The sequence below is a fragment of the Lontra canadensis genome, unplaced genomic scaffold, assembly GCF_010015895.1.
Source record: "Lontra canadensis isolate GAN:19392208 unplaced genomic scaffold, GSC_riverotter_1.0 scaffold29, whole genome shotgun sequence".
NCBI classification, from domain to species: domain Eukaryota; kingdom Metazoa; phylum Chordata; class Mammalia; order Carnivora; family Mustelidae; genus Lontra; species Lontra canadensis.
In genome coordinates this window covers 3,509,434-3,577,193 of record NW_022631023.1, presented here as the reverse complement: position 1 = coordinate 3,577,193, position 67,760 = coordinate 3,509,434, and the positions used below count along the sequence as shown (strand labels likewise).

Below are 67,760 nucleotides of genomic sequence, written 5' to 3'. Positions count from 1 at the left end.
GGGGGGGGGGGGGGGGGGGGGGGGCGCGGGGGTGTGCCCCCGGGGGGGCCGCAGGGGCGTGGGGGGCACCCCACCTCCTCAGGCTTGTCCCCTTGGTGCTAGCGGTGCCTCGTCACAGCCTCCAGATAAGGCATTCCGGGGCTTAACAGGCCTCATTATCTGACCCAGATACCTGCTGAAACCGACCCGGCCCGGAGGGACCCGGAGGCCCCAGCTCGCAGCCCTGAGAGGTCAGCCCCTCGCCACAGGGCAGGGGAGACACTCACTGGAAGGGGGGGGTGGGGCCACACCTGCTCCCTCGGAGCCTCGGGGACCATCCCCGCCCCCAGACAGGTCCTTGCAGGAAGCCAGCTCCCCACCTAGAGCCTTCACAGGCTGTGCTCCCTCCCCACGGGTCTGAGCTCTCGACCGTGGGGCCACAACCTGTCGTGAGCTTGTTCAGGGTCTGTCCTCAGCATCGTAGACCTCCGGACCCGCCTGGGAAAGCGCCGCACGCTGGGGGCTCAAACCAACACAAGTGGGTCCTCTCGCTGCCTGGAGGCCTGAAGCCCCACATCCAGGCGTCATGGGCCGCGCTCCCTTCTGTGGTGGCTTCTATCCTACTGTCCCAGGGCCCGCAGTGTCATCCTTCCAATCCGTGCCCCTGTGGGGACACAGCCTTCCCTCTGCATGTGGCTGGGTGTCCGCGGTTCTCTTTTAGGAGGACACGGTCCGACTGGATCGAGGTCCCCTCGAGCCATAGCCTCTTCCTAACTCAGCATCATCCGCAAATACCTAATCTCGCACCTACCTGGGGAGGCTTGAACATTTCCCTTTGGGGACAGGACGGAACCCACAGCAGACTGGAAGGCTTTCCGAGTCTGGGTTAGCCCCGGCCATGGCTGCGTTCCCGGGGTGGGGGGGCAGGAGGGCGCACGTGGACAGCCCAGGAAGGAATGCTTGAGCAGGTGGAAAGCTGATTCTGCAAGCAGGTGTCCCTGCAAAGAGCCAACACGTAGGGCAGTGTGATTTGTGGCGTCGACTTCCGTCTTGTCCTTTCCTTCTCCTGTAGCTTTGAGTCTCTGCACGGACAGCAGCCCTCTCCTGTCCCCACTCCCTGTTTCCTGCCTCCGGCTGAGCCCTTCCAGAAGCCACACCAGCAGGGCAGGACGTGCCCGGGGGAGAAGGCACCGGGCTGCCCCAGTAAGAGACAGTGACCGCGCTTTCTCCCGCCCCCCGGCCCCACATGTGTCCTCAGCGGCTTCCTGTGTCCCCCAGGGCTGCTGGCATCCTGGGCCCTGAGCGGCTCGCGGGGAGAGAGGGGGTGGGACGCTTTCGCAGGGGCTGGCGGCGTGTGTTCGTGGCCCCTCCGAAGCCGGCTCTGGCTTTGCTCTTGGAAACTTCCTCCTCCACCCCAGAGGCTCTGAGCCCAACGCTGGCTGCATCTCCCCGAGCCCGCGAGACCGAGGGCACGGGTGTTTCCTGTCACCAGGGTCACTTGCTCCTTAAATCACTCCGTCTTACTCAGCTGTGGGCTGCGGTGACAAAAGGCCACGGCCTGAGGGACTCAAGGAACAGAAAGGCGCCATCTCCGGGGTCTGGAGGCCGGGCATCCGAGATCAGGGTCCTGCAGGGTGGGTTTCTAGTGAGGACTCTTCTTGGCTGGCCGAGGGCCACCTTCTCGCTGTGTCCTGTTCTGGTGAGATGAAGACGTTTACAGACCATTAGACTGAAGGCGGCGGTCTTTCCTGCCGTGGCTGGCAGGGGAGGAAGACAGGTGAGGAGGTCCGTGGGAGGCTCCGATCAGGGTTGGTAATCACCTGGAGGAGTTTCCTGAAGGCTTTCCTAGAGCCCTGCGGAGGATGGAGAGCCCGAGGCTGGAAGGCGTGGGAACCGACGTGTTGTTTCCATTGGAGGACACACTGCCTGAGGCCCCGACATGGTCACCCACCCGCAGATCCCGCGCGTACTGTCCCTCACTGTTCTCCCCAAACATCTCTGCAGGAACCGGGGGGTTAGTAGGGCTGGGGAACAGGGCATGTGGCAGAGGGCAAAGGCAGTGGTGGGAAGAGGACCGCCGGGGGTGCGATGAGAGGCCGGCGAGGCTCTACCCAGCTGGGCACACAGACGTCCCGCAGCTGCTGGAACCAAGCCCCACGGACTGGGGGCCTAAACCCATAGACCTTTGTTCTCTCAAAGTCTGGGGGCAGAAGTCTGAAACCAAGATGTGGGCAGGGCCGCTTTCCCCTGGAGGCTCCGAGGGAGGACCCTTCCTTGCCTCGTCCTGTCGCCGACGTTGCCAGCAGCACTGGCTTGCACACACGTGCTTCTGACCCGTGCCTCTGTCCTTGCACGGCCTTCCCGTCTGTGCGTCTCCAGTTCACCCCCTTCTCTTAGGAGGACACCGGTCACCAGAATCAGGACCCGCAGTAAATCCAGGAGGACCTCATCCCAGGATCTTTATGTTGATCTTATCTGCAAAGACTCTCTCTCCAAATAAGTTCACACGCACAGGCACCAGGGGTTAGAACTTGGACTCGTCTGTGACGTCCCATGACTAAGGGCACCTCACTAACATCTCCTTATTAGCGAACTGCCCAGAGTCCGGATTGGGTCAGGGGCTGTCAGCCTTGCTGCCCCTTGAAATTCCCCTAGTGCCTTCAAAAAAGGGGGTCCCCTCCCTCCCCAGAGATCCCAAGCCCTTTTCCTGGGTTGGTGGTGGATGCTGGCTTTTTTTTTTTTTTTTTTTTTTGGTGTTGTATGTGAATTCTCATTATTATTATTTTTAAAATTTTTTTCATTTTTTATTAACATATAATGTATTATTAGCCCCAGGGGTACAGGTCTGTGAATCGCCAGGTTTACTCACTTCACAGTGCTCACCAGGATGCTGGCATTTCTTAAAGAGTAAAGCACACAGTCATTCCACGCAGAGGTGGGCCTCATCTAATCAGTTGAAGGTTTGCATAGCACAAAGGCTGACGCTCCCCTAAGTAAGAGAGAATTTCTCCTGCCTGACTACATTTGGATTGAGACACGGTTTCTCCTGCCTTTGAGCTCAGACTGAAACGTGGCTTTTCCTGGGTCTGGGGCCTGCGGTGCCTCCGATGGAAACTCCGTCCTTGCCCCTCCCAGGTCTCAGACCTTCAGAATCAGACTGGGGATCTAGAAGGCTTTTCCATACCTCCTTTTTCCATACGCTGCTTTCCCATATATTGGTACTGACCAAATCAGAAGACATTCATGCACTCTAAACGGGAAGGCACGGTTATTCCCATTCTGCAGATGGGGAAGCTGAGACCCAGAGACGCACTGATGGTAAAGCCATCTGGTTGTTGGAAAACAGGGACGGACCCAGGACGTCTGGCCGCTTCCCTCGTCATGCCAATATGAGTGCCCCGGGCCATGAAACCCAGCTGAGATGTGCATGGTCGTTGGCCTTCCCAGTCTTCTGCGGACCTCTGACAGCCGGGGCCTGGGCCGTCGCAGCCCCGCTCCGCAGAGCCCCCTGCAGTCACATCCCCAATGGCTCAGGGCACCTGCGTGGGGCAGGCCTGCTTCTCCTGAGTCCAACCTGCTCTGGCTCGAAGTCGAAGGAGCCGTGTGTCCCGCATGCTCCTGTGGGCTTGGGGACAGCATCCCGACGCTGTGCTAGACCCTCCCTTCCCAACCAAGACCGCTCAGAGGGCAACAGTTACTAAAGCGGAATGTGGAGAAGGGGTCCAAAAACCTTCTGTGCCGTGATTTTACGATGTTGAGGATTTGCAAAGCTACACGTTACAGGAAGAAAAGATGAGGATAAAAACTGTGCATGTCTGGGTCTCCTGGGTGGCTCAGCGGGTTAAAGCCTCTGCCTTCGGCTCAGGTCATGATCCCAGGATCCTGGGATCGAGCCCCGCATCGGGCTCTCTGCTCAGCGGGGAGCCTGCTTCCTCCTCTCTGCCTGCCTCTCTGCCTACTTGTGATCTCTCCCTCCGTGTCAAATAAATAAATAAAATCTTTTTTAAAAAAACCAAAACCAAAAACAAAACGTCCATGCCTGTGTGTAGCTCCAGGACGGTGAAGAGAAATCACACCAGCGATAAGGGAGAGCCCCCCCGCCAGCCGGGACTCCGGGCAAAGGCCTCACCGTGGGTCCCCACGCCCAGGACAGCCCTGTCCCTGTGCCTCTCGCTGCGCTCACCCCCCTACCTGAGGCCAGGCAAGGCAGGGAACTGCACGGCGCCTCCCGGCCTGCTCACCGGCTGGATGGTCATTGCCAAGGCTGCACGTCGAGCAGGATTCCAGGAAGGGGGCTGCGAGCAGTGAGTCATGCCACAGGGGTCATCCCTGCTCTAGACCAGCAGTGAGCCCCTCTTCTGTGGCCGCTCACATCCGTCCCTTGGGACACAATTGCCATGTCCTATGACAGTGCTGGGGCACGTACATTTTGGCTGTAGGGTAATGACAGACGCGATCTTGCAGTGGCATCTGCTGTGCGCGGGACCACGGATCTTGGAACCCTTCTGAGGTCAGCTTGTCACCGTCTTCCTGCAGGTGGACAGAGCAGGCAGAGCCCAGGGGCCACACCATCACCAAGAGCAGAGACGGGGTCATGTCCTCGGAGGCACGCTCTGGGGACAGAAGCACATCCTCATCCTGTGTGCTTGCGTGTGTGCGTGCACACATGTGTGCGTGTGTGTGGAGGCAGTGTGAGTGTGCAAGCAGCCAAGCACGCGTGTACTCGCACACACACGTGTGGGCTGCAAACGTGCGTGTGCATGCATGCAGGCGAGAATGTATGTAGGCAATTGAACATTTGCACTACGGATGCACACCGAGTGTGAGTGTGGGTGCATGTGAGTGAGCATGCGCACAGAAGAACAAATCGTGCACCCAACTCATGCGCACGTGAGTGAGTGCCACCGCACCCCGCGGCTGCCCCCACATCCCTGGTTCTTGGAGACCGTGTTGGGCGAGACCCCGGGTTTTCTGCACGGAGACCCCGGTGAGGAGAGGGGACGGGAGGGCTCTTTGCCAGACGGACACGCCACTGGACACTCCTTGGAAGTGACGAACTTGACACCCGGGAGGGCCGCCCCTCTCCCCGCGGGGTTACAGTGCAGGGTTACTTTCTCCTCAGAGCGTTTACATGGAGAAGAAACATGTGGGAGAACCCTGCGGCCACCATACAGAAAAGTACGCATCAGTAAGAACCGGAGGGAAGACCTCATCGGGGATGAAGTTGAAACAACACACATGGTTTTCCTGGTGCGCCTGTAAGGAAAGGTGGTGGAGGGAGGACCAAGCGAGCAACAGATGGTCAATTTCGAGAGTTTTCTTAATCATGTGAGTTTAATATTAAAGAAAAGCATGTTATGACGACGTTTTATGGACGATTCCGAGTGAACGTGACGTGCTGTGATGGAAAGACATCCGACCCGGCTGCGCTCTCTCGTGCGTCTGGCCGGACGCTCTCTTGGTTGGAACTGTGACCAGACGGTGGGGGTTGGGGGGTGGACTGTGAAGAATTCAGGCCTCGGGACTGAATGTCCCGGTCACAGTCTAGGCAGCCTCTCTGACCCTCAGTTTCTTCATCTGAGCAATGGGCACAAGGGACCTACTTCCTAGACTGGTTCTAAAGATGAGAAAAAACAGGGCACGGAAATGATTTCAACTGAAGGATGTCACCCTTAATCGCAACAGACTTCACAGAAGCATTCATGTGCTTCTATAATAGCCAGAGTTCTAAGAAATAAGATCATAGAATGTTGCAATACGGATTCATGTCATATTCCTAAATGTTAAATTACAATACTTTCCTGTTTATTGTTAGTATCGATTAGAGCCTATTTTCTTGAATATTATGTTATAGCTTTAAAATGCATTCTTCTCTTATTGACATTTTTTTTTTTAATCATGGCACAGTCTGTGAGTCGATCCTGCCCTACGGACTTTCCAAGACCCTCATGCGAGCCCCTCAGCTGCGTGAGGATTTGCAGCTCCTTGTTTTTTTCCTCTCGTCCTGGCGACGCTCGTTTAACCACTAACCATGCAAATGCACCGTTCGTCCGCTTACAGGTTACTCCACGGAGGAGGAAAGACGCAGCAGCTGGAAGGTCCCTTCGGGGAGGGCTGTTTTGTCTCTGGAGCACAGGGAATAACTCTCGGGAACCCAGCAGCCACGATGGGTCTTCGTTACCTTATTTGAAAGCTTTCTTGGCAGAACTAACGAGATCTTCATCTCACAGTGGAAATGTGCTCCGGCTCTGAGCCCCGAGCCGCGAAAGACGACCAGCAGAGGAGCAGGGCGGCACCACCGACTAGAGATGTACAGACCCGTGTCACCGGTGACGTGCGGGCCACTGACATCAAACATAAAGCGCTCGTCCCCCGTCACCTGCACGGGTTCCCTTTTACTCCCGTGGCCCTCTCGGGACGGTGCCCACGTTCACGGAGGCACACAGAGTCATCGCTCGTGGAGATGGGGTTTACGAGGGACTGTGTCGACTTTAAATTGTCTCCCCGTCTGCGTGACGCGGCATCTGGGGCTCTGCGAAGCTCTGCGATCCCACCCCCTGCGACGGCTCGCTTCGACGCTCCTCCGTGTCAGACGCTGATGAGGAACGGGCCGCTCTGAGACCCCGGAGGAGGCGGCGGGCTGGAGGGTCTGTACACTTCGATGGCTTTGATCTGTATTGTCCAGCCGGCTGAAGGGTGCTTTTCGGAACCCACTTTGATGTGGCGCTGTTCTCCTGCCAGGTCGCCACGATAAGGAAAGAGAATACTTTGTCCTTGATGGAGGGAGTCAGATTTGGGTCTGAAATGGGTTTTCTGCGTAACAGCGAGATGGGACCTGGCGATGCTGTCTGCTGGTCGGGTGCCATCTGTCTGGAGAGAGAATGGGCTGTGCCCCGCGTGTTTCCCGAGGGACACGGCCATGGTGGCGGCAGGTGTCAGGCAGCAGGCATAAGGGGCTGTTCCCTCGGAGCACACGTCCTGAAGCCATCGCCTCGGGCGCACCGGGAACAGAAGGGCCCTTTCTCCAGACCCCTCCGCGGGGCTGCTCACGGGAGACCCAGAGCCCTACCTCAGTCCGACCATGCTCAGGACACTGCGGCTGGCCCTGCTGGCTCTGGTCAGCGCGGCAGGCCCGACCCAGGCCAGTGGCTTCACAGGTGAGGGCTCGGAGCTCGGTGTGGGTGATGCCGGAGGAGTAGGGGGGTCCCGTGAGCAGGTCTCGTGGGGACGGTGGCCTGCAGACATGCGTCTGCTTTGAGAGGTGACATCCGTCCCATCTGGCAGAATTTTCCAGTAACCACAGAAGAGAAGGCATGTGTGCCTCTGAGTCAGCTGGTGGGGTGGGGGCCCGAGGCAGGGTTCAAGCACAGATTCTGAGTCAGAGGGTCTGGGGTGGGACCTGGAACTCTGCATTTCTGCCGCCGGCACGGGCCGTGCCGAGGAGTGAGTTCCTAGAGAGTCCCAGTCAAAGTCTCCCAAGTCTCGAGTCTCGGAGCGTTGTGTCCCCAGCTGCGAGTAAGGGGAGAGAGACCCAGAGTGGGCAGGGACTCGCCCCAGGCCACACGGCCGGCAGCGGGCCAAATTTCCACCAGGGTGACCCTTGCCATGGGCTCTGGCTCGACCCTGCTTCCCCTGCCAGGCAGGCTCGGGATCGCGAAGTGACCCCAAGGGAGGGTCCCACCCCCAGTGTCCTCTTTGGTGCATGAAGGTGAAAAGTGGCCACCGGGGCGGTGAGGGACCCCGCGAGGTTGCCTGCCCAACCTCTGCCAGACACGCGGTCCTGCTGAGAGCACGGCCGGTTTCTGAAGCCCCAGACTGCAGAGACCTGAGACCTTTGCCATCATGTCCCTTTGAAATCTGTCTTACGCGGCTGGGAATTCGCACAAATCCACTCGGCTTCCACCGTCGGCTTCAGTGAAGCCCTGGTTTCGCGTTTTTCCCGCTGCCAGCAGAATTCTGGTTGTGATTTCTTCCCTTTGCTTTTTCCTGCGTGATGGGTTCCGTGTAAACCGTACAGCCTCGAGGAGCTGGAGCTGTCAGGAGGTCCCCCTCGAGCCCCTCGCTGTGCCCGTGGGGACCTGCGGAGCCGGGGCTCAGGGCGGTGTCGGTGTCACCCGGCTTCCTGCCCTTCGTGCCGGGGACTGCCTTTCCAGGCACAGTCTCATTTACTGAATTCCAGGACGCAGTCAGCGTTTGACAGATGACAAGATGGGGTTGCCGGGAGGGCGTGAATCACGGAGCAGGTAACTGGGAAGCTGGTGTGAATGGGGATCTTCTGACCCCAGTTCGCCCTCCCTCCGTAGGGTTATTTCCCACCTCTGAGACCAGAGCCCAGGACCCCTGACTCCCATGCTTTGGGCTCTCTGGAAGATCCCGTAGAAAGGGAGGAGCTCCTCTGGGCTCCTCCGAGAAGCCAGGCTCGGAGAGGAACTGGTGGTCTCCCGAGGAATGCAAAAAAACAAAACGCACGGGTCCCAAACGCAGTTTCAGAGGAGGTACACGTGTGCCTGTGTGTGCACATGCGTGTGTGTGCGTACGTGCACTTTTGTGAGCAGGAGGGCTCTGCTGACGCTCACTGGGGCCTTGTCGTAATCAGATGGGGACAGCGGCTCCCCAGGGCTGGGAACGTAACCTGCGTTTGTGGTTAGCAGCTCCTCTTAGGTGAAGACGAGAAACACAGTCCAGAGCCTCCTTCCTAAATTCTCAGAGCAGGAAGGCTTGGGCTTTGTCTGGCCCACCTGCACACAGTGAGGGGCCATGCTCACGGAGCCCACTTCTCCAGTCCCTTCCCCACGTGATACCCAAGCTCTGGGCCGTTACCTGCTCCCCCACCCCCGTATGAGGGCCTCCCCATGTTTCGCTGCAGTGCCCCTTTGGTGAGGAGGGGAAGCCACCCGCCTCCTCTCCTGGAGGATCCATCCCCGGCACCGCAGCGCTGAGGGGGGAGGCGGCCACGCGGCTCCCGTGGCTCCGGGGTGGGCTTGCTCTGCACGCTGGGATCCAGCCCCGTGTTCTGCGCAGAGTAAGGCTGCAGACCTCCCCCTTGTCAGCCCGGGCTGGGGGCTGGCTCAGCCCCGCTTCTCCCCGGGGTCACCAGCCCCCAGTCTTGCTCTCTGCACGCTCAGGGGAGGCTGTGAGGCCGAGGGAGGGGGTCTTCGGGGATCTGTGCTGGAGCTGGCAATGCAGATGATTTCTGCGGCTGTCTGATAGCTCCTTCCAGAAGCCCAGCTTCTCCCCGGGGTACACACTTCTCCCTGGGGTAACACAGGTGCTTCCCCCGGGATGGCATCGTTTCGTAAAGCCAAGAGCTCAGAGGTTATGTATCTGATGGAACAAAGGACAGTCACGCCATCCCTTCATCCCTTCATTCACCAAGAGCCCACGAGTGCGCGGAATCCCGGGCTGGCCGGGAAGCGGGAAGCGGTTCCCTGGGGCTGCCCTGACTCAGCACCACCGACTGGGGCCCGAGGGCAGAGATCTGTCTGCTCCCAGCTCCAGAGCCCAGAAGTCTGAGATCGAGGCAGGGCTGGTTTCTCCTGAGGCTGGGATGGAGATTCTGTTCTGTCCTCTCCCCCAGCTTCTGGGGGTTTGCTGGCAATCTGGGTGCTCCTCGGCTGGGGGCATATCTCTCCAATCTCTGCCTTGTGCCCTCCTTGCCTGCCTGTCTGTCTCTGTGTCCAAATTTCCCCTTTTGTAAGGGCGCCAGGCATAACGGATGGGGGCTCTACCCTAACGCACTATAACCTCATCTCAACTAATGATATCTGCAAACGCCTCCTTCTAGGACTTCAGCCCACGAGTTTTGGAAGGTTGGGTAGGGACACGATTCCACCCATGACAATCCTTGCTACATGAGGTGACAGAGGCTCCGTGGGCAGATGGGATGCCCCAGGCCCCAGGCTAGTGAAAGGAAGGGTGCCCCGGGGTCTTGAGAACCCAGTGATCAGACTGACAAAGGGCCGGGGGCCATGGGCGTTTGTGCACAGCAGCGGGGCTCCAGGTGAGAGACACAGAAACCCAGTGGGCAGGTGGATGCTGTCCTCGGTGGGGCGCCGCGCTCTCATCTCTGACGACGGCTGCACTCGTCAGGCCGAGCTTTATCGTCTCGGGACTTCTGGTGTGTGTCTCAGGAGTTGCTTGTTCCACAAAAGGCTGCCGCTCCCGTCTGAGCCCGGCACAGGGCTGACCTTCCTGCTGTGTACTGAGGGGCTGGTCGTATGTTCATTTCACGAGGACATGCCCGAGGCTCGCGGAGATTCAGAGCTGCAGCCGGCGGGATCGGGGCACACAGAGCAGGAAACGGGGATGCGAGCCCCAGACGCTTGGTCCCTTCCCACCACGTCTCTGGTGCACCGTCAGCGCCCGGACGGTGGGAAGCATGGATGACCCCGCGGCTGGGGGCGAGCTCCAGGCTCTGCACGGGGACTTCCGAGCGTGCAGGTCCCCGTTTACCCATGATTCCTCCAACTTCACGCGATTGCCTGACCTCTCAGCCGGCCAGTGGGCAGACTCTGGTGGGGAGCAGCTGGGGAGGGGAGGGTCTGGTCTCCCTTGCTCTTGCAGAACTAGAGGACTGGCCCAGAACCCCTTCTCTCGATTTGATTCCAGTGTTTTCTTCTTGGTTGCTTCCTCCATCCCTCCTCCCACCCCCTCCTAGAAAAAGGCCTTTCCCTGCTGAGTTTCCAGCTGTGCAACTCCAGCGTGACCCGAAACGTCCAGAAGGTGGAGGCCGTCCAGACGTTGCACGTGACCTACGCCCCCTGTGGTGGGTGGATCCCGTGGAGGCGATGCCCCAAGATGGTCTACAGAACCCGGTACCTGACCGTGGAGGTCCCCGAGGCCAGGAACGTGACCCACTGCTGTGCGGGTTACGAGCAGCTTGGCCTCTACTGCGTCCTGCGTGAGTCTGGGGTGGCCAGTGGGTGGGGGGGCCTGGGACCCCCTGGTGAGACTCAGAATGGGCACTGTTGGTGCCCCTGAGCCCTTCTGGAACAATGATTCTCCAGCTAGAGTGAGCATCAGGGTCGTCTGGAGGGTTTGTCTCCGCGCAGATCACTGGCCCAGCCCCTAATCCCAGGACCAGCGGCTTGGGGTGGATTCCAAGTTCCCAGCGGGTCCTGAGGCTCTGGGGGGCCCCCCTTGGGAGCCCCCATTTTGGAGCAGTGGCTCTCGGGCCTGACTGCACACTGGAGGCCCCTGGGCAGCTTTAAAAACGCAAACGTGTGGATGCCGTCTTCAGAGAAGGGGATGGAATTGGTCCGGGACAAAGGCGAGGCACTGGGGTTTGTTTTAAAGGTCTCAAGCGATGTGAACTTTAGCCGTTTGAGAACCAGCATTGCAAACTCTTCTGTATTGGTGAAGATCTTTTCTTTTTAAAAGCTGAATGCTTCCTTCAACGGAAATCCTCATCCAGGCACCCATGGGTGAAAAGGAAGGTCCCCTGGGCCCTGCCCACCAACTGTCCGGGGCCCCTGAGTCCTCTTCTTCCGCGGGGCTCTTTGGAAGATGCTTGGGGCAGGCACCTGGGAGACCAGTGTGGCTGTGCCCAGCCAGTGGGCTGGACTTTTTGCAACATTCAGGGCTCAGCCTCTCACCATGGAGAGAACTTTCCAGAAGACCTCTTCCAGGGGAAAGGGTGCCTGTGTGTAGACGTGGGTGGTGGTGGTGGTTAAATTTGAGTCAATATGAGATAAAAAATGAGTTTCTGAGCTGCCAAGAAGGTCTCCCTGCCCCCACCCCTGTCGCAGAGGGGAAGTGGAAAGGGTGTGGCCCCAGTTGAGTTTCCAGGGGCCACCCCTAGAAATGAGGGCTGCTGCCTCCAGAAAGCACGAAGCTGCCGTCCGGTGGTCCATCCCATGTGACCGGTGCCCAGGTGGCCCGAGGCCAGGACGCTGCACACCAGGGCTGGCGGTCCCCTCCCCACCCAGCGGCTGCAGGATGTAGTGGTTCAGGCCCTGCAGAGGGCTGTGTGGGCTTGGCACACTGAGTCATCCCCAGCATGGCTTTCTCAGGCCCCCGAAGCAGCCTCACAGAGGACAGAGATGGCTGGCAGGTCCCACTGACCCCGCTCAGAGGGTTACACGCAGGGATGAGCGATAAAATGACACCACTATCACCAAAGCCACCACTGCCAATAAAAACCTCAGGGCCCACAGCCTGCGGCCAGCTCTGTGTCCCCGCTGGTTCCTTGAGGGAGCCCTTTGGGGGGGCTGTCCCCTGTCATCCTGCCAGGGATTGGATCTAAGGTGTCCCTTCCTCTGCAGACACTGGCCTCCCTTTCCACTTTCCTTGTCTCCAAGGGCCATGTGCACCAAGGAAGGGCTGCCTGGGGGCACCTCTCTTCCTGAGGGTGGCAGGGGTTCCCATGTGGGGAGGACTCAGGCCATGGCACCTAGGTGTGGAGGGTCCGGACCCAGGGGTAGAAGGTGGGGGCTGCCCGGTCCTGTCCATTTGTCCCTGTGACGGCCACTCTCTTCCCGCCTGCTCCCTGCTGCTGTGAGGTCCCCTGTCCGGAGGAGCCCCCTGGAGCTCCCTCCCAGCCCCACCCATGCTGACCGGTGCCTTTTGGTCAGGCTGCTGCCTTGCTGTGCGAAACTAGGGAATTCTCAGGGGATGGGGAGGGTGCGTGTCCCCTCCCCGCCACCTGCTGCTCCTCTCTCTTGCTTCCACAAGCCAGCCCCAGGAAATGCCTCTTGGGGGACGTCAGCTCCGCATGTGGAGTGCTGGCACCTTTAATGAGGAACACACCAGGTGTGGAGAGGCCAGAACATTCTAGTTAGGGTCCCATGGGCAGGGCTCTCTGGGGGAGCTGCTGGGAATGGTGTGGCTGGTGGCAGAAGGGTGCAGCTGCGGCAAGGAGCCCCCCGAGGACGACTGCCCCCCCTGGGGTGGCTTAGTGGGGTGGGGGACCTTAGAGGGGCCTTAATGGGGCCTTAGAGGGTCATTCTAGCAGCCAGCTGTGTGGAGAGGAGGCAGCCAGGAGCCTGGAGGGAAGGAGGAAGGAATCTTTATTGATGACAGGCCAGCCAGGCGGGTTCCTAGTCCCTGATGGCCGGTAGCCGCCCACCACCACCCCGTGCAGATGGGGTCACAGATCAGGGGGCAGTGGGCAAGGACCTTGACCAACGTGACACAGACTCGGGCTGGGTCTCCCCAACCCCCTGTCAGATTCAGTTTGTGGCATTTGAGGAGGGCGGCCGTGGTGGGGTGGAGGAGGGGCCGAGGTGGGAGGGGCGGGGCACGGAGCTCGAGCCTCTTCCTCCAGGAAGGCCGCTGCTTGGTGCCAGGGCCTGTGTGACACCGCGGCTGCCACAGGCCCTCCCACGGGGCAGCGCCACCCTCTCCACGCGCATGCTCCTTAGATCAAAGCCCGTTTGCAGGTGCCCTGCGGGGGGAGTGAGAAGTGAGAAGTGTCGTTACGGGCCCTGCCACCCGCTGCAGAATGAGACAGGGCCAGCCCCTGTGGTAGCCACGGGCCACAGCCTGGGAATTTGGGGAGGACCGGAGGGCACAGGGCACTCTTCCCTCCCAGTGAGGGGTGAGCGGCATCTCCGCAACGGTTTTCTGGTCTTCTCGGCTCGGAGTCTCATCCCAGGCAGCGCAGACCCGCAGCCTGGCTGGCTTCTGTCCCCTCCCACTCAGCCACCGGCCTTCTAAAAGCGGAAGGCAGTTACAAGCACCCGTGTGACGTGCTCTGCAGTCTAGAGAGAAGACTTTTTCCATTTTTTTTTTTTAAGTCCCCACTGGGGAAACAATGACAAGTCATACGCTTACTTTACTTCAATGTCTCATCAGTACGATCACAAAAGTGAGTACATGAGCCTGGCAGGAAATCTGGAAACGGAAAAGAACGAAGAGAAATCAGCCGTAGGCCTGCGGCCCACGCACAACCCGTTGACATCCTCCTGAGCCCCGGGCAGAGGCAGGCGTTTCTAGAAACGCCTGCTTTCCCGGACCGGGATTCCCGGCACCATACTCATCTGGAACCTAGTTCCTGGCACACGCCGAGTGCCGCGTGATTTAGCAGCCACATGGCACTACGTCACCGGCACGGATACGGAAGCGTTGATGAGAGCAGCCGCTCCCACTGGACGTCTAGCCGCTTCCAACTTTCCATTAGAATAAGTACCACCATGATGAGGACCGTGTGGGACACACACTGGGGGGCACGCCGGGATGAGTCACTCGCGATGAATTCCTAGGACTCACCCACGGGGGTGACAGCCCTGGTTTCTGCGGGCTCCTCATCTGGGTAAGCCCAGGACTCCATGAGGCCGGGAAGCTCCCCAAGCTGGTGACCAGGACCCCTCTGGGGCGGGAACGATGATTCCAGAGCCAGATGGATTCCCAGCCCCGGGGACAGGCATCAGCTCCCGCAGTCTGGACAGACACCTCCGGGCCGTCGCGCTGACCTAGGACTGACCTTGGGTTGCTAGGCTGCTTCACTGTTTGTGCTGAGTTCGTGGAAGGAGAAGCAGATTTTTGACTTTCCACCAAGTTGGAACTGTAGGTTTCTTGGGCTCTCAGTAAGCCGTCGGGCTCCAAGCACGCAGGGCACGCCAGCAGCCTCCACATGACGATGAACTTGAACCGGAAATCACTGCTGTTGTGATCGGGTGACCGTTTTTGGAAGCCAGTTTTTCTCCGTGGCCTGTATTTTCGTTGCATTGAAGTAAACCTCTGAGTTTAGAGCAGTTGCAGATTTACAGAGAGGTGACAGAGAGGGCAGACGGTCCCTGAACGACACCCGCCCCCCGCCCCAGCTGGTGGCACCTTTCGTTACCATGACGCATTTTGCCCCAATGATGGAACCAACATCACACATCACCGTTAACTCAACCTCACACTTTATTTAGATTTTATTTAAAAAAAAAATTTTTTTTTAATTTATTTATTTGACAGAGAGAGATAGCGAGAGACAGAACACAAGCAGGGAGAGGGAGAGCAGGAAGCAGGCTTCCCGTCAAGTAGGGAGCCTAATGCGGGGCTCGACCCAGGACTCCAGGATCATGACCTAAGCCAAAGGCAGACACTTAACAACTGAGCCACCCAGGCGCCCCTGGACTTTACTTTTCTCCCCCGAGTGTCATTTTTCTGTCCCGGGAGCCCACTTACGTCTCATCTCATGTCTCCTTAGCGTGCTGGTTTTTACAATGGGGGGAACGCCATGACCTTGAGGTCCTTGAGCAGTGGCCCTACAGGGAAGCTGGTGTTTCCCCACCACGGGCTGCCCCCACACCCCCATGCCCAGGCCCCACGTGGCAACGTCTCTAGGACTTCAGACACCGGACTAGGCACCTGGCTGACTGGGAAGCGGCGAGGGGGCCACGGACAGCATGGAGAGGAGACGGCGTTGAGCCTGAAGGTCAAGCCCTCACTCAGCAGGGTGGGCCACGCGGCAGGAGCTGGCCTGGCCCCGTGAGAAGAGTGAGAGCAGAGTCTCTGCCTCTGGGTGGTTTTGGCTTTCTTCTCCCTTCCTCTGCTGGAAGGCAGTGAAGTCAGCTGCCCCGGGTGACGTGTGCCCACACTAGCGGGGGCCCCACCTTCTCTCTGTCTGCGGAGACCTTGGGGGACCCAGAGGGTGGTCTCTGGGACCGCAGCCCCTGAGGCTTCCCTTCCACGTGGGACTCCACACATCCCCCCGGGGCTAACCTGTCCCACCCCTGCGGGATGTTTGCAGAGCGTGGTCCCCTGCCTACCTCTTCGGCTTTCCCTGGAGTCTGGAGGACTTGGAACGGCTCTTCGAAGGTCGAAGGTCGGGCAGGGTGTGGGGCTTTAGAGGAATCTGGGCGGAGCCATGTGCACTTACCTGACTCCCAAGGTAGCGGGAGCCCTCATCCTCTGGGTGGGTGACAGGAAGGCTGCGGACCACACGGGCCCTTCCTGGGATGCCTGTGCCCCTCTCTGCTGCCCCCAGCCTCCTCCAGCTCTTGGCTGCCGGGCTCCTTTTGCCCCTGCTGCCCTGCGCCCAGCTGCCCCTCTGGGTGTGCAGCCCTGCAGACCGCCGCGGGTCCTGCCACAGGAGTGTCCCAGCAGAGCATCCCACCCCCTGGAGGGTGGCACCCTGGCTTCCCTAGGGTCAGTTTCTTCTCCTTGATCTTGAACTTTCCACCAACCTGAGCACCAGCCCCGTGCCTCCCGGCCAGTTTCCTTCAGCCCAAAGATTCTCTGGTATTTTCCCTGCATCTCAGTCCCCGAAAGCCCTTTTCTTCAAAAGCCCATCATGTCTCCGCCACCCCAGGCCTTGTTTCTATAGGTCTGTGTGCGTACTGGCCTCGTCCACTGGAATCTAAGTGTCCTGGAGGCGGGGACTTTGCCTCGGGACCACTGCTGGGTGCTGGGCACCTGGTGCGTACCCGGAACAGAGTAGGTGCTCAGTAAATAGGGATTGAGTGAGCTAGCTACTGGGATATGGGGCCACAAAGTGGTCTCTAAGAGGGGAGCCCCCGCACCCGGCCTAGAGAAGGGGATACCCAGCGCCCCAGCTCACACGGTCCTCCATCCGGGCAAGACGGTTAGACTACATGAAAGTCAGAGCACATGGCCCTGGTGGTTGTTCTGCAGGACATGCCAAGACGATGCCCAGCCCAGGACGCGGCCCGGGAGCAGGTCGTGCCGTGCGTCTCCAGAGCCGGAGCTGTGATCCAGGGTTGGGAAAACCAAGGCTTGTGCCCAGCACTACTGATTGCTAATCACTCCCCCCTCCAGCCCTGAATCGGTCCAGAGAGTTTGCCTCGAGACCTGGGGTCTGCCCGGTGGTGGGGCCGGAAGCCCCCGCCTCACCGTGCGTGCTGGACACAGACTGCCCGGGACTTCGAAAGTGCTGCCCTTCATCCCGGGGCCGCCACTGCGTGGCCCCTGCCCCCCAAGGTAGGGTTGAAGCCCTGGTGTGGGGGAAGGGCGGGGCGGGGGTTTTCCAGAAGCCGCAGCTCCGTCTTACAGAGAGCCTGCAGCCATGTGCACGGGCGCCTCTCGCTCCCGGGAGATGTCTTTGTCCAACTGACGCCTTGGGCCGGGGGACTGCTCACGGGGCCTCCGTGGAAGGAGGATACTCTTGGAAGAGCCGTAACTCCTGGCACTCCCCAGGGTGCCAGAGAAGCCCAGGGGTCGGGCTGGTGCCCGTCGGAACCTGAGCTGTGTCAGAGAGGGGAGACGTAAAGCTGGTGGCTGGGGCTTCCGCAGAGCCCGGTTTGGTCCGTCGGCAGCCTGACCCTCACTAAGCACCCATCTGGTCTGGAAAGTTCTGCTCCTGACCATGGGCTGCTCCCAGGAGAATGGGTTGGTCCAGGCTCAGAACGAGGGAAATATATATAAATATTGCAAATATATTATATGTGACACACGTTATAAGGCTATGGTATCAGCATAGCGTATATTAGTATAGTATGAAGCCACAGTATACACAATACAAAATATTACATTATGCATAATATATAATGTATAATTATATTATGTAAGATATTTACATACAATATAGTACATATCATATTATTCATGTGTATAATATAAATGTATAATATGTTATGGATAATATAATAACATAATATAATAACATATTATATGCTATATATGTAATATATATTATATGTAATATATATAGTAGTAGCTGATGTGCATTACATACAGTAATGTATCATACAGCGTATGTAGGGTTACATATATTATAAGAGAAGGGAGAGGTGGCAGGTGGGGGAAGTGTCCCATGCTGTCCCCAGTGGCAGATTCCTTTGGGTGAACCTCAGTTGGCCCCTGCCTGCCCTAGATCCGTAGCTCACCAGAACGTGTCCTCGTGCAGATCTGGACAGCCCGGTGACCTTCTGGTACCAGGTGACTGTCCTGGTGAAAATGGACTTCAGGGAGCTTGAGGAGGTGGACCCCAGGCTCCTGGACCACGTGCGGCTTCTGCACTCCATGGTAGGTGGGGAGGACAGGCACTGGGCGGGAACCGAGGGTCGGGATGGGGGGTTCCACAAGTGACCCCAACACGGCTGACTCTGAACCAGACATGAATTCTGAATCTATAAAAACCAGCCTGAGAGAGGCAGGGTTTATGTGCAGTAGAACGGACGGCAGCAAGCAGCTCGCCGTGTCCCGAGGCGGTGGTGTCCTGAGCTAGCCCGTCGCCGCGGATTGCGGAACCCGTCATCTCTCTGCTTCAATGGAAGGGCGCCGCAGCGCAGACGGCCCAGGCCCCAGCGCTGCGCCCTCGCTAACCTCCCTCGAGCCCCCACTGTGTGGAGGTCGGTGGGCCTCACGGACCGTGCCAGGTGGGGGCCTCTCGCTGCTGGGGTTTCTACGCTTCGGCACGAGTCGCATTTGGGGTTGGGGGCTCTCCCCTGTGGGGGCTGCCTGTCAACACAGGGTTTCCACGCGCAGAAAGCCGGAAACACGGCCACTGTGACAAGCAGAACTGTCTCCAGATGGGGCCGCATGTCCCCGGAGGAGCCACACCAAGCCTGGGGGAGTGGCCCCCGCGGTGGACATGGCCCTGCAGCCCCTTCTATGGGAACCTCCCCGCGCTGCCCAGAGCCCCCCTGGGCTGAGAGCCCCACGGCGGGCTGGGCCTGGCTCCTCTTCACCGCCGGGCGGCTTTCCCGGGGACGGTCTGGCCTCAGGGCCCGCTTCGTGGGCGCATGACCCGTGCAGTCACCCGGTGAATAGAAAGGCCTCACCCTCGGCTGGCTGTGTGGCCCACGGGCGGGCGTGGCCCCAGCACAGACGGCACTCATGCTCCCCGTGTCTGGGCCGTCTGGGACAGCAGCTAGACTGGGGTTCCTACACGTCACCTTGCCCTGGCGGCCTCCTTAACTGTCCCAACGGGGAGGGGTTTGTCTTTTTTGGCTTGTTGAGAGGCTGGGGCTGCCCGGCTGGCCAGTGAGAACGTGGTTCTAAGACTGCCTGCCAAATCCCGACACGGCACCTGTCGCTGTGCGACCTGGGGCAAGTTGCTTCACCTCTCTGGGCCTCAGACACCTCCATGAAATCAGAGTAATCATCCTCCTGCCTGCGACAAGGTCTCTGGGGTTCACAGTGTACACGTAAGGAGCTTACAACAGTGCCCACGATGTAGGCTCTGAGTTGTGGTTGTGTATTTTAAATTGTATCATCTGGGTTCCCCCCTTTCTCCTTCATGAGTGTGGGTGTTGCTCCTGCAGGGGTCCTGCCTCCCATGGGCTCCCGCTTTGGCTGGTGCTGGGCGCACCGATTCCGGGATTCCCGTGAGGCTGGAGCCAGGGGCAGCTGTGCGGGAGCAGCTGTGTCTCCACGTCCCCCCACCCCGGGAGAAGAGGGTGTCGGGTCTCCCCGGGGGAGACGGGCTCTAGTACCCCCGAACCTGCTTCTGATTCCACATCTCCTTCGGGGTGAGGGTGGGCCGGGGTCCTGGTGGGGGGAGCAGGGGGTATTCCTGGGGCTGCCGTACAGAGTGCTGCGGGCCAGGGGCTCACACCGCCCACCTTCCTCCCAAACGTGTGGAGACCATCTGGAAGCGAGGTGTGGCCAGGGCGGGCTCCTTCCGAGGGCTGTGAGGGAAGGTCTGTCCTGGGCCCCGTTCCTGGGCGTGTGGGGTCTCTGTCTGTGGCTGGGGTTCTTCTTTGTGGCAGGACACGAGTCGTCCTGGACAGAGGACCACCCCAGTGACCTCCCGATAACTAACGACTCCTGCAATGACCCTATTTCCAAACAAGGGCCCGTTCTGAGGTTCTGGGAATCAGGACTTCAACGCCGTTTTTTGAAGGGACCGGAATTCAACCCATGACAGTGTGTTTGCAGAAGTGTTCACGGTCTGGGTCGTAGGACTTTTACTGGGATGATGACCAACAGAGGCACAAGGCAGAGGGTCTTTCCTGAGGGGCAGAATGGCACGTGCGTGTGTGTGCATGTGTGCGCGTGTGTGCATGTGTGCACACCTGTGCGTGCTTCTCGGGGCCTCAGTCTCCCTGTCTGTCGGATGGGCGCCCATCCACGAGTGACGCTCTGACTCTGGCCTCCCAGGTCACCGGCGCCTTGCAGCCGCTGCGTCCCGCTGTCCACCACCTGCAGTCAGCCCGCGGGGACACCTCCCTCACGGTGTCACAGCTGCTCCTGGGCTTGCCGCGGCCGGTGCCTGTGGCCCGGGTCTCCGCGATGCTGGACGAGGTCGTGAAGCGCGTCTATGAAGTGGTTGACATCCAGGCTCAAGGTGCCGCTTCCCCTCCGTCCTCTCCGCGGTGGTGGGGGCGGGGGAGTGGGGGCGGGGGGCGTGGGCCCTGCAGGACGAACAGGCAGGCTAGGGGAGGTCTGACCTGTACTCAGCTCCTTCGGGCCCAAACCAAGTTGAAACTCTGAGCTCCAAGGTGAAGGTTTGAGAGGTTTTTTTTCTTCTTTTTTTTTAAGATTTATTTATTTACTAGAGAGAGAGTACAAGCGGGGTTGGGGGCAGAGGGAGACGGGGGTCTTCAAGCCGACTCTCCTCTGAGCGGGACCCCGACAGGGGCTCAATCCCACAACCCTGAGATCATGACCTGAGCCAAAACCAAGAGTCAGACGCTTTACCGACTGAGCCACCCAGGCGCCCCGAGGAGGGTTTTGCACCCACATCGGCCTTCCCTTGGCTCCCTCCCTCCGGGTCCCCTCCACGCCGTCCTGCCCCGGATTTCCCCTTCCACAGCAGCGCCGGCGAGCAGGTCCTGGAACAACTTAGTCACGGCTATCGCTTCCACTCGTGGGGTGCTTGCCTGCCCTCTTGCCGTCCCCCACCTTCACCAAAGACACCCTTGGTCCTGGGAGGCCCGTTCAGTAGAACCGCACAACATTGAACTTGGTAAACCACACAGAGCTGGTCTTCTTTCTGGAAGGAGTTACCTGGTCCTCCTCTTTGTCAGGGGTCAGCAAACTTTTTCTGGAAAGGGCCACACAGGACGGGGTTTTGGCTGTGGGCCCCATGCCTCGGTCTCCACGGCTCGGCTCTGCCCTTGCACGGAGCGGCCGTGGACAGCATGTGAGCGGAGGGCTGGGCCCCGTGGAACGTTCTTGCCCACGGCGGGAGCCAGACGCCCCTGCCGCTCCCTGGGCTGAGGGGGGACAGCTTCTCTTGCTGGCGGGGCTTCTGTGACACTGAAGGTCACATGTAAGGGGAGGTGCGGGGTCTGGAGCCCAGGGAAAACTCCACCGATTGCATTTTACTCCTTTCAAAATCCTATATGTTCTTAGAGACCCGACTGAGCTCGCCCATAAGGGAAGGCACCCGCAGCGAGCAAGTCGGGCTTGCGACCCGAGGCGGCCAGAGAGTTTCCAGCAGTGGCACCTGGGCCATCTCGTAGCAGTGTCGGGAGTCTACTAGGGGATAGTTGCGGGAGGTCCAAGGGAGTGGGGCTTGGCTCTAGGTTGGACCCTCTCAGAGATCGAGCACAGAGCCGAGACTGGGTGTCTCAGCACATCTTGTCGGGAAGGAGGGGACCGGCAGCTCAAAGATAAGCCACAATTGGTAAAGCGGAAAGCGAGTGGGGTGGTGGTTTGCAGGTGACTCGTCGTCTGTGTGTCCCGTCTGGCTGGGATAGAATTGTGACGTGGCCTCGCTCTGCCCGCTTTATCCGGGTCATGGAGCAGCCTTGTCCGGGCCCGCGTTCTGCCGGAGCGTCCAGCTGTCAGAGGAGGTGACAGGCCTGTTCTGGACACCAGGGGCGGCTCCGTTCTCCTTCTGGTCTGGAGAACTACCTGGACACAAGGTTTATTCCTGGGCGGGAGTTTCAGACCCCGTCCCTTCAGGACTCTGCAGACTCGCTGGTGGCAGCAGCTCCCACCTGACCCCAGCCCATGGGGCTGCCTGTGGCCTGAGACCTGGGCCACCCGCATGGATGAAGGTGTCTGGCGGGCCCCAGAGCTCTTTAAGACAGGGCCCCAGGAGTTACTCGGAGACCGCTGCCCATGCCACTTCTTCAGCCCGTGTGATGCCCGTCTGGAGGTTAATGCGAATGACGAGGTGGTTAGGGCTGTGACCAGTGGTGTGACAAGGGCTATGACGAGTGTCTCACCTACTCCTCTTGTCAACAGGTGTCGACGAATGCTTCATCGATGAACTCAGTGCCTGCTCCGGGAAGGACCAGTGTTTGAGCACGCAGGGCTCGTCCCCGTGCACCTGTCGCCCCGAGCCGCTGGCCTCGGGTCCGCAGAAGCTGGACCGCACGTGTGGAGGTGAGCGACCGGGCCCTCCCGGCTCGGGGAGGCAGGGCCGAGGGAATCTGCTCAAGCTAACTGGGCCGCAGCCCACAGGGACCCTCCTGTCTTGCAGAGAGGGAATGACCGGCTCGTGTTCTGAGGAGAGTTGCTTAGTTCTTTCCAGCATACTGGGTCCCGTAGTGGGCTAGTCCTGCCTTCGTCCTCGGAGCCGGTGACGTTTGTTTATGCGCCGGCCACCACGCTGGGTGCTGGTGATAGAAACACGTGCAAAGGGGCACCCGGGTGGCTCAGTCGTTAGGCATCTGCCTTCGGCTCAGGTCGCGATCCCGGGGTCCTGGGATCGAGTCCCATGTCCGGCTGTCTGTCTGCTCAGCGGGCAGCCTGCTTCTCCCTCTCCTGCTGCCTGCCTCTCACCCTGCTTGTGCTCCCTCTCCCTCTCTCAAATAAATACATAAAATCTTAAAAAAAAAAAAAAGAAAAAAGAAACACATGCAAGGAAGTGACCACCTTTGCTCCCAGGAAACTCAGAAGAGAACACACCAGACACTTGCCAAGCGTGGCAGGTTAGGAAGATTCCTCTCTTGCTTACTGCTTAAATCGGGACCCTTCCGAGAGTGAAGGGGACATGATTGATACTTACACTGAGACCACAGGTGTGACCTTGACTGTCCTGTGACCGCAGGGTCAACCCTGACGACACTGACAAGCACGGGTCTAGCTCTGGTCCAGGCGGGTCAGGGGACGTGACAGGTGTATACGTGCTGGGTGTGTGTGATTGGCTTCTGCCATCAAGGGGCTTCTAGTAAGAAGCGGCTGTGTGTTGAAGGTGCCGTGGCGTCGGTCAGCGCTGGAGTCTGGGGGGCGGAAGGAGGTGTGGAGGGGTGGAATCGAGGCATCGGTGGGAGAGAAGCCCTCGGGAGTTCCTGATTAGTTCGAAGCAGGAGAGGAAGCGGGATAAGGCAGCATGCCCACATCCTGGTTGAGCCACGAATACGTGGTGATGTCTGGGGGAACCGGGCATGGCTCGGGTGATTAGCATTGTCCTTGATTATAGTCATTATACGAGATGGCAGTGGAAGCCAGGGTCCACGCCAGGGGCTGGCCGAGCTGGACATTGGGTGCTGGCGCTCCAAAGGGGAACGGGGCCTTGGCCCGGAGTCTGTGCGGGATGAGGCGCTGACACATGGCCAGGGCAAGGCAGGAAGCATGGCAGGAAAGAGCCTCCAACAGTCCAGAAGGAACCATCCCTCATGGACGGGTACCCAAAGAGGCTCAGAGAAACGAGCAGGCTTGGAGGAGGTGCGGCTCTCAGGAGATGTGAGAGCTTTGAAAGGCCGGAGATGTCCAAACACATGTGTGTGCCGGTGAGGAGAGACCCTGGCTAATTTGGGCAGCTCTGGGACCCGGGTCCAGCCTTCCCTCCTCCAGGAGGCTGCCCTTGGAATGTCTCCTCCCCTCCCTGCAGGCCGGCCCCAGCTGGGATGACAGTCACTGCAGCTGCTCTGGTGTGCGGCTCAGGGCAGGCATGGTGCCCGTAGGCTGCAGGGCTGTCTGTGGGACGGTGAGGGGGAGACCAGCCACTGGAACTGCCAACGCGCGAGGAGGGAGTGGTGAAGGTCATGTTCCTCTTCATTCATTCATTCATTCATTCATCCGCTGATCCACTCATCCATCCATCTACTCATTCCTTCATCCATCCATTCTAGATCCTTCCTTCCTTCCTCCCTCCCGTCCATCCATCGATCCATCCACTCGTCCATCCATCCATCCATTCTCCCATCCACTGTGTATACAACACACTTTAGTGAGTGTCTGCGCTGCGCCAGGTGCTGCCCTGATGGTTTCTTCAGTGTCCAAGAGCCCTCGCTCCCTTGGCTCCCGTTTCGGTGAGGAAGACCACACAGATGTGGACAAATACCAAATGTGGGACAGTGGTCGGCTTCCAAGACAAAGGAGAGTGATGGGAGGGGTGGCGCCTGGGGCTGTGGTCTTAGGTGTGGTGGCCAGGGCAGGCCGCTGGACAGGGTGACCTTTGGGCAGAGACCAGAGTGGAGTCGGGTGTGAGCATTCGAGGCAGGATTGTGCTAACACGCTCCAAAGCCACCGGTGTGCGGACCCAGGGCCTGCGGCTGCCCCTCTCACTGCAGAAGGCACTTTCTGGATTCACTAAGGGTCTCGGGCTGGGGGTCGGTGGTGGATCATGTGGGGGAGCCGTGGCACCGCAAGGTCCTTGTAAGAGGGAGGCCAGAAGCTCAGAAGCAGGGAGAGGAGACGGTCAAGGGAAGCAGAGGGGGCACAGGGGCTTCGCGGCTTTGAAGGTGAAGGGACCACTGGCCGCAGAGACGGTGAAAGGCAGGTCTGGCTTCTCCCCCGGAGTCTCCAGAAGGAGCACAGCATGGCCCACACCTGCCTCTTTGACTTCCGAGCTCCAGAGCACTAACAGTGAATTTCTCTTGTTTTAAGCACTACGTTTGTGCTAATTTGTTACGGCAGCTTCGGGAAACGCAGGCACTGAGTGAGGTCAGGCCCCAGCAGGCTGCGTGCCTGATGGAGTCCAGGAACCAGCATGTGGTGGGGACGGAGAGTGCAGAGGAGGGGACGGGGACAGGGGCAGGACCAGGCAGGACGTCACCCTGCCCAGAGGTGATAAGGCCATGGAGATTCATAAGTCTTTATTCTGGAAACTTGTGGACAAAGAGAAGCCCAGAGAGGAGTGTCATGAACGTCCCCTGACCCTCGAGACCCTCCTTGCCCCTCCGTCCCCGTCTGCTGCCTGCCCCCAGCCTCATTATTCCGAACCTCCTTCAACGTATCACTCTATCTGTCGTACTCCACGATGTATCTGTAGGAGATGAGAGAGAGAGATTAAAAAAAACAAAAACCCAAATACCAGATCATATCTTCCCTTAAAAACCCCAAACCACAGTTCCTTAATCTCATCAAACATCCAGTCTGTTGAAATCTCTCCCTGTCCCATCACCATCATAACTTTCGAATGGTTTGTTCGAATTGCAACGTGGGGGTTTCCCTCCACCTCTCTGTTTCTTCTCGTAATTGCTGGAGGACGCGGCACCCCCTCCCCCGGCTGAGTTTCCCATGAGCTGGGATCTGCTGACTGGCCCCCAGGGCCCCGTCCTCTGGATTTTCTAAGCCACAGTTGGCTCTTCCTTTGGTGGCGCCCGGATCCCTGCATGTCGATGAAGCCAGTGGACTCCTTCCTAAAATGTTCCCAAGTGCTTGAAATACACGGATGCCAGAGCAGACTGACAGTGCCAAGACAAGCTGTTGAGATCTCAAACCCCCAGATGGCGACTCAGCTGTCCCAAAGCATACTGTCCCCTCCCATCCATTCGGCCAACGGTCCGTTGCTGGACTCGGCTGCTCTGTCTCCCCACCAGAAGCCTTCGGGGAAGGCGGCAGGCGTGAGCCCTCAGGTCCCAGAGTTTCCTAACGGAGCCAGGAGCACTTGCCTGCTCTGGCCCCGACGTCGTGGAAGACCCTTCCCTGCCACCTTCCCGTCCTCGTGTCACACCTTCACTGCCCAGGTTTCCCGAAGCACCTGCTTAGGAGTCCTTGACTCAGGGGGAGCCCAAACGGACTTGTAGGCTAGGCGTGTCTTCACACGTTGATTGAATCACGGGGTTCAGCCGTGGGAGCGAGGAGCACAGGGGATGCTCGGAGAGACCACACTGTCCCGTGGTACGAGACTCTGGGGTTCCTGCGGGCACCCAGCTTGCAATCGAAGCAAAGTCTACGTTCTAGGTAGAGGCGAGCGAGAGTTAAGATTCTTTCTCTCCTCTATATTGGACCCCCAACATCTGCTTATGATCCCCATCCAGGTTAAGAACCCCTAACTCGGCGATGGGCATTAAGGAGGGCCCGTGATGTGATGGGCACGGGGTGTTACATGCAGCAGATGAGTCGCGGACTTCTGCCTCTGAAACTAACGATGCCCTAGATGTTGGCTAATTGGATTTGAATAAACTAAAAAAAACAAAACAAAAAAAAAACCAAGAACCCCTAATGCAGAAGTACCATCAGATTCAGACTCATACTTGAACTTTGCTTGGCAGGACTCCCTCATATGCCATAGGTGCCGTCCTGCTCTTCCTGTTTCTGCTGGCTTTGTGGCAGTGCAGAGCAAGCGGAACTTTTTTGGGAATGTCCTCTGAGGAAGATAGGACAGTGGAGGGTGCCCAACAGCAGACTAGATGACCTGACGCACCTGTGTTCGGGTGCTGGGCAGAGAACAGACCAGGGGGGTCATGGCAGACCCAGATCCCATCTCTCTTTCCTTAGTGACGCAACTGGGAGTTTTACATGGCGATGTGCCCCGCAGCAAAGACTACGTTTCTCTACCTCCTTAGTGACTCACCGTAGCCGAAGAGAGAGAGCAGAAGTCTCCCCAGGAGCCGGAAAGACTCTGCGAGGGTACTGGCTCTGCTGAGACCAGGGTGGTCATGGCCCCATGAGGGCCAAGACCCTGTTCGCCATCCAAGCCACATGGTGACCTTGAGGTTAGACACTAGCGATGGAGGAGTGAAGATGGAGGAGGAGCCTGGGCCCGAGTGGCCACGGATGTTCTCCACGTGAGGGGTACACCTGTGGGTTGGAGCCCAGTCCTATGGGCAGCAGCTGATCCCACTCTAATGAGGTTGGGGCAGGACACAAAGCAGGGAGCCTGCAGGTTGAGTACCTGGGAGTAGCAGCTGGCAATGGGACAGCGGATGTGGCAGGGACGGGCCTCCTCAGGACAACGGGGCACGAACTACAGACCAGGCTTGCAGGAGAGAAGGCTGTAGGTCAGGGCTGTACCTTGTGATGGCCGGGACCTTCTCTCTGATGACACAGTCTAGGGGCAGAGACAGCCCACTCCATGCGGCTGTGGAAACTTGTTTGTTCTGGAACCTGGTTTATTACTTTAACAACTGGCACCAACAGTGGAAGGTAGGGCCCATCTTGGTGGCCCAGCACCCTGTGTTTATTTCCCTTGCTCCCTGCCCGGTTTTTTACACTCTTGGAATCCTGCCGTCGACACAATCTGGTATCCTGCTTTCTTCACTCACCATCACGTCATATGAAGTTTTCTGGGAAGCCAACTTGTCTTCATCCTTAGGATTTTCGATGGTTGAGCAACACAGTGGTCCCCCTTATATGCAGTTTTGCTTTCCACGGGGTCATTTGCCCGCGGTCCACTGTGGCCATATGGTTCAAAGGTCAACAGTATGGTCTGAAGGTCAACAGTAGCCTAATCCCAGGTCACAACATCTGTGTGTCTCACCACCCCCCCGTTCACCTCGTCCCATGGGCATTTTGTCATATCCTGTCATCACAAGAAGGGCTCACGCAGGGCAGTGAGATAGTTTGAGAGCAAGAGCGAGCTAGCGAGCACATCCACCCAACTTTCATTACAGCATGCTGCTAGAATTCCGCTTTCATGTCTCGTTACTCTTGCTAATCTCTTCCTGGGCCGGGTTTGTAAGCTGAATCCTATCATAGCAATGTAGATAGGCCAGCACATGGTCTAGAAGAGAGTACGTTTCTATCTGTGGCTCAGGCACCTGCTGCCTTGAGATGCCTCCCCCGCTGACAAGGGGGACCACGGCGATCGTCTTCTATAGCAGTGATATGAGGTTCTTTGCTGTTTTCCTTCAGGGGGTGCATTTAGCCTGTTTCCAACATTCTGCCGCGAGAACTGCAACTTTTATTAACGTTGTTACGGAGCACATTGTAATCGTGGAGTCTGAATGAGTCACTTAATTCACAGCCCCTTTTAAAGGGATAGAACAGTGAGGACCCTCCCTTTGTTCATAACAGACGAGAGCTACTTAGCACTTCACTATCCCCGGGCTTTTTAATAAGAGATTTATGGTCTCACCTCATTTAACCTTTGAACGCCCCCGGAGGCACCTGCCAGTGCCAGGCTCATCTTGAGAGGAGAAAGGCCAGGTGAGAGAAGGTAATTGTTGGTACGAGGACTCTGAGCCAGTTCTAATAGACAACCCGGTCCCCAGGCCGCCTTTCCTAGCGCGCTCTGGCGGGAGGGCCCTGCTGTGATCCCGGGTTGTCTGTGGGCCACAATGGTGCTTCTTGCAGGGACAGCTGTGACAGGGTACATGTGGCCATGCCCGTTCCTCCCCCATCCGTGTGTAGGACCAGGATCTGACCAGCTCTCTAGAGCAATGGGGTTTTGTCTTCGCCATTGCAGAGCCTGACTGGCGTGATGATTTAAGGTTCCTGTCACTGACTCCTCCCTCTCTGCTGTGGGAAAGGGGCAGAGGCCACGAGCTGATGCTGGGAGGTGGGCTGGTCCCCAGCACCACGTGAGGAGTCGGGGCACCCAGGGTCAGTCCTTCTCCTCCTGGAATGTTCCATCTCACAGCAGATGAAGCTTCACAGAGGGAGAAGGCTTGTCTCCTGGTCACTGCCAGTGAGTCTCAGTAAACAGTAGGCGCTCAACCAACATTTGTTGTCAGTGACAGAAAGGCAGGAGGGATGGTGGCTACTCCAAGAGTTCTTGGGTGTTAAAGAGATGCACCTGCCACCCCCACTCCTGGCAACAGAACCCTCCTCCGCATCAGCACTACCCTCCCTGCGCAAACGTGCCCACAAGCTTTACACAGAACCCCCGCAGGCCGTCCTTCCTCTCCTGCACCTCGGCCTCCGGGGGCACGTGCTGAACAGTCAGTGAGCCGAGAAGGCGGGAGGACGGTAGCCGAAGGTGCTCTGGCTCGCGATCTGAGATAACATCAGACTCTGATTACAGTTAGGAGCGTTGCCAGCCACACTGTGCCGTGTCACTTGACGTCCTGGGTTGCAAGTTTCCTTCGAGATAAAGGACCGCTCGGGAGCAAAACATCATGGGGAGAAGCTGCACCCCCCGACCTCTCCTCTAACAGGCAGGAAAGACGAACGCAGTTTCCAGCTCCGAATGTCAGAGTGAATCCCAGCGGCTATGGGCAGCAGCATATGGTTTCCACTTAGAGACCCGCGTGACTGAGCAGTGTGCTGGCAGGAGCTGGAGGTACGAACCCGCGGAAAACGCGGCACAAGTTTCAGCTGCTTTTCTTGGGAAATTAGTCATCCAATTAACGACACGCAGGGCAGCTGGATCCTTGCACAAAACAAAACCTGTCAGAAATCCCTCATGGCGCCCGCCTGCTATTCCGGGAACATGCACTGTTTTTAGGATCAGGTGGAACTGTGTTCAAGGTCACCCGCACTCCCTCCGACACGGTCTCCTCCCCAGCGGGAACCTCATAGCTACTCAGCTCCATGAAGAAATGTCTCCAGATCCCGGGGCTTGGCGAGGACAGGGCTGCCGGTGGGAGAGGCAGCCAGGGCTGGCGAGAAGCAGCGGTTCTCCGTGCCAGGGCTCCTCACCGGCCGTCAGGGCTCTGACCGTGGGATGCTCAGAATCTTGGCTCGAATCCTCAGCATTTCTACCTTTACAAGCTTCAGGTGTCAAGCTGACGGGCCCGAGGGAAGAGAGGAGAAGAGGCCGCCCTGGGAGATCACGGGAAAGGCGGGATCTCCAGGGGCTTCAGAGATGGGTCAAGGTTGCCCAGAAGAAACGAGGGCCCAGACCCGCGGATGCACCCCGGCAAACATCAGGTCCTGGGTCTGGCTGATGGCCACCGGACGGGGGAGGCCTCAGGTTCTCTCGGATCATGCGGGGCGGAGAATTGAGCATTATTTTCTGGGGCCACATTTTAAGAGGAAGTCAGAAAACTAGCGGGCGGTGAGAAGGTGTCCTGCGACCGAAGGACAAAAATCCATGTCAGAGGGAAGACGGAGGGAAGGAGGCGAAGGACGATTTCCTCCGGATCACAGAGGTGGGATCAGCCTGCCAGTGTTGAAAGGCGGCTGGCGGGCAGTGCCATCAAATCTTCCAGCATGTGGCACAGTCCTGCCAGTCGAGACCTTGACGGCTCTAGGAGGAATAGCTCAGTTCCTGGAAGGCGGCGACAGAGCTGTGGTTTCCAGCACCCGCCCCTGTCCCAGCTCTGGAGACAGAAGTCCAGAGCCGGTGTCCCCAGGGCCCAGAGGGGAGCGGCGGCAGGTGTCCCTCCAAAGGCTGGCAGAATCCACGCCGTGCAGGTGCATGCTCGAGAGAGGGCTCTCCGTCCCTGCGGCTACGCCGGGCAGAGGGACTGCGGGACCCTAGGGCCATCCGATTTTGAATGTTCTGAGGACCATTCTCACTGTTTCCAGGGTCTCAGTGCCGCCTTCCCACCAACGGCACGGGAGGCTCCCCTCTGTCCACGTTTGGCCAGTGTCTTATCGCTTGTGGCTTTGATTTTAGCTGTTCGGACGGATGCGAGGTGGGATCTCACTGTGGTTTTGATCTGCATTTCCCTGATGACCAGGGACGGTGAGCACTTTTTCGTGTGTCTGTCGGCCATCCGGATCATCCGGATGTCTTCTTTGGAGAAAGGTCTGCTCGGATCCTTAGCCCGTATTTTAATTGGATTGTGTAGGGTTTTTTGTTTTCTTGCTGTTGGATTGTAGGAGTTCTTCCTGCGTCTTGGATATCGGCCCTTCTCAGATGTGTGATCGGTGAAGGTCGTCTCCTATCCCATGCCTCACCTTGTGGACAGTCTCCCTTGCTGTGCCGAAGTGTTTGGTCTTAGTTTCCCCTTTCCCCATGAATTTCGCGTTGGTTCTCTGATCTCGCTTGTTCCGTGTTTCACAGGCTGCCCTCCCATCCGGGACTACGCCATCCTCAATGTCACCAGCAGCAGCTTTCGGGTGTCTTGGAGTTTAAATTCTACCCGGCGCCGCCCTTTCCACGTGCGGGTTTACAAGGGGGAGGAGCTCGTCTGGAGCGCCAGGACCGCGGGGAGGACCCTACAGGTGGGGGGGCTGGAGGCCGGAGAGCTGTACACGGTGAAGACCAGCTACCAGGCGTGCGGGGCCAATGTCACCGCCACGCGGGCCGTCAGAACAGGTAAGTGCCTTCGCACGCGCTCCACTCGGTACCTGTGCGTCTTGGTCCCACCTTCGTCCTATTGGCCGAGAGATTCACATCCCCCTTCACCTGGTTCCCAGGGCAGGACAGGGCAGGGCGTCACCTTCCTGGTGGGGCTGTGGCGGCTCCATGTCCTCGGGGTGGGGCCGTGGCGGCTGTCTGTGCTCTCCACGGCTCCCCTTGTGCCCCTACATCTCGTCCTGTCCCGGGGGCTCACTCTCACACCTGAGCGGACACGGGACGGTGGCGAGCCCATCTTCTGGTTAGAAGGACTTAGAAAGCAATCAGAGAGCACAGAGAAAAAAGTGTAATAAAGCAAAAGTGGCAGCGATCTTCATGGCCTGAAAGAGCTTTCGTGACACTGAGTTCCCAGGACTGAGTCCCCAAACCAGAGCGAGTTTCACATGAAATCCTCTCGGACCTGCTTCTTCTCCCACGTGATGCACCTGACAAGCTAATGCTGTCCCCACTAGAGGGTCCACAAGGCAGCCTGCTTTTACCCAAACGATCACATTATAGGTGGTAACCAGGGATCCCATTCCGGAGAGGGCAGCTGGTGTGGCCGAGGGGCTCTGCGTCTGGCTCAGGTCCAGCACTGGGGGCGGTGTCCTAGGCTGGCCGCTGGCTGGGAATGGTGGGGTTCCCAGACATGCTGGTCCGGGGACAGTGCGCAGAAATCGCAGCGTGGGAGACCCTGTGGGTGTGTCTCTCATAGAGACGAGTGCCAATGACTGTAGCAGTGAACGAGAGAGGAATGGAATGAGCAGGCCTTTGAGGACATGAGCTTATACCCTTTGTGAGCCAATCTGGGGGCTGACTCTTGCTAAATTGTCACAGCTCATAGCACGGGCACCCAGAGGACGCCCCACCAGCCCCAGGCAAGAAACACGCAAACCGTGGTATATGAGGGTTCTGATTTCGGGGCAGGGAGCACCCCATCTGCTCATTCCCTCTTCCATGTGCTGCGGGGAGTAAGTGGAGGGAGCACTCTGCTCCCTAGGTCATCCCAGGAATGAGGGCGCACCCCAGCGCTCCCCGTCCCTGGCTCGCCACTGTCCCTTGTCCCTTGCTCCCTCCCCAGCTTCTCTCAGGACAATGTACGGAGCAACTTCATGTCCATCAGGATGTGCCCTGGGAATTGACCCACCCGTGCCCTCAGGAAAGTTCCAGAAGACTCCCGAGATGCCAGCCCTTTCTCTCCCCAGCCTTGGTTTTCTTCTCCTTCTCCATATTGTCAAAATGCCGTCATGGGCACACTGCCCTTCTAAGGAGCTTGGTTCACTTTCAAGGCTCTCTAGCGCATTAAGTCGGTCATGCTAGGAGCCAGCCGCCTTGGGAGACGGTGGGCATGATGGCCGCAGTGCGTACAGAGCCTCATGGAGAACCCAGGTTTCCCGGGCACAGGTGGACATGTCCTTCCTGGGTGCTGCGTGTTGTGGGCAGGGTCGAGGCTGACATCACAGGGACTCTGGCTGACCTGAGCTAGAAACACACGGTACACAAGCTGGTGACATTTCTGTGGCCCGTCGAGGCGTGTGACACCATGGGGATAAACTGCGCCTCCGGCCCGGGGTTGCTCGTCTGGGGGGAGTGGCTATTGGTTGTTGGAGAAGCAGAGACGCAGCAGGACCTGCCGTGGATGTGGGTCTCACTCTGGTGATGAAAGAGACGCGTGTGCCCCGTCCCGTAGTAGTTTCCAGCTTTGCTTATGTCCAAGAGGGGTGGCTCCCTCGCAGGGTGACCGCCCCGATGGTTTGCGGGGACAGAATAGGTTCCCCAGGTGGGACTTCCGGTGCACACCCCTGGAAAGTTCTGGGTGAATGGGGGCCATTGGTCACCAAGGACCAGGGCCTAGGTGGGGTCCGGCGTGAGGGCCTGGCTGGCCGTGTGTGTGAATGGCGCGGGAAGATGGGGTGACGGCTGCGGGAGGGGCCTTCAGACCCCACCTGTGGTGGCTGAGTGCCGGTCCCCACTGGCAGGGGACAGCGGCTCCTGTCCCGCCCGCCCCTGCTCTGACTGAGAAGTGGCGAGTGTCGGGAGGTTCCTTCCTTCCGTGTCCCCCACCACGGCTCCCCGAGTAGGACTCCTGCCTCCATCTGTCATGGAGGACGTAACAAACGTGCCGCAGAAGAAGAGCCTTTCTGGGGGACAGGGACCGCACAGCGTGGGACGGCGCATCACCGACTGGCTCGTGTGTGCTCCTGCTGTTGCAGACGCCCGCATCTTCCGGGTCACCATCAGGGTCCTAAACCGCACCGCGACGGACGAGCTGCGCAGCCGTAGCGGCCCCGAGTACCGGGACTTCTCCCGACAGCTGCTCAGCGAGGTAAAGCCGGAACGCAGACGCGGTGCCCCGTGGGGGCGTCCGAGCGAGACGCCCGCCCGCTCCAGCTCCGGGGCCCCTTCTCTGTACCTGCGCCGCCGCAGTCCAGACCCCGCACTAATTCCCGGGGCGCTCCCAGCCACAGGCACTGGATCTGGGTTTGGGGCAGCTGCCCTTGGAACCATGCTTTGGTTCAAATGGGCCCTTGCTGGTGTGCTTTCCCTCCGGGGCCCCTGGGTGTCGATCTGTCTCCCGGTGCTGGAGCCACTTTTCTGGGGAGGCCTTCATCAGGGACTCCTCCCCGGGGACAGTGGCACGCAGCCCGGGAGCACCAGGCCAGTGGCCAACGCTGTCTACCTTGGGTGATGAGCCAATTAGGGAGAGAGGGACTTGCTACGCTGCTGAGAACTCTAGGAATGGTCGTCCTCGCTGGGAACGGACGGATGCAGGTGGTGACAGCTCCCACTGCCCCGCAAGTCCCACCGGGCTGACGTGGAGGGGTGTGGGGATGGGGCGCACGCTGTGGGTCTGCGTCACAGCCGAGGAACCCCGAGCTCAGGGAAACTGAATCTCGTAAAAGGCTGAAGGAAAATCTGCCTAAATGTTGCCCCAGGACGAGACACTATCTTTGCGGCGGCCGACGTGATGCCATCTGCCCTTTGCTCTGCTCTCTCTGGAGGCCGTTAACCCCATGAACGTCTTGGACGGAGACTTTGGACGTTAGCACCTCTGTTGGCAAGACGTGTAGCTGGGGCAGACAGAAAGCGGGTGTCTCTCCACATTCACCTGCCTGGTGATCCTCGCGCATGCGCAGGCATGGTGTGGGGGCAGGGCAAAGCTGGCCTCCCGCGCTGGGCACCTGCTTGCCCACGTGTCTCCCCGGGGACCCAGCCAGTAAGCGGGGGAAGCTCCAAGAAGACACTCACTGTCGGTCTGGCTCACACACGTTGCCTGCGCACCGATTTCCGGGCACACAGAGGGGACGGTGCGTCTCCTGCTCTGTGGTGGGGAACCCAGTTGTCGGTTTCCATGGATTCTCACAAAGCCCGACCTGGACCGGCCTGGCTGTCCCAGGGGAGGCCTGACTGGGGTGCGGGGAGCCGGGGCATCTCTGTTTGCCCCAAGAAGCTGGTGGCTGGACACCTCCTCTTGGTTGCGAAGGGAACAGATTCTGTGCCCCGACCGTCGGTCCCATGGGAGGACGCTGATGGAGACATCTGTTGTCTCTTCTTGGCCAGGTTGAAAACTCCCTCCCACCGGCGCTGTCCGACCTGCACAGGAGAGGGAAGCTGAGGCTGCGGGTCGTCTCTCTCTGGGCCGGAAGCGTGGTGGTGACGCTCAGGCTGATGGTTCAGGACCCCGAGTTCCCCGTGGGAGTCTCCACGCTCGTCCCCATGCTCCCACCTCTGCTGGCCAGCACGGTGTTCCAGATCGACCCGCGGGGGACGCGCGTGCAAGGTCGGTTCCCCTCCACACCCAGGCCTGGCCTGGCCACGTTCTTTCAGGTGCACATTTATTGTAAAAGGTCGATCAAGTGCATGAACCCGTTTCCTTATTCCGCGTTCCAGCACGGGATCCAGAAGCCCGCCCACGTCCCACACCTCCTTGCTCTGGGTGGGAGAGGGACCCCAGCGCCCGGGGAGCTCACTCCCACAGATGGCCCAGAACGCAAGGTGGGGCCAGAGGACCCTAGAGGGGACGGGCACTGGGGGCTGACTCTGTGTCAGGGCCCAGCCCCACCACCACCACGCCACCTGCTCACGCAGGCGTCTAGTTCCTTGGCCCAAATGTTATGTAATTTTACTTGATGTTGCCTTGAGGCAGGAAGTCACAGATTGGGGGAGAGGGAGAGACCCAGAGACGGAGAGACAGGAGGGTGGGCGGAGACGGGGAGGAGAGAGAGTCAGAGATAGAGGTAGACAAGGGAGAAACAGATATAGACAGGGAGAGACAGAGATAGGGACAGAGATAAGGAAATAGAGACGGGGTAGAGACAGAGAGACAGAGACATAGAGAGAGGCAGAGACAGAGAGATAGTGAGATAGAGATAGACAGAGAGACAGAGAGTCAGAGAGATAGAGATGGAGGCATGGAAAGAGACAGAGACAGAGAGACAGAGGTAGAGACAAACAGAGAGAGATAGAGACAGAGAGACAGAGTGATAGAGACATGGAAAGAGACAGAGACAGAGAGACAGAGAGTGAGAAAGAGACAGTGAGAGACACAGACACAGAGAGAGCCTGCTGACATGTAAGGAAGTTCTTGCCACTCAAACCTGGGGACGAAACTCTGCGCAGCGAGAACTCCGGCAGCCTGCCTGGGGCCCCGGGGGTCCGAGAGTGAGCTGCCCTCTCCTTCGAGCTCGGTCACCTTCTGGCTTGCTGTTCCAACCTCCGCCCCGGCCCGAGGATGCAGGGAAGGAAGGCCATGGGACCGTCACATCTGAAGTCAGGCCTAGAAGACCCTGCCCGCTTAGCCTGGGGGTCGCTCTGTCACTCTCAGGGACGGAGAAGCCAGCGGTCCCCTGCGCAGGGGACGCCTGCTTCCCTGGGCTCAGGGACAGCGTGCAGGGAGGCATAGGGGCGCTCTGTGGGTGGGTCCTCAGCGGGCACCCCCAGGGCCCCCCTGAGACCAGGTCCGAGCCATCTCCAGGTGACCCAGCCAGTCCCTACGTGCTGTTTCCCAGCCCGGTCCCTATGCATCAGGCACTGGGTGACACTGGATCTTAGCCAATGTGTTGAGTGGTAGCCCCCAAAAGAAACGTCCACCTAGAACCTCAGACTTTGTTTGGAAGAGGGTCTTTGCAGATAAAATTAAGGTAAGGATCTGAGATCGTCCCGGATCAGGGGTTTCCAGCCCATCTAGAGGCTTGCGGGGTCTGAGAAGTGACACAGAGGGAGAGGAGACACCTTGGTCACTCATGTTCTAGGGTTTTAGCAGGTCATGATCTGTGTCCCCGTGAGGTTCCAGAAGCCTCTCCACAGTTAGGAGCCCCCCCCCCAGGCTCTCACCCTGCAGGCTCCCTGCCCCATGGTGGGCTGTTTGCTGAGGAGCCGTTGTGGGAGGCCCTCCAGAGCCGGGACCCCTCTTCTGCCCAGTGATGGGCGGGGGGATGCCAGACCCCGTACAGGGTCTTCTGACCCAGTGACCGCTGGCTGCTGTCACCAGGGCTGGCAGGCACAGCCCCCACTCTGGCAGGTAGCCCAGGCCCAGGTCCTCCTTAGGAGCGCCCCAGCCCCGCAAGCAGGGGCCTAGAGGAGAAGCACACACGAAGCGGCGGGAGCGCTGAGCCACAGGCCAGAAAGCCCCTCCTCTGTGGCTTGCATAGAAATGCTGTTGTTGGCGGCCTCGGAGCATTCCTGGTGACTGGGGGCTCTTGCCTGCCATGAGTCAACACGTCCCAGCAGCGTGGGGGGTCACGTTATCATGACCTCAGCTTCTCCCCAAGGCCCATCTGTTGGGGAGGGAGTCACTGGGTGGCCACGTGTCCTTGGTCTTGCTCCAGGAGGGCGTGTCTCTCAGCTACACCCGTTCCTAGGAACCGCACCCTCCGGGAGACCGCCCACCCTGGCCCCTGCAGCAGGGCTGGCGGGAGCAGAGCCCGGCCCCACGCGCAGGGCCCCTGCCCGAGTCCTCGGTGGGCATGTCCAGAAGGAGCCGATGCCACCTGGCAGCTCTCACCGCAGACCCGCCTCCTCCCTGTGAGCTCCGGATCCACCGGGCCTCGGGCTTTCATGCAGGACCAGCAAAGCCACACAGCCAGACGTGGGCTTGCCTGCTGGCTGCGTGCCGGGGAGCCGAGGCTCAGTGGTTCACCCCGAATGAAAATAGCCACCAGGTCTTCAGCGGTGGGAGCTCCGGTCTGGGCCGTGGTACCTGTGGTCTCCTCAGGTCCCCACCGCCCGGCCAGCCTGGGCTCCGTCCCCGAACCTGCTCGAGCTGCCTGCAGGCTGGCGGGGTTCAGGGCTCCAGGGAGACGGGTCTGTGCAGGAGCCCTGGGCAGGGGTGGGGCGTGGGGGGGGTGACTGTCACATCAGCTGCTGCGTGTGCTGGTCTCGGGGAGCTGTTTCCGTGAGCTTCCGTGAAGATCGCGTGCAGCAAAACCGAGAACCACAACCGGAGTGGACGGCGCGTGCAGGCAGCTTTCTCTGTGCGAAGCTGAACACGTGCCCTGTCTTGACTTCAGTCCGGGCCAAGTCCGGGCTCCTCTGGCTCACCGAGCGCGGGTCGGGTACTTCCGCCTACAGCTCCGGGGGGACCCGGTACAGAAGGGTGCGTGCACGGGCCACCCAGCCCACCCTGGGGGGTGACCAGCCTGCTCCACCAGCCGAGGTGACTCCGTTCCCCACCACCTGCTCCCCTGGAGCGTGTGGGACGGGCAGTGACCTGAACGATGGACCCTGGGGCATGGGAATGCCATCCCCCCAGCTGGAGATATTTATTCCTTAAGGTTTATTACATGTATTACACGTAGCCCCTCGTCAATCAGTGTCAAAACGCAGGAGACCATCTCATGTTTCCTTACGAAAGTGGGGCTGACAGTCCCCCGGGGGACCGGAAGAGGGGATTGGAGAAGGAGGGAGAAGGAAGGGAATGGGGGTCCCCGTGAGCCTAGTGTTAGTGTTTGGCTGATGCTGGTCCTGGCGGCCGCTGGTTGGAAATTCCTGGGCTGTGGTGCACATGGTACTTGAGCAAGTGGGTAGGGGATGGGTGGCCCTGGGGGGTGGGGTTGACTCGCTTACCTAACCCTCTTCCTTGCTTAGCTCAGAAGGGTTCCCAGGGACATGGGGCCTTTGGGATTCTCAGTGTCCCCGACCAGGGAGGAGGTGTTCGAGGGCCGTTCCTATCCGTGTTGCTGAAAGTCCGCGTTACACTTAACCAGACTCCCGCGGGCTCGGTCTCTTTTCTTTGCTGAAGTGCTAAGGGTTAGGGGTGTTGGTGCGTCACGGAGAAGGGCAAGTGTCCCTCCTTGGGGGCCTGGGGACAAAGAATAAACAAGAGAGGATTATATTCACACTTTTGGGTGCTAATTGCTCCAAAAGGAACCAAGAGTCCCTAATCTTTGCCCGTGAACCAGCCAGCCAGCAGTGAAGGTTGGCACAGGCAGGTGGGCTGTCTTGGGTCAGGGACAGGTTTCCGCGGATGGCTCTGCCCAGGGCCTGCCTCCCGGGGCCGCCGGATGCCAAGGGCACGCCCCTGACTCCCACCTTCACCCGTCAGACTGTTGGCCGCTTGGGTAGAACTCTGCCCCGTTGCTGTTCTGTTTTCCGAGCAGCCCCCAGCCGTTTCTCACCGGCTCCTGATTCTCTTCCGCCCGCCCAGCAGATTGGGACGAGTGTGCAGAGGGACACGACTGCTCCCCCGCCGCCCAGTGCATCAACCTGGAGGGCTCCTACACCTGTCGGTGCGCGACCGCCAGGGACGCCGACCCCTCCCGCGCCGGCTGGGCCTGCGAGGGTGCGCCCCTGCCCGGGGACCTGATATCCCATAGCCTTTCTAACGCCCACAGGTTGCTGTCCTACACGCTTTCCTTAGTCATGTAATGACTGCGGACAGTGGCCAGCACCGAGCCCTACGCTGAGCGCAGATCTAGAGAAACTGCTCGTTTGCACACGGGCCGGGGGTGTATCTGGGGCTCAGCAGCCTCCCAGCTGGTGCTCGCTCGTGGCCCATCAGATAGGTCTCCTTTACCGGATGGAAAGGCCCTGCCTCCGCCTCTGAGAGCACGTGGGGGGCTGCGGACGGGGGCCCTGCTACATGTTCATAATCCCATAATCCCCAATGAGACAGCCCATGTCCCCACTCGGGGCCCACCTGGGGACCTCTCTTGCCCAAGGGGGGCATTGGGAGGGGTTTTGGGCCAGATGTCCCCTCTGAGAGTGGACGTGTGTATCGGCAGGTGACGTGATGAACCCCGTGGGAGGTGACCTGCCTCCGGCAACCGGCAGAACAGCCCTTGGCCGGGAGACTCCCGCCTTGTGGCCCAGCCCTGGGTACCCCTGGGGCATCCCTGCTGCAGGCCAGACCCAGACCACAGGGCCCCCACCCAGGAGAGGGGGCAGCGGCGTGGTCAAGCAGGACAGGAACAGCACAGGGCAAGGCATGGACGAGATGCCCAGCGGGGCCCTAGGCCTGGTGACCGGCCAGCGGACAGCCAGCAGGACTCCCGGGACAATCCCCAGCTCCCCTCCTAGGACCGTGAAGGGCTTGCCGGACACCTCTGGATGGTTAGCAAGAAACTCCAGCGTGGAACCGTCCTTCTGGCCCACCCCTAGCGAGGGCCCCACAGACCACATGGAGTGGCACACCAGTGTCCCCACTTGGAATACACCACCAGCGCCTCCGGGCCCCACAGAGCCACGTGACTTGGACTCTGGGCCCTCCATTCCCCCTGACCTGCCCTCAGCTCGCACTGCTGAGTCTCTGAAGCTTGCAGCCTGTGGTGAGTGCCTCGGGTGACGTGTCCTGGGGCACGTGGGCCCTGAGGCCCCAGCACAACGGGAACTGTTGAGTTCCGGCTGGCAAAGGCTCACCCATCATTGAGTCAAAGACCTTTGCGAAGAGTCAGGGGCGTGGCTCACTGTATGGCCGGGCCAAGCGGGGAATGGCACAACCGCATTCCTGCTGGTGGCTTCTGTCTTGTTAGGATGGGAACCTGGTCCCCGTGTGTTCTCTAGGCCTCTCCTCCCTGTCCCCAAGGCTTCCAGCCGCCCAGAGCAGAAGCAGGAAGTTGGGCATTGGGGGGGGACAGGGTGAGGGGGGGGGCGTGTGTCTTATCAAGCACTGTGGGACATCCCCCAGAAGTGTTGGACACCCCGACATCTCCACACCTCCCCTTGAGCACAGTCTCCCCGAGCCCAGTGCGAGCCCCCCGCTGTGTCGACCCCCAACAGTTGTGCTTACACCACACGGAGGGCTTAGCCCATTGCCAAGGTCCTGGGGCAGCACTGTGGGAGACAGTCCTGTGTAGGAAAGGGGCCTGGCCACACAGCTCCCACAGAGGAGGCCATGCTTGGCATCTCCGTGAGGCCACTGCGCTGGCCCAACCCTGGGCCGCGTGCAGACACAACTAATGGTCAGATGTTGCTCCGTCAGTGTGTTCCCTCTGCTTAGCGGTGTGGGTCCCAGGACAAGAGTAAAGCCCCAGTAAGCCAGTGCTGTCAGGCACCCCGGGGATCACCCTGAAGGAATGACCCTGTAGCCAGCAGGGGCCACTTCTGCTGACCCCTGCATGTGTCTGCTCGGGGGTGGAGGAGCACCCCTTCTGGAAGAGCCACTCAGAATCTGCTCAGGAGGTTTACTTTGGGGGAAGACCGGGGACCTCAGTGGCAGAGAGGACCCCATACTGGAAGGGGCAGGAGTGCTGTCCCAGCGAGTCTGGGGCTCAGGAGGGCTGTCTCGGGAGCAGGCACCGCACGCACGGCTAGCAGGAGGGGACTTCGTAGGCCTTCCCCGGGCTGGCGTCCCCGGACGCCCTCTCGTGCCCCCGAGCGGTGTATCTGATGTTCACATTTGGTGAGGTTTCTCTGGTCCTCTCTCCTCGGAACTGGATTAATTTCAATCTTCTCAGTGTTTATGTCCCCTTCACAGTTCCCGCCCCCATCAAAAGGGTCACCGTCTCCGATGTGACCAGCACCAGCTTCCACGTGGCATGGGCGGCAGATCTCGCCCTGCACCCCACCTTCCAGCTCACCCTGGTCCCCGCGCGGAGCCCCGCGGTGCACCTGGAGACCCGGAACGCGAGCCTGACGCTGTCGGGACTGGAGCCAGGCGTCCTGCACCTGGTGGAGATCACGGCCCAGGCCTGTGGGAAAGGAAGTGCCCGGGCCCGCCTGAAAGTGAGGACAGGTAACCGGTTTCAGAGACGCTTGTTGCTGCTTGTTCTTAAAAGGAGGGAAGGAGCGTGAGAACGACTTTCAGCGGCACGTTCAGCACAAAGGAGCGGCATTCCTTTGCGAGGGGCTGGGGTTCTGCCCTCTCGTCGGCCCGGGAATGCCTGACTCTGGTCCCACGGGGCTGGCTTGCAAAGCCCGAGCCAGGAGGCGGCGTGTTTTGGGAAAGGCGCGGGGCAGACCGTGGGCAACGCGGGGACGCAAAGCGCTCAGGACTCTGCCAGCGGAGGGAACCACCTCCGGCGGGCGGTGCCGGTGTGCCGAGTGTTCCGCAAGCTCTCTGGCTGGTCCCGCTCTCTGCAGACCTGGACTTGGCTTCTAGGAGGGACCGATAGACACTGGGGAGTCAGACTGTTGGACAGCTCGGCTCTCACAGTCCTGATCGCTGTGCGTCCGGAGAAACCCCTCGTTTCTCCTCCTTTGCTCCCGTCATCCAGATGTTTTCCTGAATGTCTAACTTGCTCGAAGGGCCGCGGGCTGGCTGATGTTGCAAATGGGTCCTCAGACCTTGGGCAGCGGCCTCAGGGCTGATGGTAATGTTCTCCAAGGTGGGAGACACAGCCCTTGGGGATGCCAGTAAGAAGAGCATAGGGCTTCCGTCTGTGTCCCTTGAAGTACGGATTCACTGTGGGCTGGGAGATCAGAGGGAGGACGCTGTGCAAGGACATCCTCCAGCAGGTTCATGGTGAGCCTCCGGAGAAGGGGCGGTCAGTGTCAGCCACCAGTCAGGTTGAGCCCGTGTTGGGCTCAGCATCTCTGTGGCCTTGGACTGTCTCACCCGCTGGAGGGAGGAGCCCCCTGTGGGCATGAGACTCATACCTGGGGCGGGTCCGTGTCCCTTTTCACCTGGACACCTATGCACCTGTTCCACTCCTGGAGCTTTTAGACCAGGCTGCACACCAGCGCACCAGCCCTCTGGTGCTGTGACAGTAGGAATCCCAAGAACATGGCTTTGTGGGTCATCCAGCCATGCGTCCTGGGACGGCTTTGTGGTTTGTCCTAGGCCTGGGCGACAAGCCGTGGGGGCAGGAGTCTGCCCTTGTCAGGAGAGCCTTGGCCTTTCCTCCACTGCCCAGAACACTGGACACGTAGCAGGTGCTTCACAGATATCTGGTGAAGGACTGAACGAGGTGGCCGCTGTGCCGGACCCCAGGATGTGGCTTGGCAATGTCCTTGGCCCATGTTCTTGTCCCACAGCCTTCTGGAAGCCCCACATGGTGGGGACAGATGCTAGTGGAGCAAGGATGGTCCTTAACGCAGCAGAGAGACAGAGCTCTCGGGGGAGGGAGAAGAGGATAAGGACCTCTGAGCAGTCTGCTGTGGGCTGCGAGCTCTGACCACGGTGGGGCAGGGCCACCCCACAGCTTGGTTTGCCCAGGACAGCCAGGAGTACACCTGTGGCATCTGTCAAATTAATAGATAGTGGCTCCTTTCACTCTCGAAGTCATCCCTGCTGGTAAATCACCTGGACGCCATGTGTGTGGAGCCGTGCAGGGGTAGGGAGGAGCACAGGGGGGCTGGCCTAGTTCCACAACCTCCAGAAGGTTCTGCCTCTGGACGCAGACAGTGAGCATCCTCTGGGGTCGGTGGGCTCTGTCTGTGCGTGCCGGGTGCCGTCTGCCTCGATGTGACCCTCTTTCTGGCCACCACGAAAATGTCACTATGGAGACAAGTCCCCAAATATATGACCCAACGCTTTTCCCGTCCCCTAATTGTCACCGCCACAGACGTGTTTGCTCTCCGTCCCGCAGCGGCCCAGAAACTCAGAGGCCGAGTGAGAGTGGTGGACGTCAGCTACGTGGACGCCTTCCGTGATGCGAGCAGCCAGGAGTACCAGGACTTCCACGAGCGATTCCTGAGGACGGTGAGTCGGGAAACCGCCCCTTCCTTTAGGGACGCACCGAGGGGGGCGGGCAGAACCCAGTCACAGCCAAGCAGGACCTAGACCTGTAGGTGCTCGGGACCCCTCCCCTCCCGAGGAAGCTGGGTGCCCCCAGGGTCTGCCACGAGCTGCCTCAGCAGGGGGGAGCCTTGCCTGCCCCTGCCGCCCCCCCCCCCGGCTGCATCCTCTTTGGCCCTGGTAGCTGGGGAGCGAGACTCCTTCATCGACGGGGGACCCCGTGGGGCAGGAAGCCTCACGAAGGAAACGTTTTAAAAAATTGGCATCTTTTTCACATACCCTAAAATTCACGCTTCTGGCTTGGTGCCGTGGTTGAGGTCTTACTTGTGAAATTGTGCAATGGTCACGGCTCATTCCAGAACGTTCCCATCACCCCCAAAAGGAGGCCCCGCCTGTTCTCAGCAACCCTCCCTGCCCCCCGCCCCCGGCATCCCTGACCACGGCTCCTGTGCTCTGTCTGTGGCTCTGTCCGCCCTGCCCTCTCCTGCGCCCCGAATCCCGCAGGAAGGGACCCTCTGCGTCGGGCTTCTACCTCCGAGCGGGCGTCAGCACGTCCACGGCTCGGCGGGACTTGGCCACGCTCTGGGCGGGATGGCCCCACGGTGCGGCTGCACACATTCCCTCGCGGGGTGCACGGTGTGCGGGCGCTTGCGGTCCCGGCCAGCGCGAGCGGGGCTGCTGCCGGCCTCCCTCGTCGTTCCAGGGCTGCCCCGTCCCACGCGCGCTCGCAGAGAAGCGGCCCTGCCACAGGCAGTCCAGGCGGCCGCCCCGTGTTCCTCTCGGCTGGAGGTCGGATTCCCCTTTGACGCTCGGAGGGTGCCCTCGGCCCGACCCGCGCGGTCAAGTCTGGACCGTGGCCGTGTGGTCGGTTCCCGCGTTTCCAGGCTCCGGGGCTGAAGACCCGGTCGGGGGCTTGGCAGCGCCACCTGGAGGCGGAGCGTGCGCACGGCAGGGCGCGGCCCCCGGAGTCCGCCCAGCCCAAGGGCAGTACTAGCCCGTGAGAGGGGTCCTGCCGCCTCCAGGGAGTACCCCACTGGAGCTGGGACCCGGGATCTGGGGTCTGGGAGATCTGGGACCCGGGATCCTGCCTTACTTGTTCTGGCTGCGCTGCTCGCGGCCCAGTGCGCGGAGTCAAGAGTTGTTGCCGGTTCGGGCTCTGGCCTCTTGTTTGTTTCCCAGATGGTCACGTAGAATTTAACGAGGCATCAGTGCACAGAGCTCTGGGGGCACGTGTGGCAGCCCCACTCCCACTCCACTGCCTGCATGACCCCTTCCTCTCCAAACCGCGGCCTCGCTCTCCTGCTTCTGGGGACGGTTGTCGGTTTGTCTAGAGTTCGGGATAGCAAATAACTGTGCAACATGTCACAGAGCTAGGACTTGAGGACACGTTTTGGGAGATTGTGGGTTCACGGGATGCTGTGTCCCTTGTCACTTCTTCACGGGGGCCTGGAACTTTGCTTTGAGATGGATTTGAAATGCAACCCAAAATGTCTTTAGCCCAAGCCCGTAACAGATCCCTCTCTGGAAGTCCCAGGCAGAAAAAGAGAGACAGACAGAAGGACAGAGAGAGACAGACAGACAGAGAAGAGCCAGCTATCTCTGTGTGATCCCTGTGTGACGGCCCAGGCGGCCATGGATGACAGCGGATTTGCTCACGGCTGTCCCAACGCCAGGAAGTGAATCCATGAGCCTGTGCCTTGAGCCACCCACCTCCGGGGTCCAGACGAGGACGAGGTTTTCTGTGCGGCCGGACCCTGGAGGTGCTCTTTTCCACAGAAGACTCGGGCTGTGTGGACTGCTTAAAGCCACAGCAGTCGTGTGTCTCTCTGGGCATTCTGGCCACGAGGGCCAGGAAAACCCCACAGCGTGCGAGGCAGGTTCCGTTCAAGGTGGCAAAGTAGAAAGCCAGGCGGGAGCTGCCTGTCCCTCAGGAAGGCTCACAGGGAAGCCGTTTCGGGGAAGGAGGGGAGAAGGGGACGGGAGCTGTTCTGTAGGATCAAGAGTAGGGGGACAGTTCTAGAAAACACACAATGAGAGAGAGGTGTCCCCCCACGACCACCTGCCCAGCCCCCGCCCTCCATGGCCGTGCGCTGAGAGTAGCAGATTCTAAATGCCGTCCCGAGCCCCCCTCAGGGAATGTGTCCCCCCAGGATAGGGCTGTTGCATCTTGCCTGCACCGGCCAGCAGACGTGCCCTCAGGGTGGCGGGGAGGGAACGGGACTCTCCCCAGGGCCTCAGGACCCACCGGCACTCATGTTGGGCTTGGGACACAGAACACAGGCCTGGGCCCAGAACTGACTATCGGCTTTGTCCCTTTTGCTGCTGGCCAGACTCCCAGGAGCTGCCCCTTGGGTCAGGCTTCCTCTCGGCGGGCGGCTCTTTTCACACGCGGTCTCTCCAAAGGTGCGGGCGTCCTTGCCGGCCGTCATGCTCCGGCTCTTGGACAGCGGCGGGGTCCAGATGGAGGTGACCAGCATCACCAACGGCAGCGTCGTGGTGGAGTTTAACCTGCTGATCACCGCAGACGTGGATGTCCGCGAGGTGTCCGCCGCATTCCTCGTGGCCTTTCAGAACGCGTCTCTGCTGGAGGTGGCCGGAGGGGACACCTTCATCCAGGGTAAGTGGAGGCTGGGCCACCCGGAGACTCACTGTGTCTGAAAGAGAGGCGGACAAAGCCTGCCTTCTGCCTTCCTTTGGAAGATGTCACCCCCAGTGCCTTCTCTCCGGGTCCCCAGGCGGGAGGTAAAAGCCGGGAGCAGACAGGACCCTCAATTCTCTTACCGCTTCTGTGTAGTTTCTGAAGGTTTAGGGGCTGGAAACGTCTGGCTCGAGGCTGTACAGATGCCCGGAGATCCTGTCTCCCTTCCAGCAGCCGTGCCCCGCCCTGGGCCTCCTCGGCCACCACATGACCGGGCTGGGGACACACTTGTCTCTCCCTGCAGCCACACTTCCTCCCAAGCACAGTTTCCAGGGAGATCCTGATAAAAATAATGGAAAAGCAGGGAGAGAAGGTGATTTACATTTTTCTCTCAAGTCATAGTCATCCGCTGGAGCCGTCGGAACCCAATGCCACAAACGGGGCGGTTTCCGCAGCACACGTATAGTTCTCGGCCCTGGAGGCCGGACGTCCAGGATCCAGGGGCTGGCTGGTTTGTTTTCTGTGGCGAGCCTCTCCCTGCCATGTGGACAGAGCCTCCTCACTCTGGCCTCTCCCCTGGGTGTGCGCACAGAGCCCTGGTGCCCCGCTTAGAAGGGTCCCACTTTATGGGCTCATTTAGCCTCAATTACCTTCTCAACACCCCATCTGCAAATACGGTCACAGTAGCAGCTGGGGCTTCACCGTACGCATTTGTAAAAAAGATTTTATTTATTATGTAACGGAGCGAGTACAAGCAGGGGGAGGGGCAGAGGGAGAAGCAGGATCCCTGCTGAGCAAGGAGCCCGACATGGGACTCAATCCCAGGACACTGGGATCATGATCTGAGCCGAAGGCTGATGCCCAAACCAATGAGCCCCCCAGGAACCCCAACATATGCATTTTGGGGGCACAATTCAGTTCATAGCACGTAGCATACTTGAAAATAAACGACAAAAACTTAGAGTTACGTGCACAAAAACAATCAGAGACCATATACGTTAGTCTTCTGGTTTGGGGGATGAGAAGGGCTTTCTAAGTTAAAAATAGAAAAGAAGCCCACAGAGGCGAAGGCTAAAATAGTTGACTCCATAAAATGTCACTTTTATATTATACAAAATAAAGACCCCATTGTGAAGAAAGTAACACCCCAAACATTGCTTGAATAACGTGAAGAGTTACATCCCTGTAGAGGGAGGGACCCCCACATGTCAATAATAAGGGCAAGAACCAGGGCGCCTGGATGTCCTAGTGGGTTAAAGCCTCTGCCTTCAGCTCAGGTCACGATCCCGGGGTCCTGGGATCTAGTCCCATGTCAGGCTCCTTGCTCAGCGAGGATCCTGCTTCCTCCTCTCTCTCTCTGCCTGACTCTCTACTTACTGGTGATCTCTGTCTGTCAAATAAATAAAATAAAATCTTAAAAAAAAAAAAAAGGGCAAGAACCTGCACGATCTTTAGGACAGAGATAAATCCAGGCCAGACTGAGCCGACGACGGAGGACGGAAGAAACGCAGATGAGTGGCCGAGAGTAACAACCATGGATGCTCGCACTGAAATGGGCCACGCATGTCCCTCTGGGGGCAGTGGGGCTCTAGCCAGAAGCACTGGAGACGGCAGAGTGGGCCGAGGCGGGCCTCGGGCACGAACAGGATTTGCTCTGCTTCCTGGAAATCGGTCTGACGACGCTCGCTGAGAAGATCCCAGCAGGACTTTAGCCTACAGAAGTCGACCTCAGCTGGGACTGTACTTCATACACAAAGACCCCCCCCCCCCTCCGTCTTGCTTGAGAAGCAGAAGTTTGCAAGCGGATGATGGTCCCACAGAGAAATCAGGCAGACTGAGTCAGAGTAGCTCAGCGTAGAGACCAAACTAGCAGGGGCAGAGGGCCTTCTGCGGGGACGGGCTTGCCGCGGGGGTGTCTGGGCCCCAGGCCAGGGGCTGCGGCTGGGGCTGGCGTCCTGCTTGTCCCCCAGTGAGCTGCTCTGCTGTCCTGCCCAGCACCCTGGGGACCAAGAACCCTCCTTCCCCCAGCGGTCCCCGCAGACGTCCGGACGCTGGCCAGAAGCAGGTGCCTCCCTGTCTCCTGAACTCCCCAGAACCGGGCAGCTTTGCCGTCACTCCGTAATTTTCAACTCCGCGGCCCAACATCCGGCATGGGGGGAGCCGTGTGGCGCTCAGGCCCCGCGACCCTGTGACCGTGTCCTGTCTTCGTTCTGATGTCGCGCAGATTACGACGAGTGTGAGAACCAGGAGCACGACTGTGAGCTGGGCGCCTCCTGCCGCAACACTCTGGGCTCCTTCATCTGCAGCTGCGTGGGCGGCGCCCCCCACTCCCCCCCGGAATATTCTGGAAGACCCTGTGAGGGTGAGATTCCCATAATCCCTTTTCTGAGACCCTGTTGGGTAATCTGTTCTCTTAAGGATGTGTGTTCACAGAGTGCTCCCTGTCCTAACGAGGGCTGCATGTTTTTATGCCCCGGACTGGTTTTCTAACATGTGTGCCTGTGCGCGCATGTGTGCCCATGCACACGTATGTGCCCCCTCACGCTCTCCCATGCGTCTCCAGCCTCCTGGGCGACACCGCATGTCTCCAAGTGCCCCTGATGAGAAAGGACACACGTAAGGTCGGCTGTGTTCTCTCCCATCCTAGAAGTTGACCCGCAGAGCCTACAGCCTGTGTGAGAAGCAACACGTGGGAAGTGTTTCTGCTTGGCACCTTCTCCCCACCTGGTGCTTTTCCTGTTAAATGGGGCCTCAGTGGATTCGACATTGACCCTGAGGGGACCCCTCCATCCAGGGATCTGCGGTCTAGCGGATCGAGACAGATGTTTATACAAGTAAACATCTGTCATCGGGAATATGGAATGTGTTCTGCTTGAGGTAGAAGCAGGAGGCTCGGGGGGACTAAGTGGTAGCAGCCCCATGAGTGTGGTCGGTGGGGGGGCTTCCTGCAAGAGGTGTCTTAGAGCCATTCTTAAAGGCCAGCGAGGACAGCACTAGGCAGCGGGTGCTGGGTCCATGCAGCAGGGAGAACAGAGCTCCTGATGGTGCGCCTGGCCTGGGTGCAGTCTGGGCTGGCGGAAATGTGGACGCCCTCAGGAGATGGGTGGGAGGGAGGGGGAAGCCAGCTGTCAAGAAGTAGCCGAGGCCGGTTGAGAAGGCGATGAATGCCACAGGCCGGGGTTTGGACTGCATCCTGGAGACAAGGGAGCTAGACGAGGGGACAGAGCCGTGGGCAAGCCCCACCTTGAGAGAAGAGAAGACAGGTGCCAGGGTGGCAGGGGTTGGGGCCGGGCCCAGGGAGCAGGCTGAGCTGTGGTCCGATGGAGGTTGAAACCATGCTTTGGGGGAAGCGGGACGCTGGACCCAGAGCTAGGGACTCAGGATCCTGAGAGTAAACATCATTAACCCACCTTAGAGACTAGAGGGCTTGTCCCAGCAAGTGCGCGGGCTTGGCCCACACCTGGTGTCAGCCTGGGAGAGTCCAGGGGGCAGAGGGCACCTTGGTTTCCTGGCTCACGGGAGCCCCCGGCAAGCCCAGCCTGGCCGCGCTGGAGGCTGGCAGGAACGTGCGACAGGTGCCCGTGTGCGGCCATGGGCGGAATGTTCAGTCCTGGCACGCGATGCTCTTCCCATCTGACCTGCCCTCACCCCCCTGCGTCCCCTCCCCCCCGTGCGCGCTGCACAGTCCAGGCTTGGGTAGCAGACCCCAAACACAGACCCAGCTTTGGGGTTCATCTTGTGCCTTGCAGATGACTCTCCCAGCAACACGACCCAGGCCCCCGGCCCCTCTCTGGTCCCGGGCCTGGAGCAGCTTCCCACCCCAGCAGGAACCGGGGCTGCCTCTGTGCCAGGGACCAGCCAGGGCCCCCAGGAGCCACCGCAGCGGCTGAGCCTGACCGAGGCGGTCAGGGTGCTCTGCGAGATTGAGAAGGTGGCCATCACCATCCAGAGACGTTTCCTGCAGCAGGAGTCCATCCCCGAGTCCTCCCTGTACCTGGGACACCCATCCTGCAACGTCAGCGACCACAACAGCACGCACGTGCTCCTGGTGGCTGGGTGGAGTGAGTGCGGGACCGTCATGCAAAGCGTAAGGGCTGGGGGGCCGGGCTCGGGGGCATGTGGGCGGGGCAGTACGTCCAGCTCTGCCTGTAGGATTTTGGTGCAAAGGGCCTGGGGTCAGCCTCAGGGTTTAAAGACGACTTCCAGTGACTCTGAAGCATGGGCAGGATAGACGGCCAGTAGGAGAGGAAAAAGGCAGGAAGGTGGCTGCAGGGGTACATATGTCTGAGAACGTGCATGTGTGTGAGTGAGTGTGTGCGTGTTTGTGCACACTGGGCAAGCGGCTGGTGTGATCAGAAGGACCTGGGCCGAGGCATTGTGGCCTGTGAATGGTTATCTTCACCAGAGTCCTCGACAGGCTCGGGGTCCTCCCTCTGCCCGCACAGAGGGGAGCCCAGTTAGGGCCGGCTGGTGGCGTTTCCTGTCTCCCCTGTGATCTCCCCTGGTCTGTGGTACCCCCGCACCCTGTGTGCTGCGCGGACAGGCTCCAGGCCCTGGTTCTTCCCAGCCTGGCTCGAGGCCGCAGTTAAAGCTCCCGTGTCTCTCTTGCCTCCCTCCTCCCTGCACTGTGTGCACTGAGCTGCGGGAGGAGGATGCCAGTGTCCTCTGGGCACCCTGCCTCACTGGACATGGGGGGACAGGGCAGCACTGAGCATGGTGGCCCCCTGAGAAACGGGCAACCCTGGGACAGGATGTGCGGAAACTGACATGGTCCCCAGATGTGTGCGGAGAGGACTGTGTGCACAGCCAGGGGAGACGTGACAGTGGCTCGTGAGGGGGGCAGGAAGCTGGGGGGTGTGACCAGGTGGAAGGTGTCTGCGTGGTTCTGGGAGGCAGGGGCCTGGGTTGGGGGGTGTGCATGGAAGGGGCTGGTGTTGTCAGGGGGGCTGGGAGACAGTCAGCAGAGGGGCTGGCGTGGCAGTGAGGACAGGGAGGTTATCCTCCTTAGCTAAGTTGGTCCACTGGGCAGGGACTCAGGAACACGGACTTCAGCCCCTAAGAACCTTGTGACAGCAGTTGGAGGCCTTGTTTCCTAGAACAAGGTGGGGAAGCGTCGCCCCATGGACCCGCAGGCTGGTGTTCTGAGCCCCTGGTGACGGTTAGGTCCCGGGATGCACGTTTCACCAACGGGACCTGGAGGCTCAGCAAGGTCAGCGGGGGTCAGGGTGACCCTGCCTCCAAGGACCAGCCTTGTGGCCTCTGCGACTCTGCCTTTCCAGGGGCCTTGCAGGGTACCGGGAGGGCAAAGGTCCTGGCACTCAGATGCTTCGGTTTGGAGCGTGGTCCTTGCTCCTCGTGGGGACACGTGGGCCCCAGGGCATGGTCTGGGCTCAGTGACAGATAACACGGCAGGTGAGGGGCAGGTGAGCTGGGGGCCAGGTGCTAGGGCTGCGGGGTCAGTGTGCACGTGGACCTGTGGGGAATGGTCAGCTGCGGGGTCAGCAGGCACATGGACCTGTGGGGGACCATGGCAGGGCGGTGCACTTGCCCAGTGGCTCTGCTTGCTTCTCTCCAGTATGATTCCAGCCTCCTCAGGGGTCCTGGGTTGAAGGGGCCACCAGGATGTCCCCAGTGACCACAGAGCCTTTGTCAGCCCCCCTCCCACCCTCCAACCAGCACAACTTAAACATGGCCCTGGGGCCTCCTTCTCTTTCTTACGGATTCCTCAGACTCACGTGGACGAGGGCTGCGTGGACAGGAGCAGCAGCTTCTTGGGGGCTTCAGTGCGGAGCCCCAAAGCCCCGAGGCAGCCGCAGGCTGGAGGGCGGGCATGGGCAGGGCAGCCCCCGAGGGTCTCAGGTCCCAGTGAGCACACTGCAGGCTCGCAGACCAGAGTGAACGGTGCGGGAAACGACATGGTCAGTGCTGTTGCGCCGTGCGGGGTGAGTGTCCTACCGATGGCCGGGGTCCCAGGCGGGCCAGCGCACTGGCTCTCTGCCTCTGTTTCCCCGAGCTGCACGGACACGACGGCTCCTCCTGTTACCTTCAGTGGGGCTCAGGGCCTGTTCAGAGCGGAGGGAAATGCGTCTTGGGTGAGTCATCCCAGTCCCGGAATCCACAAAAGTTCTTGATGTTTTTGGTACTTGCCAAAACCTAAGATTCTCCAAACACGGACTTACACAAACACGATGGAATATGTACAGTTAGCAGGTTCCGCCGCCTCCTCCTCTTTCCTTATTTTGCGGGGGGGGGGGTAGTTAAGCAGTTTAAATTGTACTGACCTCCCGATTTTTTAGAAGCTAAATCTAAGGCTTTAAGCCACCCCACCCCCAAGTCCGACGTGCTGTGAGCTGATCGTGCAGACGATGCTCAGAGACACAGTGGTCCGCGCCCCAGAAGATTCACCGGCGTCCGCGGTCATCTTCCCAAATTCTACGGAGACAGCGGGGAGCTGGCCAGGGTGTCTGAGGCTCTTCCCAAAGCAGTTTTCAAAGGCACCGAATGACACGGCGAGCACGTACCCTGGCCAGGGTGCCCGGGGCACAGCCCATCGTACACTTGACGCCACGTCGGTTACGACTCTACACTCCCAGGAGCTTCTGCTTCTCAGCTGGAAGTTGCTGCCGGACCTACAAACATCATGTAGATCGATAACTGTTCCAAAGTACGGAGGGGCAGATAGAAGCAAACACAGAGATAGGTGCAAATGCCAAAGTGTTTCCATGCTTCCGTCTTTGGATAATGCAATCAAGAACGTAGGCAAGTTTGTTCCCGGAAGCTAAGGCGTCACTAGTCCCTACGAAGGAAAATGAGTTCCAAGAATTCACGTGGGTTTCAGTAATTCTAATTTCACCATATATACAAAAACCTAGAGACAGCAATAATATCCAGTAGCTTCCGATATAAGCTAATGGTTTTTGGATGTTGTCCATTTACTGGGGCTTGCGTGGGTCTGTGTCACAGACACACGAGGGAAAACACACTTGCTGTAATTTCTCATAAACGAGCAACAAGTAAGGAGTCGGTGTGGGAGCCGGAGATGCCGAGGAGCACCGAAAACGGCTTCCCCACAGTGACTTCAGTCCAGGACCCTCTGCCAGCGGCCACTCCCCCCTCGCGCTCCTACAAACTTTGCACCACCCGTGACCCACTCCTGCCAGAACCCGACTGGCCCCTGGATTCCACGTCTCTACCAGATCTGTGGGTCCCATCAGCACGGCTGGTCTCCAAGTGTCTATTTTCAGCCATCGTTCCCTGGCAGGCTCTCCATGACCAGACGCACTGCTGGCCACGCCACGTCCGTGCGCTCCTGCTTCCGTGGCTGTGTGGTTCTGTGGACGTTCCCGGATGCGGCTTCTTAGCGTGATGTTTCAGCCGCACCCCTGCTTCCTCTTCGTGGACGGTCGGCTTGTCTGTTTCACAGTTCCCCCGTCTCTCGTCTACTCCTGAGACGCCAAGGCTGGTGACTAACCAAGGCCACGCCACGCCCACCACGATGCACCAACCACGGGCCGTCTGCAGCTGTCCTTGGCCGGCGCCGGGCCGCGTCCTAGTGACAGCGTAGGAGGTGCCTGTGAAGGGACGCTGATCTTGGGAAGCCCACCACGATCCAACTCCAAGCCACGAGCGAGCAAAACGCCGCAAACGATTGTCACTTGAGGTGTTTGGTCCAACGACAGCCTTGGCTCAGCTCCAGTGTGATGAGGGTGGTTTTCACAGACGTGTCCATCCCCTCCTACCTGCTGTCCACTGAGCACATCGGGCAGCTGCCCGCCCCAGGCTCTCCGGCTCTGTTCTGCGATCTGGAGAAACTCCGGAACTCTCGCGTGCTTAGTCTCTGTGCTTGGTCTACAGGCCTCACTTCATGCACAGGAACGGGCTCAGCCTTGTTCCCTGGGGGCTCATGTACTCCCACACCCCAAGTTCCCGTCGCAATGACCATCCCTCTCTGGAGCTTGTCCTCGGGTTCCTTGTTCTCCGCCCAGATGATGGTGGGGGGAGAGAAATCTGGTGGTCCCACGCAGACTTCAACCCCATGATTTTAGCTCGATTTCTTTGGGGAGGGTCTTGCGCTCTCACTTTCAGAAATGTGCTGGGGGATTGTCTGGGGAGGAACCCCATCCGTCATTTGGGGGTATCAGCTGGTCCAGTTTGCCTCTGGTTTTCCTCTGATGGGGAAAACGGGCAAAGGACACAGGCGAAGTCAGGGGTCGGCACTTGACATGCTCTTTGGCATTTGATGTTGGGAAAAGATGGTCAGAGTGTTCATATTTGGGGACAAGCTTTAGGGAAGAGCCACCCCTCCCCCGGCACCCAGAACCATGGTCTGCTGGCATGCTGGGGGCGGGGCTGCTGGGGTCCGGGAGCGTACTGATGCCCGTTTGTGTTCAGAACATGACGAGTACAGTGGTGAGGACCACGCTGAGGAACGACCTGTCCCCCGACGCCATCATCCACCACCTGAAGATCCTGAGCCCCATCCATTGTGCCTTCCAGAATGACCTCCTGACGTCATCAGGCTACACCCCGGAGTGGGGGTGAGTGCAGAGGTCCTGCCGCCCCTCCCCAGCTCAGTCTCCCCCTAGCGCCTTTGCTTTGGATTTCTTTAGGGTTTCAATCACTTGAGGACCCTTTTGTGAGACTGACAATGGCCAGACTTGGTTAGGAACTACCAGTTCCCCTAACTGTTGTCTTCACTTCCAAACCTGGACCAACCAAAGAAAGCCAGTGTGCGCCCTAGCCAGTCACAGGGGACACCCCAGTCCTGGTGATCCCGCCCATGGCTTCCCCGTGACCATGTCTCCCCGGCTGTCTGGGGCCTCTCTATCCCACTGGGAAGCCGACCCCCACCCCTGTCTGTCCTCAAGTCTCCTCCAGACACCCACCTCCGGGGGCTGACACCCCACTCCAGCCGGCTCAGAACAGGCAGCATTTCTTTGCCCGGTCCCGCTGGTGGTCTGCCTTTACTTCCTCTTCCTCTGGGGTTGCTTTCTGGGGAGCAATGGGAAGGGGCGGGGTCACAGAAGTGCACCTGCTGAACCCACCTGCTCTGGCAGGGTTTACACCATTATCGAGGACCTCCACGGCTCCGGTAATTTTGTCACCGAGATGCAGCTGTTTATTGGGGACTCCCCTATACCCCGGAATTATACCGTGTCCGCCAGCGACGACATCAAGATCGAGGTGGGGCTCTATAACCAGAACAGCAACCTCAAGGTGGTCCTGACCGAGTGCTGGGCGACGCCGTCCAGCAACGCCAGGGACCCGGTCATGTTCGTCTTCATCAACGACAGGTGGGTGCCGGCTGCGGGCTGCTCGGGGGCCTCTGAGTTCCCAGACCCTCACGGAGAGGCAGGCCTGGGTTTTCAGTGACGCCCGAGTCTCGGGGGACTGGGAGACCTGGCGGTCCCTGCCTCCCACGCACAGCGTGGATGGTGTGCCTGACTGGGAACGGGATGGGGTGCAGAGGGGGCGGATCCTGACCAGTGAGTCCCGGTCCCTCGCTCCCCAGCTGCCCCATCCCCAACACGCACACGCACGTGATCGAGAACGGGGATTCCAGCAAGGCCCAGTTTAAGCTGAAAATCTTCTCCTTCATCAACAACTCCATCGTCTACCTGCACTGCCGGCTCCGCATCTGCATGGACTCCCCTGGGACCACATGCAAAATAGTAGGTGTTGCGCTTTCCCAAACTTGTGTCTGGACTCGCGTCCCTGTGGCTCTGAGGAGGGTCGCTCGGTTAGCTGAGGCCCAGGGCCGGGGCGGCTCCAGGGCCCAACTTTTGGGAGGAGACACGGGGCCCTACAGCCTGAGCCCCATAAAGGCACAAAAGGAGGTGTGGGCAGTGGGCAGCTCGTGGGTGGGCGGTCCACGTGGTTGTGGCTAAGCTGCCTCCACCTGGAGGCCGTGCCACCTGCTGGTTATCACAGCACACCCCAGGCCGCCCCTGGGGCTGCGGGGCTTCTCTTCTCCGAGGAGAATGCATATCTGAGTGTAAACACGGTCCTTTAATTTCGTATTATTTTTAGCAGCACGGACGGAACGCTGTTGAATCCCAGCCACTGCGATACTGCATAGGAGGGTTTCCTCCCTGTTCATCCTCCACACTGGGATCTTGAATAATTTTATATTCTCATTTCCTTAGCTGTTTAACTGTGAAATGACGCTTTGTGGTCCTGAGGTGTGAAAGCCGTTCACACCAGACAAGTGCTTCGCGGACGTTGTCTGTGCCGAGGACAGTGTAGAGAGCTCTGCTGGCCCCCGGTTCAGCGGCTGCGTGTGTGTCTGTCTTCCGGGGGCCAGGATTGTTCCTACGCGGCTCGCAGAACCCTGCGGCCTCCCTCGGTGACCAGCCCCAAGCAGCCTCAGGACATGCAGAGGAGAAGAACCGATTTTGTTGATGTCACTTTGTCTCATCCCATAGACCTTGCGGAAAAAAGGACTGAAAGGCGCACAGACCCCAGGATGACCACCGGCTAAGGGTGGCCATGGGCATGCACCTGCTCTAAAGTCCGTCCAAAATACGAAGGGTATTAGTCGTCACAGTGACCTCTGTGAGGAGTCGCAAGTCCCCAGAGTTTTTATGATACGGCTCTACACAGTTCCTTCCACGTCCCCAGAGGAGGGCTGTCGTGCTGGTGTCCTTGGCTGTGAGCACAGGGCACCACGGGGCAGCTGAGGCAGCAGGACTGCATCCTCTGAGGGGCTGTGGCAGGAGGGAAACTCATTCCAGGCTCTATCTTTGGCGCGGAGACACCGGCTTCTCCCTGCGTCTTCACAGCTTCCCTCTGAGCATGTCTGTGTTCAACCTCCCCTTTTCACAAGGACACAGCTGGGTAGGACTGGGACCCACCCCAATGACCTCGCTTTAACTTCATCTGCAAAGACTGTGTTTCCAAATAAGGTCCCATCTGCAGGTGCTGGGGGCCAGGGCGTCAACATTGTTTAGGGGGACATAGAGCAGGTGTATGGTGAGCGGGTCCCACCACATCCCTGAAGCTGTCTGCGAGGTAGAGTGTGGAAAGGAGCAAGCGGCTGTGGCAGGCCATGGAGAAGGCCAAGGAGACGCAGAGCTGACAGAGGGCCCGAGGGGCCCAGGGGTCTGGGGTTGGAGATGGTTCAGCCGGTGTTCTCTCGAACCTGGTTTCCTCCAGCCCTGGCTACCCACCGTCCCTCCCGTCGCACCGGCAGAGCCCTGTGGTCCTGGCGGTCCAGGCCCCTGGTCCCCTTCCCTGCCTGAGCTCATCTAGCTGGTTTACAACAACCGGATCAGAGTCTTACCCCGACAGTGACCACATTTCTCAGAGCTGAACAGTTCCGTTCAACTAACTGGAAGTTTCCCTCATTTCAAAACAACAGAATTGTGATGACGTCCGGTCCCCAAGAAGCCGGGAAGCGTCTGCAACACACCAGACGTCCTGGGGACCCCTCATTCAGTCTGAAGGTGAGTCGGTGACTCGGTTGAGTCAGTTAAAGGAAAGATGGAACTGGGTTCCGTCTCCCCCGCGTGTGAACCTGCCTGCCGCGACCAGGAGCCACCGGCCAGGACGCTCTGTAGACCCATCACAGCAGACACAGCAGCTGGGTTCACGGAGAGCCCCGATTCCAGCCTCTGCACGCAGAGTGGGGCCGGCCCTTCCCAGTAGCCCCAGGCAGGAGGAGCCCTCACGGTCCTCAGGTCCCCACGCTGCTGCGGAAGGAACGGCGGGCGCTACGGGAAGTCAGCTCGCTCTTGGACAAAGCGGTATTTTGAATTGTGTCCCATGAAACTGGTAGTTTCCTGATGTGGGATTGATACACCATGTGGGTTGTGGAGGGAGGAAGGCGGGCTGCACCAGGTCGGGTTCCGTGTGTATGCACGTGCATGTGTGTATGCGTGTACCAGTGTGCGCACGCACAAGAAACCTCTTTATTCTGGGCTTGGCTACAGCAGAAGATGCAAAAAAAAAAAAAAAAAAAAGGCATGGCTTTCTCCCTTGGTATAAAGCTCCCACCAGTCCATGACATCCAGTGCGATTCCAAAGGCCACCATCACCTTTCCAGAAAAGCATTTTATTTCCTTTGAGATCCATTTTATTGTTGTTGTTGTTTCTTTTAATCGGATGGGGGAAATGGTGTGCTCTGGATATTAAGACAGAAACCACTAGCTGTGTCCCAACATCTGTCCTCCTCCCTCATAGTCGTGGAACCCCCGGGCTTTCGCTGGCAGGTGGCTGTTGGGGATAAATGCTGTCATTCCCAGCCAGCCTGGCAGCCCAGTGTGGCCGTGTGAGTAAGTTCTGGCCAATGAGATGCAAACAGGAGGTGGAGTGACAGTTCCCGCAGGGCTGCCCCTCACGTGTCCCTTTCTTCCTCTTGCCTGGCGGGCACAGGGGTGGGGTGGGGAAGGCTGCAGTCCTCTGCCTGGCAGACCCTAAAGGCCTTGGGGACTGGAGCTGGAAGGAGCCCCATTCCCAAAGACACCACAGAGCGAGTGTGCCAGCCTAGGCCTCCGACCTCCGAGTTTTGTGCCGGAAAGAAAGAAACTTCCATGATCTTTGTTTCTGCTACTTTAGTTTTTCTCCTTTTGTAGCTCCTTTTTTGTTGTTTTCTTCCCTGACTTTGATGGCCCTCCTTGCCTCTCTGTATCTTCCTGCACAAGACCTTCAGGGTCTTGGATGTGGGGTCTGAGCCTGGGTCTGAGTCTGTTCAGGGCTTGGGAAGGAAGCTGAGGGAGCAGGAAGAGGGAAGCAGGGCCTCTTGGCTGGTGATTCCAACGGCTGCTTCTCATCCAAAGTATTTGGGAAATTTAAAAGATTCCAGGTTTGGGGGCCTACTGATGGTGCCTTTCTGGAGCTGGGCTCCAGGTTCTGGGGTCTGCACTGGTCATCAGGGGGTTACAGGGCCCATCCTAGGACTGTGTGTTTCTTTTACCCTCTTCATTTTCTGAAACTTCTAAGGAGAAGTGGTGGACCAGGTGGTCCTAATATGCATTTTCATTGATAGAAATGGGACTTCTATTTATTCACAAATAGTATAGATAATGTCAAAACTGCTGGAGTGGAAAAAGCACTGGGCTTGCAGTTAAGAGAACTGAGTTTGAATATAGTGCTTCTAGATGTGTGGTCTTGGGAAAATTACTGAGTCTTCTGGATCCAAACCATCCTTCCATCGTTCCTCCATCCATCCACCCGTGATTCCATCCTCCCACCCACCCACCCACCCACCCATCCATTCATCCAGGTATTTAATCATCCACCCATCCACCCACCCATCCACCCATCCCTCCACCCACCCATCCCTCCACCCACCCATCCACCCACCCATCCATCCACCCATCCATCCAACCATCCTTCCACCCAACCATCCACCCACCCATCCACCCACCCATCCACCCACCCATCCACTCATCCACCCACCCATCCAGCCACCCATCCACCCATCCTTCCATCCATCCACCCATCCATCCATCCATCCATCCATCCATCCAGTTATCCAGCATTCCTTCCTCCATCTATCTATCCATGCAGCATCCATCTACCCATCAATCCATGCACACACTTACTCATTATTTCATCTGTCTCTGTGACAGGCATACGTGCCTACTAAGTGTCCAACACTCTCCTCTTTCTCTGCAACATGTGCACATGTGCCACATTGTGCTTCATTTACCTCATCTATAAAATGGGAATACTAATAATTGCTACTTCATACAGTGCCTTGTCCATAGAAATTACTCGACAAGTGTTCGTTGTTATCATCTGTAACCATTAGAGTACCACACTAACAACCACTGCAGAGAACAACAAATAGAATGAGGCTAGAAATCGTCGGGCTCAAAAACAAGACCATAATTATTCACCTTGTCCATCATTCTTTCTTATTGTATTATTAGGTTTCGTTTGCACCATAACTGTGCCTCACAAATACATAGAAAAAACATTTAGAAACATGGCATCTCCCATTTGGTGGAAACTTCATATTTTAATTGAGTACATGAACAGAAATAGTGTTGGAGACTACAGGGGTGAGAAAGACGGGCAAACAGATCCCTTCACAATTGCCCCGTTCCACCCTGTGCCCACACTCTCTTCCCTGTGCACCACACTCAGCTCCCACCCCATTGTGCACCCACACTCTATCCCCCCATGTGTGCCCATGCTCTGCCCCCACATGTGCCCACTCTGCCCCCCCACAGGTGCCCATGCTCTGCCCCCCACATGCACCCATACTCTGCCCCCCAGGTGCCCACACTCTGCCCCCCACATGCACCCACGCTCTGTCCCCCTGTGTGCCCATGCCCTGCCCCCCTATGCAACCACATTCTTTCCCCCCACGTGTACCCATGCCGTGTCCCCCACAGGCATCCACACTCTGCACCCCCACCACGGGCACCCACGCTCTGGCTCTGCCATCACCCTCACTCTCACGGTGGGGAAGTCTGAGAATACTTGGGGATTCCTGGGAAGGCGGCCAAGCTCACAGGTTGGTACCTGGACAGGTGGGGCTTCTCGGAGCAGTCCCCAGCTTCTAATCCACTCGGCCTTCTTTTGCGCCGCGTGGGCTCCATTTGCCCTCAAGCACCAGCCTTCGCACCACCGGTGTTAGTTCTCTGGCACTGGTGCCACAGGAAGCTAAGTGCACGGACTGGGGGGCTTAAAACAGGAGGCCAGAAATTCAAGGTCAAGGTGTCACGGGGCTGTTCCTGCTAGGGCAGTGAGGGAGGGACTGTTCCAGGCTCTCTCAGCTCCCGGCATTTGCTGCTCTGGCTCTCCTCGGCTTGTATGATCCCATCACCGTGTCTCTGCCTCTGTCCTCACACGGCGTTCTTCCTCTGCCTCTGTGTCTTCATGTGGCTGTCTTCTTATAAGGACATGGTCCTGTTGGATCGGGGGCCCCTCCGGCTTCAGCGTGACCTCATCTGAAGCTAACCCATTCCATCTTCAATGACCCTACTTCCAAATAACATCAAGTGCTGCGGTACGGGGGTTAGGACCTCAACGCATCTTTTTGGAGGATACACACGGCACCGCGCATTGGTAATGTTATAGAAGAACCCATCTGGGCATTGTCCCCAACTGTGGGCTGCCAACAAGCTCATAGCAGCATCACAGTTTTCCGATTTAATTTTTGGAATCGTTCCATGGCCATTAGCTTTGCTAGATACCTCATTATTGCTCCCTCCCTAGAGTTTCTTTGTCCAAAGAGGAAGAAGTAGTCTCGGTGATGTCTGCCCGATGCTCGAATGTTCCCTCATCCTCTTCAAGGCCCTGACGGCTTCGTGTCTTTGCAAAATGACGTTTGCAGAGCGACCCTGGTAACCGTCCTGTGCGTGGGTGCGGGCTGCCCGAGCTATCCCGGTGGAGGGCCAGGTTGTTATTAAAAGACTGACAGGTGGTCCGCCTGCGTGACACACGTGCGGCTCACAACACACAGTTGGTCTCTTCTGGACCCGGGACACCCCCACTGCTGACAAGGTCATGTTCCAGCATGTGCTCGCTCTCCACTTCTAGCTGTCTCACGTGCACTGGTGACCATTCCCAAGCCCCAGTAACCGGGGGCGATGCTGGCTTGCGGACCCCGCCTGGAGCTGCTCTGGGTCAGTGGGTCGTTACAAGCCTTCCGCTGCAGGGAACAGGAAACCAAACCGTGCGTCCCCAGAGCCGGCATTCTGGGGCTGGCTCTGGGCTCCCCTGCGGGGCAGGGGCTAGCTCTCCTGTCCTCCCGCTCCATTATGGTCCACTAGCAAGATGTCCCACACCCGAGGCACAGAAGGGAGGCAGGGGCCCATCAGCAACCCCCAGAGGCGGGATCTGGGGACCGGCGGTGCGTTGTTGTTGGGGAAACTGGCTATCCCAGCTGGGTGCCTACGGAGGTTGAAACTGTCCCGGCAACTGTCCCCAGGGTCTTCCTCCTTCTGGAGGAGGGGACAACCTAAGTTCCAGGCAGCCAGGTGGGGGTCTCCAATGTTGCTGTTGGACCATCTTGCTAACTGTGCACACCCATGCTACACCCTGGGAGACCCAGAGCAGTGTCTACACAAGCAACTGCACAGGAAACAGGATCCGGGTGCCCCTTGTCCCCCTGGTGGACATCCCGTGATGGAGGACGGAGGTGATGCCGCGCCCTGTCCGTGGGTCACACCCACATGCTCAGGGCCCCACGACACCCACCTTCCTCATGGGGGTGGGCAGCTCTCTTCCCTGGGGTGTGGGGGGTCAGGCCAGAGGGCTGGCTGGTGGCCTCCTTCTCTCTCTGGCCATGCAGGTTTCATGTAGTAGAACTGAGGGGGAAATTCACATGCCATACGGGGAACTATCTTAAAATCAACAACCTTGCGGCTTGTCACCCATTCACAGTGCTCTCCACCCACCACCTGTTTTGAGGCTCAAAACATTTCCATCACCCCAAAAGCAGCTCTGCATCAGTTTGGGGTCCCTCCCTGCCCCCTTCCTTCAGAACCTGACACCACTGTGCTTTCTGCCTCTGATTTTGCCCGTTCCAGGTAGTCCACAAACAGGGTCCTGCTACGTGGGGTCCTTTGTGACTGTTCTCTCTCACTCAGCGTAAGGTTTAGAGTTTCCTTCATGTTCCTTTATACGCCCGACAATATCCCGTTGTGCGGATGGTCCCTCCTTTGGCGAACATGGGGGTTGTGTCCAGCTTCAGGTGCTATGGATACTGTGGCTATGAACGTGGGTGTCTGGGGATGCGAGTCCCGATTTCCAGCTGTTTTGGGTCTGTGTTGTCCTCTACTGTATCGGCCCTCCGGGTGTGGGGAAGGCTCGTGGCTCTCTGTGCTGGGCGAGCCACGTGTCCATATGCCAAGCCCCCCTGAGCCCTCCACCTCCCCTAGCCATGGTCCAGAATGTTGGGCAGGTCAAACTGTCCTGCTCGATGTGCTCTTCTCTTGGGGTTGGGACGCCTGCTTGGTCACCTTCAGGACCCCTGCGTGCACATGGGCACGTGTGGAGCCTCACGCCGTGGTGCTCCGGACCAGTCAGATCCAGATGATCATGGCACAAAGCAGCCGACCCCCGTGGAGCGCTTGCTCCGTGGCTCTTCCGTCCCACGCCCCCCATTCCACCCGCACCGTGAGGTCGGAGTGCTGGGCCACAGGTGGTCCTGGGCACTAGGAGACGCGCCCCTCGGGGTTCGGACAGACCCTCCACCTGCGCCTGTCTCACTCCCTGCAGGTGAGCGCCCAGGGGCGGAGCCAGGCCTGGACACCGGCTACCTCGTCCTCATCGTGGTGGCCGTCTTTGCCTTGGTGGCAGGAGCAGGTGCCCTCGTCCTTGTGCACTACCAGAGAATGACCGGCAAATATAGCTTCAGAGCCGCAGCGGACGACGTCAGCTACCAGGCGTTCTATGAGTAGGAGGCCCGGCTGGCCTGCAGGTGGGGGAGGTGGGGGAGGTGCCTCCCACGCCCGCATCCTGCCCTCACGGTGGGAAGCCACAGGACCGGTCCTGGGCGGGGAAACCGACCATCCGTTGTCAGGGACCGGGTTCTGTCGATTTGCACAAGCGCTAAGGCCATGGAGCCTGGGGCAGTGCGAGGGGCAGAGGGGGGAGCAGGGGAGGGCCCGGGTGCACCCCAACCGCGTGAGGTTGTTATGACCACTTTCACAGATGGGGACCTGGGGCAGGAGGGTAAAGGACTGCCCTGGGAATGTAGCTAGGAGGGGACAGAGCTGCAATTTGGGTCTGGGGTCCATTCCCTTGGCTGCTGGGCTACAGTGCCTTAGACTAGACATGAGCGGTCGGCCCTCCTCAGACCAGCATGCGCGTGACCCACGGGCCCTCCCTGGACTAACGTGTATGTGACCCACGGGCCCTCCCTGGACTAGCGTGCGCGTGGCCCACGGGCCCCTTCGCCACCCATGCTCTGGGAGCATTCCTGCAGGAACCTCTCCTTTCCTGCACACGGACCCTGGTGACCTCCCGTTCCACGCAGGTAGCTGTGATTCAGACTTGGTCCTTAATTCATCAAGCATGTGCCTAAGCTGCTCTGTCCCACATCCAGAGTCTGGAAGAGTCCCAGAGGTGGTGAAAACAGACTCTGACTGACTCCGGAGCCCATCAACCATACAGGTCCCAGAGAAGCAACGCCCACAGGAGGGTGAGAGGAGCTGTTGGAGAGGGAGGCCGGGCGAGGGCGATGCGCAGAGCCTCAAACATGGGGCTATTCAAACCAAGCACGAACACGGCTCTACCGTCCTACAGATCACCTCGATAGCTCCGGAGCTCCTAGGCTCTCTACCATCCTAACTGGTCCAAGTGGCCCTTTCTTGTTTTGCTGACCACTGACATCCGTCACCTGCCACCCTCCCATCCATCTTTCCATTCATTCATCCATTCACCCAACACTCTGTCAAATTTACAATATCTCACATTTGTAAAGATACTTGACCGTTCCCTTGGAGTTCTTTTAGCAATAGGTCAGTCGTGTAGTGATAAATACTGCTAATGTTCTTTCTAGTGGACATATATTCTCTTGAACTTTTCTCCTGCATTAGCAGTATATTGTTTTTATTTACACAACAGGAACTCAAAAGACGGTCTATTAATATGAAGATCCTTATAAGTAGAAATAACATTACACATACACACACACTCTGTATTTAATATTTTTCCAAGTAGGAGGGACTATTTACCCATTATACAAAGGGAAACCAGAGAAGAAATGGGCGAGTCATTTACATAAGGTCACAAGATAAATGAATAAGGAAATGGGTGTAGAATCTAAATTTTTATTTTAGAATATTTTCCGTGACACCACACTGACAGCGCTTTTCACTTTACTTAAAACAAATTGAATTGTATCTGATAGCAAACACCTGAAAGTATGGGGTTTTCCCTGATGGACTTAGGATTATAACATGGTCATAGTTTTTAATTCATGAGATTAATTTTGTTGACTGTAACTCATGGCTACTAACACAGACCAGCTGGAGAATGTGACTAGTTTGATGTAGTGGATATCCTCAGAGTCTGTAAAGAATTACAATACGTAGTGTGTGTGTCTAAGCTGATTTGGAGCAGGAAGAATAAATTTCATGTGACATTGAAACATGACCGCGCCGGCTGGTCTGTTTGGTTTCCATCACGTGCCGTGCTTACCCGGTAACCACTGAGGTCAGGTGCTGTGCTGGGCCCGCTGGGGACACCAGGAATGTGTGTCTGGCTTTTCCATTTGTTCTGATAATTGTCATTCTTGAAGAGGCAATAAATGTTCAGTAGATCCGGGTTTCAGGATCCATGACTGTGTGGGTCCCACGTGATCATTCTCACATTACAGCTGCAGAATTAGAGATATTATGGGACACTCCCACAGTGGGACAGTGAGGAAGTAGGGGAGCTGGAGTTAGACCCGGGCCTGTCTGGTTGCAAGGTCCCTGCTCCTGCTGGGCTCCTGCAGCAGGCTGAAGTGGGACAGTGAGCACGACCTTGAACCTTCTCCCCTTGCTCACCTAACTGTCGCAACAGCCCTATGAGGCTGAAGTTGCTGATCCCATTTTACAGATAAGCAAACTGAGGCTAAAATTTTAAGTTCCTGCTCTAAGCCGCTCACAGTGGAAACCCAGACCTTGTCCCTCCTAGTTCAGGCTCTTCCTGCTACTCCAGAGCAGACCTGGTCGGTTCACTGGTGAAGAATGGGAGCCTTCCAGGACCTTAGAACCCAGAGACCCTGTACCCTATGGATAGAGCAGCCAAGAGCTCGGCAAGGTGGTGGGCTCCGACTGGCTGAGGTTCTGGGTCCCTGGAAGTTCTCACTTGGACACCCCTGGCAGACCCAAGTGCTCCCTGGCCCAGGATGTCAGGCTGATTCCGTCTGGGGGTCAGGTGGAGGGGAGAAACCCCCCGCGCTCCCTGCGCACCCTCCACCCGGACTGCACTGCCTCGCCACGGCCACTAGATGGCGCTGCAGACCAGGGCGGGAGGTCCCTTTGTTTTCCTCGCAGTCGCAGCCCTGTTTCCTCTATTTGTTCTTTTTTGCTCTCTTTGAGACTTTTGCCTGCAAAGGACAGGGAATCTGGAATCGTTCTGCAGGTCTTTGGCGTCCTAGGACCCGAGCCTGCTGGGGTGCGGCCCGGGGGTCTGGAAACAGCCCGGGAAATGACGCCCGTCTTCCAGGGTGTGAGAGCAGTGAGCTAATCCTGTGAGCTGACCTGTGTCCGTGGTGGCGAGCCCCGAGTGGACGCGGCTCTCCCACCAGGACTGCCCGACGGAGGAAGCCGCCTCTTTCCCCCTCCCCTCCGTGCCTGGGAGGGAAAGGGCAGCCACACCAGGAATGAGCCAGCAGCCCATCTGGGTTCCCTATATGGGGACTCCCCAGGGGGACTGCGATGCCACTCGCAGTAGGTTCTCGGGGCTCCAGCAAAGCATTGAAATCTGGCCGGCTGGAGGACAGAGTTTGCACCACAGAGGAGAAGCGTTTCTGGCCTGAATATGGCTTGAGCCTCTTGCTGGGTCTATGTACCCAGGAGGTTATAGTTTGACGTGGCTGGGGGAGTGTCTGGTGTGCAAGGGAACCAGGGTGGCCCCAGGCTGGCCCCAGGCTGGCCCCATGACTCAGGACACTGAGTCTCAGCTGGGTGGGGAAGGCTCATTCCCAATGCCAGGGACTGGAGGTTCTCACTTTTCTAGACACCAAAGTGGACACCAAAGTGATTCTGATGGAAAGAAATCGGTGGTGAGGTCTCAGTTGGGAGTTCCTGAAAATTTGCACCATGCAAGGTGGCGCTGTATTATGGGAGTCAGGGTGGTGTCGCGGTTAAGGGCATTGCCTCTCCCACATGGGGCCCGTCACCTAGTTTCTCTACGCCTCCGTTTCTTCACCTGTGAAGTGGGGTTCGTGCTGATATTGGTCAGGCAGCTTTGGGCTACACAGTAGTAGAAGCATCAACTCCAACAGGCTTTAACGATAAAGACAGTCCATGACCGTTTGTGAATTAAAAGTCCAGGGCAGGGCTTCAGGTAAGGCTTGCTCTGGTGGCTCTCAAGGTCTGGTCCGTCTTTTTTGCTCTCCTTCCATGGTCTCAGCTTCAATCAATAATTCCCTCTTAGTCCCCCAATAACTATGAGAAGTAATCAGGACTAGGAGCTCCTTCACTCCTATGTGGCTAAAGAAAGACAGTGTCTCCCCCAACCATTGATCGAAGGAATCACGTCTTGGTTGAAACATCCTGGGAGGCACAGCAAGGAGGATGGCATCCTGCAGGTCCGTTCCAGCCAGAGGTCCCCGGAAACCACTGGGAACGGGAGAGAGACAGGATCCCCATTCTGATCTGTACCGCCAGGCAAAGGGTGGAAAACTCGAGGTGATTCTGAAGCAAGTTCTAAAGCTGTTGGCCTCTTCACCCCACTGTGGGGCTGGCCCGTCTCCAGGCTCTGTGGACTCCCATCTCAAGGGGTTTCTGGGGATGAAGGGAGAATGACACGGTCTTGTCAAGGGCTTTCTTGGGACTGCTCCTAGTGGGCAGACGATGCCTTCTTACGGGGTCGTTCGCATGGGAAGGGCTCCCATCTCCTCTGGGATGCCCTCCCGGGGTGAAGGCAGCCTGACAGAGCTCGAGGGGCTCTCGGCGATGCTGAACCCTCCGGAACATTCCCTGAGAGGCCACAGTGGGGAGCCCTGGTCAGGGAGGTGGGTGGCCCAGGGAGGAAGGCGGCCGTGGAGCTCTGGTGGCAGGTGAAGGGAGCCCATCGCTGCGGTCACCATGCAGGAAGCTGCATTGCTGTGGCCCCGTGTGGCCTCGCACCCCCGAGGACTGGCCCGCGAGAGGGCCTTCCTCAGAGCTGTCAGCTCTTTGCTCACAACAGGCTTCCCTTGTGCTCCTCCCCTGATGTGACCAGGGCCACAGTGACCTGCTGTCCCCCAGTACGATCCCATGTTGAGACGAACATAAGCCGGCCTCTCC

At 58.8% G+C, this 67,760-nt stretch overlaps 1 protein-coding gene across 1 annotated transcript; it reads left to right on the top strand.

The window, feature by feature from the left end:
* The first annotated feature begins 7,060 nt into the window (after positions 1-7,060).
* On the top strand, positions 7,061-63,215 carry UMODL1 (uromodulin like 1). The gene is made up of 22 exons (XM_032865517.1): positions 7,061-7,136; positions 10,637-10,879; positions 16,687-16,848; positions 16,908-16,923; positions 17,784-17,892; positions 19,972-20,158; positions 22,009-22,149; positions 30,830-31,084; positions 33,319-33,431; positions 34,667-34,886; positions 38,754-38,885; positions 39,328-39,870; positions 41,019-41,276; positions 43,072-43,184; positions 45,624-45,837; positions 48,083-48,220; positions 49,608-49,945; positions 54,250-54,395; positions 54,915-55,151; positions 55,370-55,529; positions 57,218-57,302; positions 63,034-63,215. Exons 1-22 carry the CDS (start codon positions 7,061-7,063, stop codon positions 63,213-63,215), a joined length of 4,068 nt encoding a protein of 1,355 aa, XP_032721408.1.
* Positions 63,216-67,760: the final 4,545 nt, after the last annotated feature.

What these genes read in the sequence shown, in the direction of transcription:
- UMODL1 (XM_032865517.1), top strand. Translation starts at nt 7,061, where the DNA reads ATGCTCAGGACACTGCGGCTGGCCCTGCTGGCTCTGGTCAGCGCGGCA. An exon ending in TGGCCTCTACTGCGTCCTGC is followed by an intron (nt 10,880 to 16,686) that starts GTGAGTCTGGGG and finishes TCCCCCCTCCAG; the next exon opens with CCCTGAATCGGTCCAGAGAG. An exon ending in ACGAGCGATTCCTGAGGACG is followed by an intron (nt 43,185 to 45,623) that starts GTGAGTCGGGAA and finishes GTCTCTCCAAAG; the next exon opens with GTGCGGGCGTCCTTGCCGGC.